This window comes from Moschus berezovskii, chromosome 4 (assembly GCF_049115385.1).
Source record: "Moschus berezovskii isolate FMDL1 chromosome 4, NW_MosBer_1.0, whole genome shotgun sequence".
Taxonomy (NCBI): Eukaryota; Metazoa; Chordata; class Mammalia; order Artiodactyla; family Moschidae; genus Moschus; species Moschus berezovskii.
The window spans coordinates 70,094,259-70,160,683 of NC_142463.1; the positions used below are offsets into that span (position 1 = coordinate 70,094,259).

General features: G+C 41.8%; 1 long non-coding RNA gene across 3 annotated transcripts; it reads right to left on the bottom strand.

The window, feature by feature from the left end:
* Positions 1 to 601: 601 nt before the first annotated feature.
* LOC129540890 (uncharacterized) lies at positions 602 to 52,664 on the bottom strand. 3 transcript variants are annotated; one of them, XR_016037218.1, is made up of 5 exons: positions 52,272 to 52,664; positions 28,765 to 28,924; positions 11,351 to 11,538; positions 4,275 to 4,340; positions 602 to 832 (listed from the first exon to the last, which is right to left on the bottom strand). It is a non-coding gene; the product is annotated as an uncharacterized LOC129540890 (long non-coding RNA). The 3 variants fall into 3 exon arrangements; XR_008682722.2 differs by having other exon boundaries at positions 603 to 845; XR_016037217.1 differs by lacking the exon at positions 11,351 to 11,538 and having other exon boundaries at positions 605 to 845.
* Between the last annotated feature and the right edge of the window lie 13,761 nt (positions 52,665 to 66,425).

Sequence of the window (66,425 nt, forward strand, 5' to 3'; positions counted from 1 at the left end):
AATCTTTCTTGCTTTAGTCTGCAGCCCATCTCTCTGGAAAGCTCAAACATGAGTTCATCAGGCTGGACATTTTAAAAATTATCAAATTATTATATAATCAATGTAGGAAAAAAATAAGTAAGATAACATAAATCCTGGTATATAAGAGTTTAATATTTTTCAATATATACATATACATATGTTTATATAAAACATTGCTTTATATTGGGTTTATAAGAGAGGGGGTTCAAAATTTACTTCATATAGAATTTTAGCCTGCTTCTCTTACTTAGCAAAATACCATAAATACCTCTTTATGTTATCAGTCTGATTAGCTTGCCAGGCTCCTCTGTCCATGGAATTCTCTAGGCAAGAATACTGGAGTGAGTTGCCATTCCCTGCTCTAGGGGATCTTTCTGACCCAGGGATTGAACCTAGGTCTCCTCCATTGCAGGCAGACACTCTACCATCTGAACCACCAGAGAAATCCCTTAGTGGCTACAGATTGTTTCATTTATGGGTGTACCATAACTTACCTTATCATTTTGGAACCATGGGGTGGCGTTTTGGGGGTCTCTGAAAAGCTCCCAATCCTCCTTTATGTCTCAGCACAAAAAGAATTCAGTGAGACGCAAAGTGATAGATTAAAACTGATTTATTAGAAAAGGATGTTTGTGAGGCTGACAAGTGGGCAGGCGAGAGGATGCCATGCTCCAGGAACTTACTTGGCTCCAGTTTTACAATCAAAGGACAAGTGGGGAAGTGGGGGAGATCTTCTTTGTCTTTCTTCAGTAGATGTCATGTTTCCATCATCAATTCCTCCTTCAGGTTGGGCAGGGGAGTTTTCTTGTTCCTACAAAATCAAGCTAGGTCCACAAATTATTGTTTTTTATGTGTATAGAGAGCATGTCCTAACTTACTGAACTCACTGGGCAGGATGTTATGTCTTATGCCACCATTGTTTCATTGTTTGGGGGCATGTCCCTTGCTTCTATTGCATGGTTTTGTTGCTAAGCAGGCCTGCTTGGTTTTGTGGTTAAGTAAACCTGCTTTCTTGAGTAATCATTAACTTACAGGGGTCTTCCATATTTTTCTTTTTACAATCCCCTAGTAGGATTAACTATTTAATCACCTACTCTGTCCCTATCATTTTCCCTAGAGATCGATATTTCCATTAACTCATGATCTAATAATATAATAAAAATACAGCAGTAAACTTATACTGTGAGTCAAATATAGGCACATATGTATGACAGATGAGAAGCTTCTTAAAAGTTGTGTGCTTGTTTTCCAAATTTGTGCCCTGGAGTACCCACCTCAGAACAGGTAACCATCTATAATTTTATATATAAATATATAAATAATGAGGGCTTCCCTGGTGGGTCAGTGATAAAGAATCCTCCTGGAATGCAGAAGGCTCAGGAGTTGTGGGTTCGATCCCAGAGTTGGGAAGATCCCCTGGAGGAGAGCATGGGAACCCACTCCAGTATTCTTGCCTGGAGAATCCCACGAACAGAGGAGCCTGGTAGGCTACAGTCCATGTGGTCACAAAGAGTTGGACATGACTGAAGTGACTTAGCATGCCTGCATATAAATAATGATAGTTTTGGAGAGCATGGAACTGCTGGGGTCCTGTTGGCACTCAGCCTTTGTTCCTCCACTTGAGAAGTTCCTACAGGGAATGTCTGTGAACATCAGCATGTGCTCTGAACAGATGGTCTACACTCTTGTTCTCATTAACACTCAGCCTGATCTCAGCTAAATCTAAAAGCACATCTTCTAAGATCCCCATGGCTGAGGCTTGGAGTAGAGTTTTGACTCAGGGCTTCAGAAGATACTCTGGTGCTAAATCACCCCCTAAGGAAGGCAGTTTCTCATTCAGGGGCTGTGTCACATGTGGGCTGGAACAGAACTCACTATTCAGCTTAAAGTTCCAGACCTCACCTGTATCAGAGCACAAGGAATGGAGATCAGGAAAGGCCCCTGGACTGAGTATCAGCCAAGTGCACACACCTACAGTATGTGACCAAGAACCGTGTCCACCATCTCCCACTGGCACACCTCTGGGCTGTGTAGACATCCCTATTATCCAAGATCCCACATACTACCCTTCTTTCTTCTTCAGTTAATAAGTCAAAAGTTGGCTAAGAGGAGAGGGTGGTCAAGGATACCATGACCCCCCCCCCCACAAAGAAGTCTTCACGAATGTGGTAACGTCACTATATTCTGGTTGGAAACAGGGTAGCAGAATGCCAATTCCTACTGCAAACCCCAGGATAAAAGTGAAAGCTTATTTCCAGCTCACAGGTGACAGAGCCCTTCATGTGAAACACCCTTTCCTTGGTGGGGGGTGGAATGGGGGAGGGATGAGTTAGCTCTGAGGTATCTTCTGACACCCTGAGTCACTCGACTCCGGGAATTATGGGTGTGGACCTGACTGGGAACTCGCTGGCTCCTTTTCAGTGTTCCTTGGACCCACCCTAAGCATCTGAGGGACCTGGCAGAGGCCCATGTCATCTGGGCTAGGCCTCAGTTGTAGGCGCTTGGTAGACAAGCTTTTGACCTAGTAGATTGCTCTGTTTCTGAGCCCATAAGGGAATCCCAGAGGCTCAAGAAACTCCAGCACCACCTTGGACTGGCCTCACTTTCTGGCCCCACCATACAGCCAAAAGATCAGGATGAATGAAGGAGTTCATGAACAAGGAAACCACTGCCTCCCTTCCTCTGCAAAAGCAGAACTTGGCAGTGTCCCTCTGCCAGGGCAAGTGATGGCTTGCAGGACTTAAGGAGAAGGTACAGATGAGAAAGTTGGACCATATAGAAGTCTGTGCATCAAAAAATTGATGCTTCCAAATTGTGGTGTTTGAGAAGACTCTTGAGAGTCCCTTGGACAGCGAGGAGATCAAACCAGTCAATCCTAAAGGAAATAAACCCTGAATATTCATTGAAAGGACTGATTCTGAAGCAAAAACTCCAATGCTTTGGCCATCTGATGCCAAGAACTGACTCACTGGAAAAGACCCTGATGCTGGGAAAGATTGAAGGCAAAAGGAGAAGGGGGCAGCAGAGGATGAGATGGTTAGATGGCATCACTGACTCAAAAGACATGAATCTGAGCAAACTCCAGGAGACAGCAAAGGAGCCTGGCAGGCTGCAGTTCACGGGGTCACAAAGAGCTAGACATGACTTAGCGACTGAACAACAGCAACAAGATGTCCAGGAAGTCCTGAGGACACCCACAGCAGGGAGACAATGGCCTGCAGTCAGCATCCTGGACCAGATTCAGGAGACCCCCCAGGCTCAACCCATAGCAGCCACACCAGTGCCCCTCAGTTTCCCTACCTCAGCAATGGGAAGAAGAGCCACAACTCCCACACATTGTTTATAAGACAATAAAGATCTAAAACATTTTCACTGAAACACTGTCAGCTGTAATCCACAACTTGAGTCCTCCCTGCTGACTTGGGGGCTGGTGAGTAGCCTTTCCCACTGTAATTGTGGGTGGTGATCGATGTGATCAGCAAAATTATTTAAAAATTAAGTTGAAATTCAATTTTTGTGCAGGAGCTCAGAAAGAAATTAAGATGGGAAGTGTAGGGAGTATGTCCTTGAGAGGAAAGGAGAGAACTGAGTCTTGAATGAGTCACTGGCCTTGGGCTATTGCAGTAAGAAGGGCAAATATTTTAGATATAACATCAAAGGGGTTCTTAGAAAAAGCTTGCCTCTGCTGGTAAGTCTTGCATTTATTTATTGGCTCAGTCATAGGTATATTTTATATGTAGACCCTGCTACTGTTGCTTGCGTAGTGGGAGAAGAGAAACAGAAAGCAAGGTTTTAGAGTACTTGGCCAAGGCCTTGAAGGCCTTACTTTAGAGACGCAGTGTGGTTGGTAAATGTGCACTGAAGTGACAACTGCCTGGGTTCAAATCTGCAGTTTACTTGCTCCATGACGCTGGGCAAGTTACTTAATCTCTCTGAACTTCAGTTTTCTCATTGATAAGACAAAAATAATGATAGTAATTCTTTCAATAGGCCATTGTGGGGAATAAGTGATCTAATACTTGAAAAGTACTTAGAACAGACCCTGAGACATAGTAGTCCTCAAAAACATTTTTAATTATTGCTTCCTAGAAAGGGAGTATAAGGATGGGTGGTGTGGTCATCCAAAATTAGCAGATTATTCCATGCATTACAAAGTCATATCTAACCTTTGCTTTTTCCTAATATATGTAATGAAATCACTTGCTCCACTTCTTACTTTTGTCATTTTTAGGCCATGTCAGTTTCATTGTTACCTGCAAACGTGGATCCTTGCTGTGAACTCTCTGACCTTAAGATCTTTGCCAGCAAACAAAATCCTCCTGAAAAAAAGATAAAAAGGCAAGACTCTAAAATCCTGACCCCATAGCAACCCCCTCTCAGGCTCTGAATTTAAATGGAGTAGGGAAGGCAGTTTTGTATGCCTGTCATGTTTGGTGAAGGTATATGGTGATAAGTGGCTGCATGTGTTGTGGGATTCCAGAGCTCCAGAGGTCACTGTGCTCTGACTCCCGGGGGATCTGCAAGTAACCGGGAGTGGTCCCCCACCTCATGGTAATGGCACATCCCAAGGCACCCCCCCCACTCGGGACTCACAGTCTCTTCAAAGCACCGTGTTATTGCCAGATTGTTGGATTGTCTGGTTTGGGATCTTGAGAGACAAAGCAGATGGACTTGGTCCAGAGTCCCCTTACTTCTCAGTGTGCTGATGTTAGTGACCACATATGTGGTGCCACCGTTCCCTGAGCACTGCCTAGAGGGGCTCATAGACACACTAACCCTATCAATTCTATCAGTTATAATCGGGGGTTGAGGAGGACTAAACCAAACCCAATTACGAAAAATTATAGCCTATTCATCAATTGCCCACATAGGCTGAATAACAGCAATTTTACCATATAATCCCACTATAACACTACTACACCTAATTATTTACATTATTATAACTTCCACCATATTCCTATTATTTATAGCTAACTCAACTACCACTACCCTATCACTATCACACACATGAAGCAAAGCACCCATCATAACCGCCCTAGCCCTTGCTACCCTCCTATCAATAGGAGGACTTCCTCCACTCATCAGGCAAAGCTGCTCAGAAAAACATCCTACCTGATGGATGGGGGCCAGGAGGGAAGAGGGCAATGGGGCCAGCAAAACTCTTTCTCTGGAGATAAGTGAGGACAGCCTATGCCAAGCAGGAGTCCTGAATACATTTTCCTGGCAATGCCCAGCCGCCACGCATTGCCTCTGACTAATCATACTTACTGGGTTTACATACCCAACCCCCCTCTATTACAGGTAGTCCTATAAACAGAGAACCAATCATTTCAATTAATGACTCTATACATATGCCTTCTCCCTAGAACATTAAAGGGCCCTCACACTCTGGGGAGGAGGGAAAACTAATATTTCTTTAGGCTATGATATCCTTCCCTTGTGCATGGGCCCAGCAGAATTAAGCGTAAACGTCAGCCGACAAACTTGGGCTTTCGCCCTGCCTCCCAAAAAGGATTTTCAGAAGTTGCTTAGACTATTTACTGCTCTTTCTTTGTCTGTGAACCATGTTTATACTACTGAGACTTTAGGGAAAGAGTTAGGGAAAGAACAAAGTACATTATGCAAAGGGTTTCCTTATAAAAACTTTACATATACTCCTGTTCCTTGCGACAAATGTCAAACCATATCAAGAAAATTAATGTTTGTGGCTAATCATACAATTGTTGATTGGGGACCCCATGGTATGTGGTTATCTGACTGCTCAGATGATGTTAAGGACACTGTGTGTGATATGAAAGGTCACTGACACTACGATGGAACATTACCATGACAAAGGACTTCTTGGGTGGCTTGACAGTGGACTAGCCCCACCTCATCCTAGGATCATCCTCGATAAACAGAGTGGGCCTGAACAATGGGACATTTGGAAACTTGGTGCGAGCACCGGAAAAATTTGGAACTTGGACCGGACATTTCACAGAGAACTGTCATGGTCATAGTAACTATTTCTTTCGCTATAATCAGTCATATTTTATACAGGCCTGTGTCCCACTCCCTTTTGTTATAGCCATAGGAAATTTACAATTTAATAAGACTTTACGTTCTGTAACTTGTATTAATTGCAAACTATATACTTGTCTTAACTCCTCTATTTCTTTAAGCTACTCAATTTTGTGTTACTCCTGTTCAATTCAATCATAGTGTCTACAGCTGGGAACAAATCAAATTTCATTTACAAAATGTACATGATAATGCCTCTCTGAATGTACAATTACTGCAAAAGGAAATCTTTAAAACTTTTTTTAAACGTCTGCCCTCTTCCACTAATTTGAAAACTTTAGTTGAACAAATTATCCGGGCTAGACCCACGAAGATAGTTTCAAAGTATTACCCACAGCATCGGGTCTGGAATTGTAACTTCGGTGATTGTCTTGATAATTAAATTTGTTGTCACTGTCATAAGGTTGGTTAATACTAACCAAACGCATTTGGTCAGGACCTTTTTTTTTTTTTTTTACAAATATAATAAAATAGGGGGAATTGTCAGGAAGCGTCTAACAGGAGGTTTCCTGTGTGCTGTTTTGAATCTGTCAGGAATTCTCTGTTCCTTATTAATTCCTGAATATTCAGGAATTAAGAGGAGAGGCAAGCCATTCCCGGGGGCTGAGTAATTCAGACATTTCCTTCGTTAGTTTTTCTATATGGTGATAAGTACCCTCTTCCTTTTTATGAACCATATAGTAAAAGTGATTATTTACAACCCTCTCTCTTTCATATGGATGACCTCATGTTTCCTTGATAACTTGTAAGTTTTGATTTTATCTCTGCTGAAAATAGCTATCTTGTAAATGGCAAGCCACTCCAGTACTCTTGCCTAGAAAATCCATGGATGGAGGAGCCTGGTAGGCTGCAGTCCATGGGGTCGCTAAGGATTGGACACGACTGAGCGACTTCACTTTCACTTTTCACTTTCACACATTGGAGAAGGAAATGGCAACCCATTCCAGTGTTCTTGCCTGGAGAATCCCAGGGACGGGGGAGCCTGGTGGGCTTCCGTCTATGGGGTCACACAGAGTCGGACACGAAGTGACTTAGCAGCAGCAGCAGCAGCAGCAAGACAGTATATATACCTACACAACCTTGAATAAAACACCTTTGCTCCATCAAAAAAACAAAAACAAAACCCTTTATGCACTGTACAGTGGCCATGTTATAGTTCTGACAAAGACAGAATTCTAGGGATAGGAAGGAAACAAAGAAAGGACCTGGATTCCTAAGGACTTGGCTCCAGTGACTCTGGTTTCCTTATGAAAAGTTAAGGTAGGGATGCTCAGTTACCAAAACCTGGGTCTCAAATCTGTTCTTCCAAATACCATGACCCATCAGTCTGGTGCAGATAAACCCACCTCAGACAGAGCTACAGCGTGAACTCTAATCCTTTCACACAATTTGGAGCCACCTGCTGCTCTGTGCCCTTAGGACCAAGCGTCCAAGGTGGGGAGCCACTGCTTACAATGTGCCATCCCTCTGGGGGTAGCTTTTTGTTGTTGTTCAGTTGCTAAGTCATGTCTTACTCTTTGCAACCCCATGGATGGCAGCATGCCAGGCTCCTCTGTCCTCCACTGTCTCCTGGAGTTTGCTCAACTTCATGTCCATTAAGTCAGTAATGCTATCTGACCATCTTATCCTCTGCCTCTCCCTTCTCCTCCTGACTTCAATCTTTCCCAGCTACGGGTATCTCTTTCCCCTAAATCACAGCACAGACAATGACCACTGAAGGAAAACGCGCCAATTAAGTCCACAGTGATTTCAACTCTTACTCTCATATGTTGGCTTGTCTGCCTTGGAGGATTTGACCTAGTTGAGTGGAAAGAATAACAAATATTTTTAGAGTACTTGATTCGGTTTACATGGAAAATTGCTGTTTTTCTGTAGGTCAAAAGGAGTCCAATATCAGCAACTTAATATTGTTCAACTTTATGCAAATCTTGCTGATTGACTCAATCTATTAATCATCAATTAATCCAACCAGCTGGATAGTTAGCCAGGGAAACAAAACTAACTCATGAAGCAATTATATTAATAGGACTAAGGTATGTAGTGATGGGATTGCACAAAGCAAACTTTCCATGTGTTACTGAGGTCACTAAACTCTTAAAGTGGCAGAGCCAGGTGGGTGGTCATGTCCTTCTAAATGCCTCTGTTCCTCCAGTTGGTAGCCCAGTTGGCTCCTGATGGAGCCTGGAGAATGGGTGGGACTTGGATGGGCAGAGGGGAAAGGAAGGAGATTCTGGATGGAGCAGCATGGTACACACTGGGTCCAGCTCCACTCAGCAAACCTGGGATGGTGAGAGAAAACAACCTGAGGGAGCAGAGGAAGTGTCTAGGCAGTGTGGGTTGGAGAGAGAAAGTGGGGTCCAATTTTGGAGGGTCTTAAAAAATAGGCAGGAAAATTTGCCTTTTTAAAATCATCAGTCCTAGTGTAATCCTTATGCTGGAAGGAACTGAAGGAGATCTATCCTAGCCCACAGATTTTAGACAAGAAAGATGATTCTTGTGTTTTTTTAATTGGAGGATAATTGCTTTACGATGTTGTGTTAGTTTCTGCTGTGCAACAAAGTGAACCAGCTCTCTATATGCATATATTCCCACTCTCTTGGACCTCCCTCCCATCCACCCTGCCCCACCCCTCTAGGTCGTCACAGAGCATCAAGCCGAGCTTCCTGTGCTTTATAGCAGGTTCCCACTAGCTAGCTATTTTACACATGGTAGTGTATATATGTCAATTCTAATCTTCCTGGGCAGGAATAGAAATGCAGACGTAAGAGAATGGACACGTGGATGGGGGGTGGGGAGAAGGAGAAAGTGGGATGAATTGGGAGATGCTATAATACTTTCTTAATTTTATAAAACAAATAACTGAAGCTCAGAGATTGGGTTAGAGATGGAGGGTGAGCTAGAATCATGATTTCTTGCTTCCTTGTCTGTTACTTGTTATACCTCATCACATTGAACTTAACTTGCCCTTCAGATTAAGAAATAACTGTTATGCCTAACAAGCTGTCTTATTTATAGTTTGCTACTATTTAAAACTCTTCCACATTTCTAAAGTGGCAGAAAGGAATCATAGGTTCTTAAGGAGAGGTTCTTGGCAGCGATATAATAAAAGTGTTTTAGAAAGATTAGCCTATTTAGCACTCTAAATAGATCAGAAAAGAGGGAGAGACTGGAGTTAGGAAAAAGGACAAATCAGTGACACTTCAGAGGTGCACTAGATATGGAGTCTGGAGAAAAGGCAAGAATTATAGGTGATGCCAGAAGAGTGGTGATCCATGGACAGAACTAAGGAGGACCAGACTGAGAGCCAGCTCTGGATGGGGAAAGATGTTAAGTTTAGGGAAGGGAGGCTGAAGTTTAGGAGGAAGTTGGAGATACAAGACTAGACTTCTCGGTGTGATTGATACTGGAAACAAAGATTTAGAAGTCACTAATGCTGAGATAAAGATGGAAACCCTGAAAATGGATGAGTTCATCAAGGGTGAGAGTCTTGTGAGAATACAAAAGTCTTTTGGCAGAGATGGCAATATTCCTCCCCAATCCATTTCTCCTTCATAGCATAGAGTTGTTGCTGGGGAAGGGGCTTCCCAGCCATGAACTATATTTTCCAACTCCCCTTGCATCTAGAACTGGCCATATGATTAGTTCTCTCCTACAGAGAATGAGCAGAAGTCACTTCCAGGCAAAAGTCTTAAAACAGATATGCCTTCTCCATTCTCTTTTTCCCCTTTGGCTGGTGGGATGCAGGTAACATTGAGGGCGATGGTGAGGTCATCGAATGGAAGGATCCTGGGGCCCTGGGTAGGGGAAGTCCACCTGGAAATAGGAAAAGCCATTGTGCACTAAAATGTGAGTAAGAGCTAGGCTTCTTTTGTGACTGGGTCATTATAGTTTTGGGAATTATTTTGTTATTGAAGTTTGGCCAACAACAAGGGCTCTTAGGGAATGTCAGGGCAAAGGGGATAGAGAAGTAGAATATTCAGCTAAGGAAAGAAGATGAGTGATTAGAGAAATTGAAGGCAAACTCCCAAAGCACAGTGTTAGAGAAACCAAGGGAGGAGCAAACTTGAGCAGAAAAGAAGTGTCAGGGGTGTTAAATGTCAAACGACAGGAGAAGAGGATTGATAAGCAGGGCAAAAAACATCAGACCTAGCATTAAGAAGACTGTTCACAACCTTCCAGAAACAAATTACAGACACAGGCAGGCATTTCAGGGACGACCCAAGATCACGTGGCCAGTATTCACTTTCTTTCCACTTGTTTTGCTGCTGGGCTTCTCTCTCCTGGCTCTGAAGGAGCATGAACTTCAGAACATCCCCAAAGGACTACACAGCACAGTCCAAAGCCAATGGAAAAGTGACGTGAACCCTGCCATTATGTAATGCAGTAGAAGAGCCCCTCGACTGGGCTGCTTTACAGGAACCAACTCCTGGGACGCATCTGGGACTGCGAGCCCAACAGGACAAACGGGAGGAATTTTTGTTTGTAAGAGGAAAGGAAAGAAAGAATTCTAGTCTTGACCCAGACTGACTGCAGTGTCCTGCCTGGGAAGCAGCAGGTGGGGGTCCTCCTGCGTGTGTTGCAACCAGAGGTGGAGGGCGCACAGCACCTGCAGGTCAGAGGCAGGGGCCAGTGGGGGCAGGGGCCAGTGCTGAGCAGGAGTTAAGACAGGCCAGCCTCCAGCCGGCTTTCTGTATTTGGGGAGTCTGCAGGAAAACAGGCCAAACTGTGCGGTCTGCTTTCGCCTGCCTTATTTAGTTATATTAGTTTAAATGAAATACAAAAACAAAACAAAACAAATCCCCAGGAACATTTAAAGTGGTTTTCTGCTCACCATGAGGTCAGCCTGAGCTTTGGAATCAGACCAGGGTTCCGGTCTTGACTTGCTCCACATGATGCCAAGGGTGGGATGTGCCCAAGGGTGGGATGCGGGGGCTCTATCCTCATTGTCATCTGACCCCCGCAAGCCACCCCAGAGACAAAATGAAAATAGTGACACACATATCCATCCTGCAAAATGTGACTAAATGCATCATTAGAAAATGCAAAAGAGGCAAACGCAGCTTTAGGGTAAGTCTCCAGGTGTTCATTCAACATGGTTGTTACCCCTGAGCCCCTCTTATGTCAAAACTCTGAGGCCTCCGTTGACTCCATGAATGAATATCTTCTTGTTCTTGGTAAGTTGTCTAGACTCCTTGGTCTCCAGTCCTTTGTCCAGGAGGTGACCTCCCAGGGTGGTGGTGAGGACTGCATGAGATGACAGAGGACCCACCTGTTTGCTTCCACTCCCCACTTTTCCTGACAGAAGCTTGGTCCCGCTTCTAAAGTAGTCTCTGCTACTGTGTGCGCTGGGAGCTGTAGAGGACAGGAGAAAGCGGACCTTGCCTCTCTTGGGTCCTTGACTTGTCTGGATGGAGCCCAATATTTGGAGCAGCTGAGTTCTCACAGTTCAACATTTTCCTTGTGGGAGAAGCAGAGTCACTCAACCAATCAAAAAAACCAGAAACCTCAAGGGCAAAACTCCAAAACCAAGATCATTAAAATATGGATCACAGGTCCATCCAATTACCCAATATCCCACCCAATATCAGAGTTTCTCCCACAGCCTCCTCTATTGGGTGATCAGCCAGGATCTTGGCTGTGAAACCGCCTGTGAAGCAGCCAGGTGTTTCACAGCTTAACTTATGTGGTGTCCACTTTACTGCCAATCAACCTTATGTTGAGCCAAATCCACTATTTTGTAACTTCTTCCAGCTGACCTTTGTTCTGCATTTTTGGAGCAAACCAGAATAAATATAATCCCTTGTCCATATTACCACTGTTGAAATATCTTATTGCAGTTAACAGGTCTTCCCCATTCCCCATCCACATCACCTCTTTTTCAAAGTTAACTAAGCGACTAAGCAAGACACTCCCTCAACATGATACATAGGCTTTTAGCATCCTATTCATTTACTTTTGAACTTGCTCTTATTCAGCAAGGTGTAATGGGAAGAACCTTTTGTATTCTATTACAAGTTAATCACTAAAGAGATGTGGCCTATAAGCTTACATTAGACATAATGGCCCATCTCTGAGAACCCTGCCTGCCAGGTAACAAGCATTAAGTTAAAATACCTTTGTTTAGCTCACAGGAAACATCCTGACCAGGCCAGCCTATGATTGACTCTGGAGGCTGATCAGAATCAGGAAATGTTTGCCTTTGCTCCCTCCCCTTTGAGTATAAAAGAAGCCTGAATTCTAACTGAAGCAAGATGCTTCTTTGGGGTGTGAGTCTACCATCTTCTCGGTTTGCTTGCTTTCCAAATAAAGTCACTATTCCCTGCCCCAAACTCATCTCTCAATCTATTGCCTGTCATGTGGCAAGCAGTATGTGATTGGATTCAGGAACAAAAGAACTTTTGAGATTTTATCAACATTAGGGGCCACAAGTGAACCCAATGCTCCCAGATGCAGCTCATACAAGGCAGAGTGTAATAAGAGTACTGCCAACATTGATTTGCATATTAATGTAGCCTTTTTTTTTTTTTTAGCAGCAAGCACAGTGTTGGCTCATATCCAGTTTGGGTCAACTAAATGTTGGCTTTTACTTCTGATGTTAAACAGCTCCAGACTAACTGCCCTGGTAGAAACTTGCCTAAGTTTCTTCTAAAGTACTTGTGAAGCCACAGAAAGATAAAAATCACATTTACCACCAAAGGCTGAGACCAACAGAAAACTGGTTACCAAAGTCTAGAAGGAATTTGCACTTAATTTTAAATGATCAGGGGAAATAACTGGCTATCAGTCTGACCTTTTTGCTCAAGAAACAGAGGACCTCTGACCATTTAAAAGAAAGCAGGATGAGATTTTGTTCTTCTTGGCTGTTCCATCACCCTAAATAGAGACCTGGGGTCCACATCACAAGAAATCTGGCAGCTATTCCTTTACCACGTGGGTGTGACATTTTAAACTGATATAAACATTGTTTGCCTCCTCCATCTTTCAACATTCATTCAGAGACTATTTCTAAGTGTATGAGACCGGGGGTGTTGGACTCATTGAGTTCTCAAAGGAATAATCCTGAGAAATAAAATGCTGTGCCTGGTGATATAAACAAGTGTCCCAGGAGCAACACGCAATGAGGAAGGTATCAAAGACCCAGACTTAGAGGTAGAAACTCAGCTCAGCAGAACCTGACTATAGGAATGCTAGTTAAATTATCAGAATTGAGCAGACACCCGATTCTCATCAACTCATAGGTCTGAGAAGATTCCATCATTGCACTAGTGTCCAATCAATAGAACCAAATAAAGCCTACACATCATGTCTGTGGGTGAATCTGAAACTAACTCTTTCTCTTTTCATTCAAAAATGAGTAATCAGAAAAAGAAAAAAACTGTCACTGGAAACATGAAGAACCATTACACAGAAGAAGATCAGATCAAGAACATTCCTCTGAAAATGGCCTCCTGCAGGGGAACCAGAAAACATTTTTCAGAAAACTGTGTAATATCCTCCAAAAGACTCAAGAAGACATGGCTTCTAGGAAAGAGGGGCAGATAGTCACAAAGAGACAAAAGATGGGATGCAAAGACAGGACTGAGGTGAACAGCAATGAGAGCTAGGATGGGTAAATAAGAAAATCAATAATACCAAAAACACAGTTTCATGTTAAAAATATATATATCATGAGTACATACACTGGAATGAGTAAAAAGCAGCACTAGCCCTGTGGAAAAGTAAGCTCGTGTTCTGGAACCCACACCTGAGATATTCTTCTATAATATAAAGAAAAACGAGGAAATAAAATGATAGGCGAGAAGATGGTAGACTCAGAGGGCAGGAAACGTGATTCAACCTAAAAAGTATGATAAGAACAAGAACAAGAGGAACTGAGACAAATCAAAGACACCACTGAAAATTGCTTTCTTGTTATGAGAAATACTTGAGTATGCAGACTGACAAGACTCATGATGTGCTAGGTAAAATTTTAAAAATTGATCTAGATGCATCCTGAGCACATTTGTGAATTAAGAGAATAAAGACAAGAATTTTTCAGGCATTCAGGTTAAAAAAATAATAATTTACTTACAAAGGTGCAGAAATTAGTCTAATCTCTGACTTCTTTGCAATGCTAACTGCCAGAAAAACAGTGCAACTCTATGAACAAACTTTTGATGGAAAAGGATTGTGATCTATGAAATTTGTATCTAACCATGTTGTTATTGATTACTGTTGCCTATATTAGTCAAAGACATGGTCAGATAGTCAAGGATTCAGAAAATAGATCAGCCGGTGATCTTTTCTTAGGCATTATTTGAAGACAGATACTGACCAATTGATGAAATAATCCAAATTAACAACACATGTACAAAGGAGTAGGGCTCCCTTTCACAGTTTGGAACCACAGTTTGGGAATTCAGAAGATTGCGTGTGTTGTCTGGGACACTGTGTAGTTCTGAGACGACTTGGCCTTTGTGAGAGATTTTGTTGGTTGCTACCCAACATCTTCCTTCCTTCTCCCTTTCCAGCACCACCCTGATTTTGTTTGTATCCATCCCTTTACATAACCATGATCTTCAAAGAAAGCTAGCTTCCCCCAGACACAGGTTATAAACTGTGATTGGGCTACTTCAAGTCTGCGATTGATTTACATATGGACATACAACATAAACCTGGTCAATAAGACATAATGGAAGTCTGTAGGTAGAAACTTCTAGAAACCTTTCCACACTTTTAAAAAGTGACACCTCATAGAAGACAGGTTCATCTTCCTTGGTCATTGCCATGTCTGGAAACTGCTGCACTCACAACATAGCACTGAGAGGAACTGGCCGGAGGACCAGGCCAAAACATGAAGGATGGCAAAGTTGGAAGAGGAAAAGAACCTAGGTCCTTGCTGACATCACTGATTAGCTGAGTTAACCACACCTGGGCCTTCAATGTAATACTAGATGTATTTGTTATTTAACACAAATAAGCCATATTTTTTGGTCACTTCAAGTGAAAAGCATCCCAAGTGACACAACCCTGAAGTATTAGCTTAGCTATTCCTCTACTGCTCCCATTCTTCTCTCAATACCAAGAAGCATATTTCTTGAGCCATATCCTTTAACCTATGGTTCCTATGGAATTTCTTACTTTATTTGATGATCACTTATAACAATAACTGGTGCTGTTCTTGTCCAGATTTTTCTAACAATGGCTAAGTTTATTACATAATGAAGACCCTGTGCCAAGAAAATTACTAAACAAAAGGTCTTTTCTCTCCTTTTCACAAAAGCAGCATTGCATAGAATGACATAATGAACTTTTTCATTGCTAAAGAACTTGAGAAATGATTTTAATGCATCTTTAAGCCTCGTGTTAAATGACCTAACTCATTGGAACTTTTTTAATGAAGAAAAGCAATAAATCATCTGAGGACAGACATTATATATCATCTCATGTCTCTTCTTAAATTATGTGATTTGTGAATATTCCTGTATTAAATGACACTTAAAATCAACATATATTATCCCAGCTCAGTAAATGCATAGAAACAAAGAAAATAAATTCTTTAGGATGACCCTTTCTGCATGTTGGGGCATAGTTGATTGTTATTTTCTCCTTTAAACTTACAAGTACTTGTATTCACTTTTGTCATATCTCTTCCTTCCTTTGTGAGTACATGATCTTCCTTCACCAAAGAAGTACATGGAAGCCCCTCACTTTCCTGGAGCAAATGGGACATTCTCCCTCCTCTCAGCTCCAAAGAACAATTATGTATTCTTTCCCAATTCAGATTTTCCTGGATTAGGTTTCCATCTTCAAGCTCAAGCAAGATCTCCTACCTCGAGGCTGTGGAATTGGCCTCTCTCCCTTGGTGCCCTTGATGTACCCACAACTCTGAGGATTGTCCTACCATGAACACTAAGTCCTATATTTCACCTCTGCTCTAACTTCCTCCAATAACTGGTTTCTTGCCATTCCCCTTTGGAATTCTTTATCTGGCTCCTTTCCTGGATTGCAACCTGACTAGAAATGCTGGGTCGGGAAGATACCCTGGAGGAGGGTGTGACAACCCACTCCAGGATTCATGCCTTTAGAATCCCATGAACAGAGGAGCTTGGTGGGATACAGTCCCTGGAGTCACAAAGAGTCAGACATGACTGAAGTGACTTAGCAGCAGCAGCAACCCTTTATTGTTTGTGGTAAAAATTAAAGAGCAAAGAAATGGAGGTGTTCTCCAAGCCTTTTATCTTTATCCAAACAGGATATTATCTTGCACTAGTAGCACTCAGAGTTCTGGACAGTTCTGACAAAACGTGGTCCACTGAAGAAGGGAATGGCAAACCACTTCAGTATTCTTGCCTTTACAACCCCATGAACAATATGAAAAGACAAAAAGAAATGACAGTGAAAGATGAACTCCCCTGGTTGGTAGATGCCCAATATGCTACTGGAGAAGAGTAGAGAAATAACTCCAGAAGAATGAAGAGACAAAGCCACAGGAAAAATAATGCTCACTTGTGGATGTGACTGGTGATGGAAGTAAAGTCAGATGCTGTAGAGAACAATATTGCATAGGAACCTGGAATGTTAGGTCCATGAATAAGGTAATCCCAAGGTAAATTGGAAGTGGTTAAACAGGAGATAGCAAGAGTGAACATCGACATTTTAGGAATCAGCCAACTAAAATGGACCGGAATGTGTAAATTTAATTTAGATGGCCATGGACAGGAAGGCCTGGCGTGCTGTGATTCATGGGGTCGCGGAGAGTCGGACACAACTGAGCGACTGAACTAAACTGAACTGATATATCTACTATTGTAGGCAAGAATCCCTTAGAAGAAATGGAATAGCCCTCATAGTCAACAAAAGAGTCCGAAATGAAGTACTTGGATGCAATCTCAAAAACAACAAAATGATCTCTGTTCGTTTCCAAGGCAAACCATTCAATATCACAGTAATCCAAGTCTATGCCCTGACCAGTAATGCTGAAGAAGCTGAAGTTGAATGGTTCTATGAAGACCTAAAGACCTTTTAGAACTAACACCTCAAAAAGATGTCCTTTTCATTATAGGGGACTGAAATGAAAAAGTTGGAAGTTAAGAGATACCTGGTGTAACAGACAAGTTTGGTCTTAGAGTACAAAATGAAGCAGGGCAAAGTTTAACAGAGTCATGCCAAGAGAACACATTGGTCATAGCAAACACCCTCTTCCAACAACACAAGGGACAACTCTATACAAGGACATCACCAGATGGTTGATATCAATATCAGATTGATTATATTCTTTGCAGCCAAAGATAGAGAAGCTCTACAGAGTCAGCAAAAACAAGACTGGGAGCTAACTGTGGCTCAGATCATGAACTCCTTACTGCCAAATTCAGACTTAAATTGAAGAAAGTAGGGAAAACCACTAGATCATTCTGATATGACCTAAATCAAATCCCTTTCAATTATACAGTGGAAGTGACAAATAGATTCAAGGATTAGATTTGATAGACACAGTACCTGAAGAACTATGGGCAGAGGTTCATGACATTGTACAGGAGGCAGTGATCAAGACCATGCCCAAGAAAAAGAAATGCAAAAAGGCAAAATGGTTGCCTGAAGAGGCCTTACAAATGGCTGAGAAAAGAAAAGAAGCCAAAGGCAAAGGAGAAAAGGAAAGATATATTCATCTGAATGCAGAGTTCCAAAGAATACCGAGGAGAGATAAAAAAGGCTTCCTCAGTGATCAGTGCAAAGAAATAGGGAACATTTCATGCAAATATGGGCACATTAAAGGACAGAAACAGTATGGACCTAACAGAATCGGAAGATCTTAAGAAGAGGTAGCAAGAATACATAGAAGAACTATACAAAAAAAATCTTAATGACCCAAATAACCACGATGGTGTGGTCACTCACCTAAAGCCAGACATCCTGGTATGCGAAGTCAAGTGGGCCTTAGGAAGCATCACTATGAACAAAGCTAGTGGAGGTGATGGAATTCCAGTTGAGCTATTTCAAATTCTAAAAGATGATGCTGTGAAAGTGTTGCACTCAATATGCCAGCAAATTTGGAAAACTCAGTAGTGGTCACAGGAATGGAAAATGTCAGTTTTCATTCCAACCCCAAAGAAAGGTAATGCCAAAGAAAGCTCAAACTACTGCATAATTGCACTCATCTCACACACTAGCCAAGTAATGCCCAAAATTCTCCAAGCCAGGCTTCAACAGTACCTGAACTGAGAACTTTCAGATGCTCAAGCTGGATTTAGAAAAGCCAGAGGAACCAGAGATCAAATTGCCAACATCCGGGGGATCATAGAATAAGCAAGAAATTTCTAGAAAAACATCTACTTCTCCTTTATTGAATACACCAAAGCCTTTGACTGTGTGGATCACAAAAATCTGTGGAAAATTCTTCAAGAGATGAGAATATCAGATCACCCTACCTGCCTCCTGAGAAATCTGTATGCAGGTCAAGAAGCAACAGTTAGAACCAGACATGAAACAATAGACTGGTTCCAAATTGGGAAAGGAGTAAGTCAAGGCTGTAAATTGTCACCCTGATTATTTAACTTATAGACAGAGTACATTATGAGAAATGCCAGGCTGGATGAAGCATAAGCTGGAATCAAGATTGCTGGGAGAAATATCAATAACCTCTGATGTACAGATGACACCACCCTTATGGCAGAAAGTGAAGAAGAACTAAAAAAGCCTCTTGATGAAAGTGAAAGAGGAGAGTGAAAAAGTTGGCTTAAAACTCAACATTCAAAAATCTAAGATCATGGCATCTGGTCCCATCACTTCATGGCAAATAGATTGGGAAAAAATGGAAACAGTGAGAGACTTTCTTTTCTTGGGCTCCAAAATCACTGCAGATGGTGATTGCAGCCATGAAATTAAAAGACGTTTGCTCCTTGAAAGAAGAGCTATGACAATCCTAACCAGCATATTAAAAAGCAGAGACATTACTTGCCAAAAAATGTCCATCTAGTCAAAGCTATGGTTTTTCCAGTAGTCATGTATGGATGTGAGAGTTGGACCATAAAGAAAGCTTAGCGCCAAAGAATCGATGATTTTGAACTGTGGTGTTGGGAAAGACTCTTAAGAGTCCCTTGTACTGCAAGGAGATCAAACCAGTCAATCCTAAAGGAAAGCAGTACTGAATATTCATTGGAAGGACTGATGCTGAATTTGAAGCTCCAATACTTTGGCCACCTGATGTGAAGAACAGACTCATTGGAAAAGACCCTGATGCTGGGAAAGGATGAAGGCGGGAGGAGAAGGGAACGACAGAGGATGATATGATTAGATGGCATCTCCAACTCGATGGATGTGAGTTTGAGCAAGCTTCAGGAGTTGATGATGGACAGGGTAGCCTGGCATGCTGCAGTCCCTGGGGTTTCAAAGAGTTGGACACAACTGAGTGACTGAACTGAACTGAGCACTCAGAATGTAAAACACTTCAGGCAAGAACATTTGTTGAGCACACAACCTGGAGGTCAACTTGACTCTTCAGTGACTTCTTTGATCAACATGGTCCCTAAAATGCATTTAATTCTCTCCTGGTGCACTTGTACCTCGGGGGGAGATAGAATTGGCTTTGATTGGCTGATATTTAGTTCCTACAAGGATCTCTTCTAACCCTCCATGAGATGCTAAACACCATTTGATCCCAAGATTGGCAGGGCCACTCCACTTGGGCAGATTCTGACTATAACAGGTACAAATAATCATTTGTTTTGAGGATGCCTTTTTGATGTGAAGGAACAGAAGTTTGACTCAAGCCAGTTCAAAAAAAAAAAAAAAGGGAATCAACTTTTAAAGAGAAACATGAAGCAAAAAGGGATCAGTAATGGCACAGGGATTCAAGGACAGAAGCTATTGTATATCTGGGCCCATGGGCAAAGGAACCAGGAACTGAAAATCTACAAGGAAAAGAGGCCACTCCCCTTCGGCAAGGCATCTGCCTCTTTCTGAATGACTGTCCCATTCTCCTACCTAAGCTGGTCAGCTTCTTCTTCTTACCCATACATTCAATTCCCTCATAACTTTGAAATACCTTTAGTTTATCATGGCCACCTAGGACCCTACCTAATGGCAACTCTTGATATAACTATTTGGCTTTTGTCTTCACTATTCATTAGCTTAGTTTTATAATAGCTATAATATAAACGAGTAATAACAGAGAATAATGAAACCCTCAAAGCCCATCATCCAGTTTGCAGGTGTCAACATTTTGCTAAGTATCTTATTAGAATTCTTTACACTGAATTATATTTTGTCTCTTTTTAATAAAAAGCATTTATTGGTTAAATTAAATGTAAGGCAACAGAAACTCAGTCATGTACAAAATAGTGAACAGTTTCTGTTTTTAAAATGTCTTCTTTAATCTTCCCTTTCCCCGGTTTGCCCAGTTCAATGACCCAACTTGCTTAGAAAAATAACAAGCCTTTTCCAAAAGAAACAACATTTAAATCAAGGAAAATCCTTACAACAACAGTGTTTTAAACGTGATTGTTTTAAGGCTCTGATATTTCCGACAGGCTGAGTTTTTGGAACCTTGAATTGGGGTGCTTCATCACTCAGGGGACTAATCCTTCAGGGGATTTGGATAGCTGCTGGGAGAGGTTATTTTGCCTTTGAACTATGATACCTCTTCAACAAAAAGGAGGTTTCCATTATTATTGTTTACACTGGAACTCTAGTGACAGACAGCTACTATTAATCATTTACTTATTCTACAACTCTTCATTGGAAGCTGGTATGGCCCAAAGAATTATGGTTGAGACACAACTGAAATGAGACAACCAGAACTCCTGCTGTTTGGGGACAAACATTTGATTTTTAGTATTATGGCAGAGTTCAGATTGGTATCTGATTTAGGATCTGATTTTACCATATTTAAAAGAAGTAGACAATTTTCATTTGTAAAATTGTATGAAAAATAGGAGATACCTCAACTGGTTATAGTTTGAATGTACTAGAATATCCCATAGTCAATAAAAGTCCTTAAACCTATATTATCATTTTCTTAAATATTCTAGCTCATTTCCAAATAACAGCTTTTTAAACCCATAGCTAAACATTCAATGATTAGCATATCTGCATGTAGCAGCTGCTACATGATTTGCGTGAATTGGGAAGTCATGATTTTCCCTTTCTTCTTCTTAACTGCCTTTCTAAAAACAACTCAAGAGAGCAATGAAGAGTTAGTGAATTCTGTCCTTCATGATTTTATTGATGGTGGTGAATATTATGACAGTTTTAATCTTATTTTCAAATTGTTTCTGCCCATAAAATATTCCCATACATTATTAGATAACTCTTAGCTGCTCTATAAGCAGAGATATGACTTTTTTGGTAATGCCATGAGACTCCAATGGTAGCAATTCCAACACACAGAGATGTTCCTTCTAATTTTCCCTGTCTATAAGACAATTCCTAAACACTGTGTTCCAGCACTGCTGGAACAAACGGTCATTAAGATAGGTGATATTATTGGGTTTTAGTTTATTCTTTTTGAAATCTTACAAAGACATTTGTTTTCTTGAATAAAAATATCTCAAGTTTCCATAGTTATACACTATCTGTCATTGAAATGCAATTATAGCTACAATCAGGAATGAAAGGACATCTTAGGCAAACAAAAGGATTATAAGGGAATACTATGAACAACTGTATGTCAACAAAAGTAGACAACTTAGATGAAATGTACAAATTCCTAGAAAGACACAGACTATAGAAACTGACTCAAGAATAAATGCAAAATCTGAATAGACTTATACCAAGTAAAGAGATAAAATTGATAATTTTAAAACTTCTCTTAAAGAAATGCTCAGGCTTAGAAAAAGAGGGAGAAAGGAATCAAAGCTTACCAGTATGAAAAAATTCATCAAATCACAAAGGAAGACAGCAAGAAAGAAAGAAAAGAACAAGGAAAACTATAAAACAGCCAGAAAACAATTTTGAAAATGACAATTGTAAATCCTTACCTATCAATAATATTTTAAATGAAAAAAAAATAATATTTTAAATGGATTAAACTCTCCAGTCAAAATATATAGAGTATAGCCGGATGGATGAAAAAAAAAGATTGAATAATATGTCACTCACAAAAGACTCACTTTACCTTTAAGGACATACATAGACTGAAAGTATAGAGCTGATAAAAGATATTCCATGCAAATGGTAACTGAAAGAGAGCAAGGGTGGCTATACTTACATCAGACAAATAGACTGTAAGTCAGAAACTGTCATGAGACAAATAAAGTCACTATGTAATGATACAGGGGTCAATTTATCAAGAGGATATAACAATTATAAATATATACATGCACCCAACATCAGAATACTTAAATGCATAAAGCAAATATTAATGGAACTGAAGGCAGAAATAGATAGCAACAGAGTAATAGCAGAGGACTTTAATACCCTATGTTCGACCATGGATAGAACATCCAGACAGAAAATCAACAAGGAAATGTTGTACGCGAACTATACTTTAGACCAAATGGACCTAACAGACATAACAGAACATTTCATCAAACAAATTCTTTTTAAGCACACATGAAATATCCTTCAGAATAAATCATGTTAGGTCACCAAACAAGTCTTAGCCAATTTAAGAATATTGAAATCATCCTAAGTATCTTTTATGACCACAATGGAATGAAATTAGAAATCAACTATAAGAGGAAATAGAAAAGTCATAACTGTGTGGAAATTAAACAATATACTCCTGAACAACCAATGGTCAAAGAAAAAACCAAGAGAGAAATTTTTAAAATACCTTGAGACAAATGAGAATGGAAACACAACATACTAAAATTTATGGAATGCAACACAGTTCTAAGTGGGAGGTTTATAGCAATAAATGCCTACATTAAAAGGGGGCAAGATCTCAAATAAGTAGCCTAACTTCACACCTCAAGGAACTAGAAAAAGACGAGCAAACTAACATAAAGTTAGTGTATGGAAGGAAATAATAAAGAACAGAAAATAAATAAATGAAATAGGAAAAAACAATAGAAAAAAATCAATGAAACTAAGAGTTTTTTTGGTTTTGTTTTTTGGCTTTGTTGGGTCTTTGTTACTGTGTGGGCTTTTCTCTAGTTGCAGCAAGTGGGGCTCCTGCAGCAAGTGCGGGCTTCTCATTGCAATGACTTCTCTAGGTGTGGAACACAGACTCTCGGATGCATGGGCTTCAGTCGCTGTGGCGCATGGACTCAGTAGATGGGGATCCCTGGTTCTAGAACATAGGTTAAGGTTGCTATGAGTTGCTCTAGTTGTGGCATACAGGTTTAGTTGCTCCTCGGCATGGGGGATCTTCCCAGACCAGGAATCAAACTCATGTCTGCATTGGCAGGCAGATTCTTTACCAGTGAGTTACTGGGGAAGCCCAATAGTTGGTTTTTTAAAAAAACTAAAATAGATAAACTTTTAGCTATATTAAGAAAAAAAAAAGAAGGCTCAAATGAATAAAATTATAAATGAAAGAAAAAAGAAAGTGAAGTTGCTCAGTCGTCTCCAACTCTTTGAGACCCCATGGACTGTAGCCTACCAGGGTCCTCTGTCCATGGGATTTTCGAGGCAAGAATACTGGAGTGGGTTGCCATTTCCTTCTCCAGGGGATCTTCCCAACCCAGGGATCGAGCCCAGGTCTCTTGCATTGCGGGCAGACGCTTTACCATCTGAGCCACCAGGGAAGCCCAAATAAATGAAAGAGGAGACATTATAACCAATACCACAGAAATACAAAGGCTCATAAGGGACTACTATGAACATTTACACACCAACAAATTGAACAACTGAAAAGAAATGGATGAATTCTTAGAAACGTATAACCTATCACTGAGGTTATGAAGAAACTGAATAATGAAGAGAGAAAAAATCTGAGCAAGTCAATAATGAATAAGAAGATTGAGTCAGTAAAAACAAAGAAACAAACAAAAAAACCTCCCAGCAAATAAAAGCCCAGGACCTGATGACTTCACTGGTGATTTCTGCCAAACTGTTGACAAAGAATTGATACCAATGCTTCTCAAACTTTTTCAAAAAATTTAGTTGGAATGTATCCAACTAAAAACCTTCAGGACAGCAAAGGAAACATAAAACAGTGTGAAGCAACAACCTACAGAATGGGAGAAAATATTTGGGAATCATACATCTGATCAGGGGTTAATATCCAAAATATATAAGGAACTCAAAAACCTCATAGCAAGAAAACAACCCAATTTTAAATAAAGGACCAAAATAGATACAAATGGCCAAAGGTATATGAAAAAATACTCAATATCATTATTCATCAGTTCAGTTCAGTTCAGTTCAGTCGCTCAGTCGTGTCCGACTCTTCGCGACCCCATGAATCACAGCACGCCAGGCCTCCCTGGCAAATGCAAATCAAAACCACAATGAGAGATCATCTCACATCTATTAGGGATAGCTGTTATCAAGCAGACAACAAATAGCAAGTGTTGGTGTTCTGGTAAGAATATAAATTTGTATGACCATTATGGAACACAGTATGTAGGTTTCGTTTTTTTTTTTTAAAAAAAAAAAGAAGACGAAGAACTACCTTGTGATCCAGCAATCCCACTTTTAAGTATATAGCCAAAGATGAAACCAGGATCTTAAAGAGCTATCTGCACTCCCATGTTCATTGCACCACTATTCACAAAGGCAAGACTTGGCAACAACCCAAGTATCCATTGACAAATAGATAAACAAGATGTTATATATGTATATAAGTAAAATTTAACTCTGAGAAAGGAGGAAATGCTGCCATTTGCTACAACATAGATAAACCTGGAGGACATTATGTTAAGTAAAATAAGTAAGACAGATAAAGACAAATGCTGTATGATCTAACTTACATGTGGAATCTAAAAAAAAAAAATTGTGGAACTTACAGAAGCAGAGGGTACAAAAGAACTGGAAGGGTGGGATTGGGAATTGGGAGATGCTAGATGGCAACCCACTCCAGTGTTCTTGCCTGGAGAATCCCAGGGACGGGAGAACCTGGTGGGCTGCCGTCTATGGGGTCACACAGTCGGACACGACTGACGCGACTTAGCAGCAGCAGCAGCAGTCAAGGGTACAAAGTTGCAATCAGGTAGGATGAACAGAATTAAGTCTAGAGCCCTACTGTACAGGCATAGGACTATACTCATGGTATCGTATCAATCATTGTAAATAGGCTGAGAGAGTAGATTTCAGGTGACAACATCACATCCACAAAAAACGGCAGCTGTAAGGAGATGCTACATTAATTTCTTGCCTGTAGTAATCATTTCACTAGGAATGCTGCTGCTGCTGCTGCTGCTAAGTCACTTCAGTCGTGTCTGACTCTGTGTGACCCCATAGACGGAAGCCCAACAGGCTCCCCCGTTCCTGGGATTCTCCAGGCAAGAACACTGGAGTGGGTTACCATTTCCTTCTCTAATGTGTGAAAGTGGAAAGTGAAAACTGAAAGTGAAGTCGCTCAGTCGTGTCCGACCCTTAGCAACCCCACGGACTGCATCCCACCAGGCTCCTCCATCCATGGAATTTTCTAGGCAAGAGTACTGGAGTGGCTTGCCATTGACTTCTCCGTCACTAGGAATACAAGATATCAAATCACCATGGTATACACCTTCAGTTCAGTTCAGTTCAGTCGCTCAGTTGTGTCCGACTCTTTGCGACCCCACGAATCACAGCACGCCAGGCCTCCCTGTTCATCACCAACTCCCAGAGTTCACTCAAACTCACGTCCACAGAGTCGGTGATGCCATCCAGCCATCTCATTCTCTGTCGTCCCCTTCTCCTCCCGCCCCCAACCTTTCCCAGCATCAGAGTCTTTTCCAGTGAATCAACTCATCGCATGAGGTGGCCAAAGTATTGCAGCTTCAGCTTTAGCTCAGTCCTTCCAATGAACACCCAGGATTGATCTCCCTTAGAATGGACTGGTTGGATCTCCTTGCAGTCCAAGGGACTCTCAAGAGTCTTCTCCAGCACCACAGTTCAAAAGCATCAATTCTTCGGTGATCAGCTTTTTTCACAGTCCAACTCTCACATCCATACATGACCACGGGAAAAACCATAGCCTTGACTAGACGGACCTTGGTTGGCAAAGTAATGTCTCTGCTTTTTAATATACTATCAAGGTTGGTCATTACTTTCCTTCCAAGGAGTAAGCGTCTTTTAATTTCATGGCTGCAATCAGCATCTGCAGTGATTTGGGAGCCCCAAAAATTAAAGTCTGACACTGTCTCCACTGTTTTTCCATCTATTTCCCATGAAGTGATGGGACCAGATGCCATGATCTTTGTTTTCTGAATGTTGAGCTTCAAGCCAAACTTTTCTCTCTCCTCTTTCATCAAGAGGCTTTTGAGTTCCTCTTCACTTTCTGCCATAAGGGTAGTGTCATCTGCATATCTGAGGTTATTGATATTTCTCCCAGCAATCTTGATTCCAGGTTGTGCTTCTTCCAGCCCAGTGTTCCTCATGACGTACTCTGCATATAAGTTAAATAAGCAAGGTGACAATATACAACCTTGACGTACTCCTTTTCCTATTTGGAACCAGTCTGTTGTTCCATGTCCAGTTCTGACTGTTGCTTCCTGACCTGCATACAGGTTTCTCAAGAGGCAGGTCAAGTGGTCTGGTATTCCCATCTCTTTCAGAATGTTCCACAGTTTATTGTGATCCACACAGTCAAAGGCTTTGGCATAGTCAACAAAGCAGAAATAGATGTTTATCTGGAACTCTCTTGCTTTCTCCATGATCCAGCAGATGTTGGCAATTTGATCTCTGGTGCCTCTGCCTTTTCTAAAACCTGCCTGAACATCTGGGAGTTCACGGTTCACATATTGCTGAAGCCTGGTTGGAGAATTTTGAGCATGACTTTACTAGCGTGTGAGATGAGTGCAATTGTGCGGTAGTTTGAGCATTCTTTGGCATTGCCTTTCTTTGGGATTGGAATGAAGACTGACCTTTTCCAGTCCTGTGGCCACTGCTGAGTTTTCCAAATTTGCTGGCATATTGAGTGCAGCACTTTCACAGCATCATCTTTCAAGATTTGAAATAGATCAACTGGAATTCCATCACCTCCACTAGCTTTGTTCGTAGTGATGCTTTCTAAGGCCCACTTGACTTCACATTCCAAGATGTCTAGCTCTAGGTCAGTGATCACGTTATCATGACTATCTTGGTCGTGAAGATCTTTTTTGTACAGTTCTTCTGTGTATTCTTGTCACCTCTTCTTAATATCTTCTGCTTCTGTTAGGTCCATACCATTTCTGTCCTTTATTGAGCCCATCTTTGCATGAAATGCTCCCTTGGAATCTCTAATTTTTTTGAAGAGATCTCTTGTTTTTCCCATTCTGTTGTTTTCCTTTATTTCTTTGCATTGATCGCTGAGGAAGGCTTTCTTATTTCTCCTTGCTATTCTTTGGAACTCTGCATTCAGATGCTTATATCTTTCCTTTTCTCCTTTGCTTTTCGCTTCTCTTCTTTTCACAGCTATTTGTAAGGCCTCCTCAGACAGCCATTTTGCTTTTTTGCATTTCTTTTCCATGGGGATGGTCTTGGTCCCTGTCTCCTGTACAATGTCACGAACCTCTGTCCATAGTTAATCGGGCACTCTATCTATCAGATCTAGTCCCTTAAATCTATTTCTCACTTCCACTGTATAATCATAAGGGATTTGATTTAGGTCATATCTGAATGGTCTAGTGGTTTTCCCTACTTTCTTCAATTGAAGTCTGAATTTGGCAATAAGGAGTTCATGATCTGAGCCACAGTCAGCTCCTGGTCTTGTTTTTGCTAACTGTATACAGCTTCTCCATCTTTGGCTGCAAAGAATATAATCAATCTGATTTCCGTGTTGACCATCTGGTGATGTCCATGTGTAGAGTCTTCTCTTGTGTTGTTGGAAGAGGGTGTTTGCTATGACCAGTGCGTTCTCTTGGCAAAACTCTATTAGCCTTTACCCTGCTTCATTCCGTGCTCCAAGGCCAAATTTGCCCGTTACTCCGGGTGTTTCTTGACTTCCTACTTTTGCTGTATACAATTTTTATTTTAAAATACATTAATATAAATTGGATTAAAAAAAGAAGTCAGTTCAGCAAAACTTAGTGATGGCGCTGTAGGGTAAAAGATGACATGGTAGGAGGGTAGGGTGTTTTGAAAATGAAAGTGAAAGTCACTCAATCATGTCTGACTCTTTGCAACCCCCTGAATTTTCCAGGCCAGAAAACTGGAGTGGGTAGCCTTTCCCTTCCCCAGGGGACCTTCCCAACCCAGGGATCGAACCCAGGTATCCCACATGGCAGGCAGATTCTTTAAGGTGTTTTAGGGGAGTACAAAGGAAGAGTAGCACATGTAGAGGCATGTGGAATCTTACAGATTGTTATAAGGATTATGGCTTTTCTTCTGAGCTGGAAGGGGAGCTATAAGTGAGATGATTAATTAAATTATCTGATTTACATTTTAATAGACTGCAGGCAGACAGTAGCAAGAAGACCAGTTGGGAGGCTGTTGCAGTGACCCAGGCTCAAGACAGTAAAGTGGCTTAGAGTGGCCATGGAGGAGGTCGTGAGGAATGATTAATTAGCATCTGCGTATGTTGTAAGTAGGAACTGACAGAATTTGCTGACAGATCCCATGGGACATATGACAGAAAGAAGGAAGTCAATAAAGGAGAAATAAAAATGGGTTTATATATGTAAAATGTTTACTTACCATGTGTGTGTGCTAGTCACTCAGTCGTGTCTGACTCTTTGTGACTCCATGGACTTCAACACGCCAGGCTCCTCTGTCCACAGAATTCTCTAGGCAAGGATACTGGTACCATTCCCTTCTCCAGGGGATCTTCCCAACCCAGGGATCAAATTCCGGTCTCCTGCATTGCAGACAGATTCTTTACCATCTGAGCCATAGAGCCTGGTTTATAGAAATTAATGACTCAATTTCAGCTGTTATTATTATTACTACTTCCTGTTATGAGAGTTATGGAAAGTAAAGTATGGATCCTATAAATAGTATCGAGAATAACGTATTTATAAAACTATTAAACTTTGAGAGATTCATCCCAACAGTAATTGTGTCTCTCCCCAAGCCTGGGTGATGGACTGGTGAGAAAGCTTCAAACCTCAGAGATTAATTAAATGACTTATCCAGGTCCTTGCTAAGTCTGTTAAACAAGATCGACAAGTAGCCACACTCTTTGTTTCCCAGTACTTAGAATCTTACTTTTTTTTTTTTGGTTACACTGTACAGCTTGTGGGATCTTAGTTCCCCAACCAGTGACTGAACCCAGGCCTTCTGCTCTGAAAGTGCCAAGTCCTAACCACCTGGACCACCAGGGAATGCCCCTTAGTTACTCTCCTGAGTACTCTTTTTGTAACATTTATTGTACATATATTTTTACTAGAAAACAAATGCATATTCAATGCAGAGAATTTAGAAACATAAAAAAACTTAAACTACCCATAAATAATATTACTAATAGTTTACTGAGACATACACATATTTTTTAATTTTTTTAAGTAAAATTTTTTTTATTTTTAATTAAAACTGGGGTGATACTATACCTACTTGAAGCCTGCCTATTCATTTAACAATACATTGCTTCTTTGACAGTACTCTTCTCATCACTTTCAATAGTACATAATGAATAATGAATATATTACAATCATGTATTCCCTATTGTTCGATATTTCGGCCATTTCTAGCTTTGGATATTATAGACAACCCTGTGATGAACAGCACTATTTCCTTGCATGTCTTTGCAACCCTATGGACTGTAGCCCACCAGGATCCTCTCTCCATGGGATTCTCCAGGCAAGGATACTGGAGTGGATTGCCATGCCTTCCTCCAGGGGATCTTACCAACCCAGGGTTTGAACCCAACTATTTTTTTTTGCATAGCTCTAATTTCACAGGAGAGCTTCCTGGAAGTGGAGCTGCTGGGTACAAGTGCATTCTTAAAGCTTTTGTTACATGGTGCTACCAACTTAATATTGATGGTCTAGACACAGATTTTTACAACTGAAAACCCCTTGGGTTTCCAGCCTTCCTCCTTGAAGAATGTGGTAGAACAGAATTAAAAACTTGAAAGAATTTCAAGTCCAGTCTTTATTTCCTATTCGAAGCTGTGAAATGACTTTACCTCTTTATTTTCCAGTGCCCCTGTTCCCCAAATGGAGCTACGACACTTTCTTCAATGAAGTGGAAAAACCCCTTGAAAAGATTATGACTTCCCCAAGCACATATTACCTAAACCAAAGAATCCTTAGAGACCAGGCTCAGTCCTTACAATCATCCTTCATCTGAAGAAGAGGAAAAAACTCTTTGTCTTCCAAACCATTTTCTCCTGTTTCATTTTTAAGCACAGCTAGAATTTACTGTATTGAGAACTGGACATAAAGAACCAAAGACCTCAAGAGCTAATTGTGGGAAAGAACAACTTTCATCCACTGTCTGGTGTGAGTGGGTGTATGAGTCAGGAGGTCATGGGGGAAGGCAGAGGGCTCTGTCCTCTCAGCCACAAGAACTGGGCCTGGTGTTGAATAAAGCATGTGTTGAACTTGGAGACGGTAGGCTGGGCTGATCCAGCTGACCCATGGAGAATGCCCTTACTGTCACCCCAGGCAGGGGAAGATGGTGTTGGGTTGCCTCTGAGAGGAGATAGGAGTGGTCAGAGCAAAGGGAGAAAGCTGGGGCAGTGGTGCTCCTGGTAAATGGGAACAGCCCTTCCTCAGATCTCACCCTCCACTCCCCACCTTGGGCCTTAGACGTGCATGAGTTAGTATCATTGGTCATCCAACTTTTCTGTATCCAGCTAATGGGAGCCGTCCCCACAGAGAAAGCTGAATTTCCTCATCACGGTTGAATTGAGGCCATTTACTTGAATGAAGCAGCACTTGAGTCTAGCACTAGACTTTTTCCTTATCCAGGTCACAAGGCCTCCAAGGACTTGCTGGATAGCAGTGATTTCCCAACATACAGAGTCACCCCAGAGCTTCTAGACCACATATTTCACAAAACCCTGGGTGGACTATCTGAGACCTGGGAAAGACGTCTACCTGACCAAAACTCAGAACTCTCCAGGAAATTGTAGGGCCCTTGGTCAATAAATTTTGATTTCCCTGAAAAATCTCCAAGCTCCCCCAAGGCACATGACTTTCACAGCACCCCCAAAGGACCCACAGTTGCTTTTTTCTGTGGAGGCCACAGAGGCACCCACTTGCATGAGGTCACTTAACTTGGGGGGTGCAGCAGGATGGCTCCTCTGACGGCACAGCACCATCCTCCCCTGGAAAGTGCTCAATTTCCTCCCTCCCAGGCCACATTCCGGGACGGTGCATCTCTAAGGGCACCAGTGGCCTTGCATGTGACTCAAGGTCCCGTGGAAACCACAGTGACTGCAGAGCCCAAGGAGCTGCAGGCACATGTGTCATGATGATCTCAGAGATCCACCCCTCAGGCGGCTGGCTGGATATCACAAAAATTAATTAGGTACATTAAATTGACTGTTGGGGTGTTAACCCAGAGCAGGCACTGACATCCATCCCTCAGGCTTCACGGGACAGTGAGCACTGATCTGAGTCATTGTACAAAGGGTCCCAGTGGAATCCAAGTGCAAACAGGGAGGCGCGGGTCTGGCCCGTCCCCTCTGAGTCAGAGCAGGCCTCCCACTAGAGGTCCCCCAGACCCGGCTGCCTCCCTTAGCGTGGGGCTCACTGCCCACAGCAGCTCACCCTCTTGCAGGAGAGGACAGGGGGACACCTGCTGAGGAACCCAGGGCTGAAAGGAAGGCACAGCGTGTTGTTCTTGGGCAGTCTTAACCCCCACCTTTATTTCTAAGCAGCACTTTCTTCCTCCTTCTCCTTGCCTCCTCCTTTCTTTTCCTTTGCTTTGCTTTCTCTTTTCCCACATCCAACTCGGGAAGTAGGAATTGGCAACACTCAATGACCTTATAGCTAGATAAGGATAGAAAAGTCTGGAAAGATTGGAACATCCTAAGAATTATTTGGAAAGTATCATATACATTATCACATATACAGATATACACACTGGAAAAATCATACATCTGTTTAACTTGTTGACACTTTCTTTGTAGGTTGGTTTAATTTATTTTATCTTTTGAAATACAGGCAGTCTGTGGGAACAAATACCACCATCTTTTCTTCTTTTCTGAGCTTAGAGATGCTGAAGCCCTGTGGGCAGGGTAAGTTTTAAGAAATTGACTGGGGTTAGTATGGAGGGGGTATGGCAGGGGAGACAAGTTTTCAGACCTAAAGCCACATCCAATACAACAATAATATTTGAGATCACTGCTGGATATGAGTGGTCTCAGCTACTTTGGAGGCAGCAGTAGAGTGTAGGGTAAAAAGCACCAACCTTGTGGTCACACAGTCTGAGTTCAAAACTCAGCTCTGACATTTACACCCTAAGTGATCTCAGTGAGTTATTCAGCCTCTCTGAGGAGTGGTTTTGTCATTCATAAAATAGGTGGTCCTGGGGACTGAACAAGCTAATATGAGCAAACCAGTTGATACATAACTTAAGAATGCAGAAAATGAGAGCTATTATTTTGCAACATAAATTTTTAAAGCAAACCTGCTATTTGTAACATTAAGACTTGCAACATAATAAATTGTTTCCTCTAAAATGTTTTCTTGTAAATAAACTATTGAGTTTAGAAAAAAAAATCCTTTGTTTTCAATATAAAAAGACCCTCTTATGAATACTGTTAAATAATCCAAATAATCTCTTAGATTAAGAATGTAAACCTCAATACAGGTATAATTTATTAATTTCCTCAGTTGATGGATACTATTATCGTCATGGAAGACAATTAATACATCAATTTCACCTATGATTTTAAAAAGAAAAAAAGATCTAGAAAGAGTAGAAACACTTTCCTTATCCAAACTCTGCTCATTACCATCTTCAGTTGACTTAGATCCAAAGGAGGACCCGAAGGATGAGAAATGAAAGGCAGCTGACCCAAAGCGACAGAGGGTGGGAAGCTGGGGGAAGGGCTTCCATCTTGAAAAAGATCAAAACAAGAGCTTCCACGGAAGTAAAGATTCACACAGGAAAGGCCTGGAAAACCCATAGCTAAGTGAAGGGCTCCCACCATGGTCCCGATCCCCCGATGGTTACTGATAACTCCCATTGTGTCCAGGCCTGGTGCTTCCGGGCAGGAAATCCCAGCCTGCACACCAGGATAAGGCCAGCCTGGGAGCAGGTCCTCTGGGGGCATCTCACTGCCACTTCCCACTCTCCTGACAGGGTCATGTTCAGGCTCCCTTTCCCAGGACCTCAGAAGTTGGGGAGGTCAGAGGCTATTGCAGGCTGGCGTGGAATTCAGCCTTTTCTGTGTGGCGGTCAGTCATCACAGCTGAACCAGGGAGTGGGAGTGGGGTGCTGGCTGAGGGGAGGGGTATGCAGAAGATGAAGGATGAGGAGTGAGACAGAAGACATGAATTTTAAGGTTCACAATATAAGGTGGCTTATATTTGGGGAACATAGGGAGGTCAAGAATCATGGTAGAAGGTGATTTGAGGGTTGAGATGGGAAGAATTATCTCTCCCTTGTATTTTAAATTTCCCCCAGTTTTAATTATTAATATATTTTGGCTAATTCAGCTAATAAGTGAGGGCATAATAAATCTGAATTTTTGCAAAATCTATTTATTTTCATGTGATCATGAGCCCTGGGAGGTTCTGTTGGACCTCTTCCTGGGGTCCTCTTTGGCATATCCTAGTCACACATTTGAACTAGAATTCCAAATACATAGACTTTAAGATTCCTGACCTAGGTGCACCTCTGCCTGTGCATTTTAAAAAATAGTTATTTATTTGGCTGTACTGGGTCTGAATTGCAGCACATGGGATCTTCATTCTTTAGTTGTGGCATGTGGGAACTAGTCCCCTGACTAGATCCCTAACCCTAACCCTAACCCTGGGCCCCCTACATTGGTAGCACAGAGTCATAATTACTGGACCACCAGCAAAGTCCTCTGCTTGTGCATTGTTAAATGGGATAATAGAATTTGGGAGAATTTTTAATGGTAAACTAATAATGAACTCATACTTACTGTTCCAAATACTCTAGCTATACTCATTCATTCAATCCTCATAACAATTCTCTGAGGTAGGAAGTAATACCTTCTCCATTTTACACATATAGAAACTGAATCACAGATAAGTTAATAATTTCACCAAAGTCACACAGTTTATAAACGGTTTAGCTGGAATTTGAACACTGCAGTCTGGCTCCACTGACCATGTTCTTACCAGCTACGCTATGTTGTCTTTCATTAAATTGTAACTTCATATCTTAAATATGAAAACAAGAATCCAAATCTGATTACAACTGCTTTTTAAAGAAAAACATGTTGTTGCTTTTTTCTGAATACAAAATTCATAGTTATTGTAGAAAATTTGAAAAAATATTTAAACATCATAAAGAAGAAAATTAAAACCATCTATATTCCCGTCACACAGAAATTACTACTATCAATACTTGATTTTATTTTCTTTCAGTATTGAGCTAATGCTCTACATAGTATTTTGAAACCTGGTTTTTCCCTTGAACAATGTATCAAGAATGCATTTTATGTCATGTGGTATTCTACAACTTGATTTTTAACAGCTGTTAAGTATTCCATCATTGCATTCCATGGTTTATTTAACCAACCCTCTGCCATTGAACATTCAGTCATTACGTTTTTCTACTTTAACTGTAATAATCATAATAACCACTACTTTTAAATATGTATTTTCATTCTGCTGAAACAAAAAGGACTTCTGATTGTGACAATTGTCCAAGTTCTAAATTTGAACAGAAAGCTCTGAGAAGTTTGAAAGGTCATCTGAATGCAGCTTTCAGTTCTCCCTGGCTTGCAGAGAACACTGATTCTGACCTAGGCCAATGCAGCATGGAGTATTCATACATTCAGCTGGTTAATAGTTGAGGGGCACCTGCTGTTGGCCACACACTATTTCAGGAGCAGGGGGTACAACCTTCAGGTCAATCATGGAGATTTAAAGAGAAAGACAAAGAGCGAAGGGTGCCAGAATCAGACTGCCTGCTCTGGCCCCAAGAAGTCTAGCTGTGTTACTTTGGGCAAGGAACTTTACTACTGTGAACTTCCACTTATTCATCTGTGAAGTAAAGATAGCAGTACCTACCTCACAGATTGTTATTAACATTAAATGGGATAATACTTGTGAAGGTTTCCTGCAATGACTGATACCTACTAATTGCTCTAGCCATTATTATTAGTTCTAACCCTGCCCTCCTGCTTTTACCATTGAAGATTTGTCCATCCGAAACTCCAATCCCATCTCTCAATAATTCTAAACCTCTCTATTATCTACTGAAGAGAGTTCATCTACTCTCCCAACAGCAGTCTAACTGAGGCAGCTGTCTAACCTATTATCACTTGAGTGGTCCATACTGTCAGGGAAAAAGGAAACATGAAGTTAACAGATAAAAATAGAGTTCAGCAGTTGGCCTTCCAAACTGCAGTAGACACTTGATTAGTCTTGAAACTTAGAGTCAACAAAACACAATTGCTTCAAGTTTACTCTGGACAAAGAGATTTCCTCATCGAGAGAAAATCCTGCCCAATGCCTCGTGTTCTTTAGAGTTCAGTTTACATTTTGAAACACTAAACCCTCCAGTCACTCTACTACAAATTACATCTGCTCTGGCCCACACAGCAACCATATCACTAACGCTAAGTGAGAACAGCAGGAGGAGCACCGAATGCTTCATTCCAACCAGGGTATATTTTCAATCTCTTTTGTGGTCCCAAGCTTCATGAGTGGGCTTCCCTGGTGGTTCAGCTGGTAAAGAATCCGGCTACAATGCAGGAGACTCCAGGAGTGCAAAGCAAAAAGGCACCGAGGCCAGATGGTTGCTCTATCCTTTGCATTCCCTCCCCCGCAAGAAAATCAACATTTCGTTTTCATTCTTTGACAGAGTTACAAGATTAATCTTTTTTCCCCCTGTAACTTGTATTATTTAAATGGAAAAATACAGTCCAATGCTAGCTGGAGTGGAAATTTGCAAGGTGAGAAGGGAGGATTGCTCTCATGCATAAAATCACAAGGGGCCTCAAGTTAGCTTACAAATCTTCTCAGCTATTTATCCCCAGTCTTTTAAAAATGCTACAAAGTGTGGGAAAATAAAGATGGCTCTCTGTAAACCCTGAAAATGGTGACAGGGCAGAAAATGTGACTTTGAGGGGAACCAAATTCAGGAGTTATTGAAGGGGCTGCATAATCTAACAGGTAGAGAATCAAACGGGGTTTTCTGCTCCTTCATCCATTACCAACAGGGTTCTCGAGCTAGCTTCACACTTCACTTCTCCATCTTTATTTTTCTTTGTTGTAAAATGAGAGTAAGCTACTAGGCAATTTCTAAAGTCTTGTACAGAGTTCTGTGAGATATATTTTTAAACATATTTTTGCACGTTTGTTAGAATTGGGAAGCCTGATAAATGTGTTTATTAATACAATGGATGGGCAAAGAGCATGAACAGACAATTCATAAAGAAAAAAAATGACTGATGAATATTTCCAAAGAAAGTTAAAGTTACTAATAATCAGAATTTTCTACTTATCTGAATAATAACTCTTATAAGTATGGATGTGAGAGTTGGACTGTGAAGAAAGCTGATCGCCGAAGAATTGATGCTTTTGAACTGTGGTGCTGGAGAAGACTCGTGAGAGTCCCTTGGACTGCAAGGAGATCCAACCAGTCCATTCTAAGGGAGATCGATCCTGGGTGTTCATTGGAAGGACTGATGCTAAAGCTGAAACTCCAATACTTTGGCCACCTCACGCGACGAGTTGACTCACTGGAAAAGACTCTGATGCTGGGAAAGGTTGGGGGCGGGAGGAGAAGGGGACGACAGAGAATGAGATGGCTGGATGGCATCACCGACTCTGTGGACATGAGTTTGCGTGAACTCCGGGAGTTGGTGATGGACAGGGAGGCCTGGCGTGCTGTGATTCATGGGGTCGCGGAGAGTCGGACACGACTGAGTGACTGAACTGAACTGAACTGAAGAAAACGTTTATACCAAAGAGATTTTTAAAAGTCTGTTGGAGCGTTGAGATAAACTTGCTTGCATGATAGATCATGGAGATAAGAGTAAGTTCTAAATCGGGTTGGGGGGTTTTTGAAGGCGGTGTATAGGGGGTGGGATGGTGTGGGGGAGGGGTGGGGCAGTAGGGCTGGGGGAGCAGGATGAGGGATGGGAGGGTTGGTGCGGGCTGCTCTCTCACAGCCTGGCCCTCCCTCTGTTGACTGTGGGACTCTGCTGGTTTTGTTTGCCTGGAGTATGGGCCCCGTCTGCTGTCAGCACTTCTTGGGCAACCACTCATCCTTGACTCTCAGGCCATTTGTTTGGGGGATGCTGGCCAATCCCTGGTCACTCTAGTGGAACAATCCTGGGACTTTTGTCAGATTTATCAGGAAAGTGAGGTTTCCTTCTGCTGCCATTAATAGCTATAAGAAAATAGAAAGTAGAAGGGTGGTTACCAGGAGCTGGGGATGGGAGAAGGAAGACTTGTGTCATGGATATAAACTTTTGGAGATCTGCTGCACAGCAATGTAAATATACTTAACACTACTAAACTGTACACTTAAAAATGGTTAAGATGGAAGGAAGCCTCATGTGTTTTGTAGCCACAATTAAATCTTTTTTAACAAGAAAGAGAGAAAAAGAGAGAAGAGGGAGGAGGAAAGAAAAACACAGCCAGGAGGTCCTATGCCCGTGATAAAAGGGCCTAACTAAAAATGAACTCAAAACATAGAGCAGAGCTGAGAAATCAAGCCCTGATAACTTCGTGTGAGTTCCTGAAGCAGGTCCTATGCATGGACTTTTTATGTCATTATTATTTTTTTATTGAAGTATAGTTGATTTATATGTATCATTATTATTTTGAAGTGATACATAGACAAGGTTTCAAGAGTCAAAATATTTAAGGTTTATAAACAATAACCACAACATTGCCACTAACTCCTCCCCATCTCCTTTATCTTCCTTTTAAGTGTTTTCTGCTACTTTGTATGGTGTTTATGTCTGTATTTCTAACCAACAGGGTTACACAGCTGCTTCTTAGGGCAATACTTTTCTGTGTTATCCATTGACTTTCTATACAGAAAATGAGAACCCAGCACTATTGCTTCTCATTATCCCTCCCTCTGCGTCACACTTCCAAAACAGATGCGTCACAATTTTTGGTTAAATCGCTGCTTAATGATTACCTTTCTTTCCTTCACTGTTTTTTCTATCGGGAACAATTTCCTTCCTTTTATCATCTGCCATATTTCACTATCACAATTTCTTCTTACACTGGCAAGAACATTGTAAAACCCCTGAAGTCAACTTTTGTTTTCAGTTAAGCATCTGATACAGTTTCAGTTCCATTTTTTCCTAAAGACAATCCCTCCAGGAGCCTTCCATCACCTGCTTTAATCTGGACTAGTACTCTTGCCTGGAAAATCCCATGGACGGAGGAGCTTGGTAGGCTGCAGTCCGTGGGGTCGCTAAGAGTCGGACACGACTGAGCGACTTCACTTTCATTTTTCACTTGCACGCATTGGAGAAGGAAATGGCAACCCACTCCAGTGTTCTTGCCTGGAGAATCCCAGGGACGGGAGAGCCTGGTGGGCTGCCGTCCCTGGGGTCGCACAGAGTCAGACACGACTGAAGCAACTTAGCAGCAGCAGCAGCTAACTTCCAGGCCTGCTGTGATAATTCCCTGACTTGACTTCCAACACTTCTTGTGGCAAACATTACAGTGTATTCACCCAAATAGATACTTCTCCCTGAGCACAAAGCTAGGCTGTGTCCCTTTTAGCTGATGAAATGTGATGCTTGCCACTTACAGACCTGATCCATAAAACCCTCTAAGAGATCCTCTTTCTCTTCTGCAGGGTGACAAGGATGGCACAGTCTTTGTCAGCTGAGCTCTAAATAACTGTGAAGTAGGAGTCTCACTGCATTCTGCCTTCTTTTTATCACTTGCTGGACTCATGATTGAGAAATAATTTTCTTATGCTGTAGTTGTTCCTTTGTATAGCATCAGTTCTTATTTCAATAATGTAACATCATCTGATTTACTTTGAAGACTCTGAAGGGTTTTTGTTGTTTTGCTTTTAATTTTCCTTTGATTCCTGCATTGTCTCTCTTTGAGTTCTCTTTGCCATCAGTTTTGTAACTGTTTTTATGTTGAATTTTCCCCTGAATATATGAATATAATCATTAACTCTTTTGCCATATTTGAAACTGAGGCATTAAAAACTGATTAAAAGCTATGTGACCGTGGGTGAAGTTTATTGCTTGGTAATCTTCATTAGGTGATAAGGTGACTGACTGGTTTTTTTATTCTAGAACCCCCAAATCTCAGTATGGTACATCGTTTCTTGTGGGCTGGCCAGTCTCCCTAGAGATGAATTTCCTGTCTAGACTCCTGCCTAGTCTCTATGAACTTGATTATTCAAGTTCCGTAAGTTAAGTGGGGGAAGGGGTTGGAGGTCTCACCAATTAGAATGCGGAATTCCCTGTTTTTCAAAGACTGTCTCCAACTCTTCCATTTTCAGGTGCCTCCCTTGTCTCACGGTCTGGAATCACTCTGGTAAAAGTCCTTCCCACATTAAATCTTCAGCCCTCTGCCTGGTTGTGGAAAGAAAGGGTTCTCCTCTTACAACCTCCCAGAGGATATCTCTGTTTTCAGCCCCATGCCTCCTCCTTGCCCTTAGAGGCTCTTGCATTGCTAGTCCTGATCCTTTCCAGGGTTCTATGGCCTGAATGGGTTTGCTTCCTCCTTCCTCTTTGAATCTCTTGGTAATGAGTGTTGGGATGCTCCCCCCGCTTTTTTTAAAATAAATAAATGTTTTTATTTATTTGGTGTTCTGGGTCTTTTTTGCTTTATTTGGTGTGCTTGGGTGGTGAATGGGGGGCGCTATTCTCTAGTTGCTGTGTACAGGCTTCTAATTTCAGTGGTTTCTCTTATTGTCGAGTATGGGCTCTAAGAGCTTTGGGGCTTCAGTAGTTACCGCACCGGGCTCTAGAGCACAGGCTAACAGTTTTCGTGGCACACAGGCTTATTGTCCCAAGGCAAGTGGATCTTCCTGGACCAGGGATGGAACCCATGTCTCCTGCATTGGCAGGCAGATTCTTTGCCACTAAGCCACCAGGGAAGCCCAGATGCTCTCTTTTTGATGGAGACTCATTTCCCAGTAGCTGGAAGTATTTTCTCTTGAAGGCTCACAGCTGAGTTCCTTCCCAAGAATTGGCCCTGGATGAAGGAAACTGCCTCTCCCAAGATTATCTCCCTTCCAGGGACAACCACATCCAATGACGGGTCCATGGAGGCACACAAGGGCCTGAACCTCTTGCTTCAATTTGGGAGCACCCTGAAGAGCTTCCTGTGAGATCAGACTGGCATGACTGCATCCCAGTTCCATTTTTCTCTCTGCCCAGCCCTGCATCTTTCACTCCCCAGGAGGTGTGGTTCCCAAGAGCTTTGCCCAGTAAACCTCCTGCATCAGATTTCTATCTCAGGGTCTATTTCACAAGGAGCTCACTGTAAGGCTCTTTATAGCTCTCTAGCTCTCTTTTATCTGATTTTCATATTCTAAATATTTATTGGCTTTTCTCATCTGCTGTTGTCTTCTCTCTTTGGCTTTATGAATTTATACCTATTTTTGTCTCCCCTCATTTCAGTGATATTTTTGCAAGGTATCTGAGATAAATACACGTGTGTTTAACCAGAAGTGTGAAAACATACACATACTATCACAGAACATATATATAATGCATCCCCCAATTTCATATAGGTCAAGTGAAAATTATTAAAATTCATACCACTGTTTGAGCACCATTTGAAATAGAATATAAAGAAATAAGAAAGCAGCAACTAAGACCCTGAGCAGCCAAAGAAATTAATTAATTCTAAAAATAAGAAAACATAAAGTAAATATGACAGATCCTGATCATCAGTAGAAAAACTGAGAGGAACCCCCACTCTCTCCTGGCACACGCCTCCCAGAGAATCCACACCCAGCTCTGAGCCAGCTCTCTTTTCTCTCTCTAGACATTTGTACCAGCTGCTTTCTTGCCAGGAATGTCATCCTCTTCATTTCACTTGGCCATATCCTCCTTGTCTCCCAGAACCCAGCGCAGAACACCATCAACCCCCCACAGTCAGATTAGGTCAGGTACCTCACACTTACCTTTATAATAGCACTTAATACACCAGGATTATATTTGTCAGTGACTTTGACCTCTTGAGCACAGAAACTATTTTTCATCTTTTTAGACCTAGTAACTCTCATACCACCTAACAGTTGATACCCAATAGTGGTTGTGGAATAAATGAGTAAATAAATGCCTTGATAGATGAATGATTCAAACAGGCTCTCCTGAGGGTCAGCCACAGATGAGGGGGGACTTCAGGCTTGGGGAGAAAAGAATTGTTCAGTGAGGAATGGATTTCCCCTGCTCAGACCTCACCCAAACCTTAAGTCAGGCAGATCCCAGAGATATTGGAACAAAGGAAATATTCCAGCCAAGCGCTATTGATCTGAGTTGGTGGAAAATGGAAGAAAACATACCAGACTGGCTATTTTGTAGTACTAATCCAGAAAAGATAGAAAGGGGGTGGCAGTACACAAAAATCATTATTACCAGTCTGAAATTGCAAAAATCTACAAAAGTGAACCTCCCTAAGTGCCTGTAATATCAACAAGAGCACTATTACTAACACATATTTTAGGGATTTTTTTTTAAAAAAAGACCTGTATATGTTTTAACTAATTTTATCTTCACAACAGTCTTATGAATTGGGTGTTTATTTATATTTTATTGATGAGAAAACTGAAACAGAAAATTTGCCCACAGCCATTCAGCTAGGAAGTGACAGTGCCAGGCTTTGAATCCTGTCAGACTCTTAACCAAAAGACAATACCTCCCTTTATTCCCATTTCCCCATCTCACCAATTCACCTCCTCCCCCAAATTGCTAAAAAGGAAATTCACCCTTTTGGACGGAACAGCAATATTTCTGCTTTGGCAGCATTCCCAACTGTGTCCAGTCTCATAGCCCAGGTGTAAAAAAGTTTTAACAAATGTTAAGCAAAGAAAGGGAGCTGGGAGGGAAAAAGACCCAGTGGGATGGTGCTTTTATCCCCATCCCTTGAGAAAGGAAATCTGAGAAACAATCAGTGTAGAAGAAAAAGGAGAAAAAAAGAAGCCTTGGAGGGCAGGACCAACTGGCTGTCTCTCAGTGTAGAGCTGTCCCCTCTGGGCCTTGTCGCAGGGACCTGGGGGTCTGCTTTCAGATGATGGACTTTGGTTTATGGACCCAGGAAGAAGGGGCCCACACACGGCAGGGATCAAGTCATAGCCAGTGACTCACCCCACACAGGGGCCCAGAGATCCAGGAACACATCACAAGATGCTGAGACACGTCTCAAACACTTGCCAGCTGAGTCCATCTGGAACATGAGTTCTGAGCATGAAAGAGCAGGAGCGGGGAGCTGAGGGGAGGAGGCCTGAATATGCTGGTCAGTGAGAACTGACTCAGAGATGACTTTGAAGGCCAGCCGGGACAATCCTGCCACGTCTCAGGACAAGTCCCACAGCACCGAGAGCGCTCGTGAGAGTCGTGAGGCTGGACTTCGAGAGGAGTTTCCCAAGCAGGCAAAGAAAAAATAGCTCCAGGGTTGCCCAGCTTCTGCCCATGCCCTCCTCTAGGTCTTTTCCTCACGTCAGGGATGTCTGTTTTCCCAGAACAGCCCGGCCCTGCATGTGGGAGGCAGAAGGAAAGGACGGCCGTCACAAGCCCCTGGGGCACAGCCTCCTTACTGCTCCCTTGAATCCTTCCAAAGGACTCAGAAAGGAGGCCATGAAATCACTCCCACTTGACTAAGCAGAATTTTCACACTTGTAATTATTGACTTTGTGGAATTATTTATTCCATGTCTGTCCTTCCCCCTGAGCAGCAAATTTCACCAGAGTCCATTTAGTCTTGTTCATCAGTACCTAGAAGAGTGCCTCCTACACAGTTGGTGCTCAATACAAGTTTAATGATTGAAAATACATTAATAGGACTTCCCTGGTGGCTCAGATAGTAAAGAATCTGCCTGCAATGCAGGAGACCTGGGTTTGATCCCCGGGTTGGGAAGATCCCCTGGAGAAGGAAATGGCTACACACTTCAGTATTAATAATAATGATGATGATGAGTGTAAATAAGTACATAGACTCATTCCAGTCCTTGGGGATTAGTATGAGCAAAACCCTCCCCACACCTCTACTCAGGGACCAGCTTTCAGAGGCTTCAGATGCTCTTGGGCCCCTCCCATGCTGACTAGAGCCTTGTTTTGTATTTGCGTAGCTGGTGGTTAAAGCTCCCCCAGAGTTAGAGCCCGGGTCACTTGGCTTCGGCTCCAGGTACAAGGCAGGTATCGGGGTTGGGTTGGGGGCTGGACTAGGAAAGCTGGATCTCTAGGAATCGGTTGGGGTCTGAACGATGAAGAATTTGAGAAGTAGAAGAATCAGCTTTTGAAAGGAAATGTCAGTAACTTCTGGGGAAAAACAAGGAGAAGGGTGAGTTCCTTGGCTATGAGGAAGTATACTGGCTCTGAGTCAAACTGGCTCCCTTCCAGGTTTTTATTTCTGGTGTTTGGTGGTTAAATAAAAAAAGCTTATAAACTTAACTCCAGTTAGAAAAAAAATACAACTATTTCAAATATTGATCCCGGATAATCCCTTCAAACTTGGCAGGGGGAGACCACCCAGTGTGAAGTGGGGGGCAGTTGGGAAGTGGGGGTGGGGGGGTGGGGAGGAAGGGTGGGAAGCAGGGAATCTGGGGCCAACCTAGACTGGCGGCTGCTGGATTGGAATTGCACATTTCTTACTGAACTGGGGTTTGTTGGTCACCTCCCCACCCTCCCACTGGAGTTTAAGGACCAAGGGAACAAAAAGTCAACTTGCAGGCATGGAGTCTCCAACAGTGATCCTCACCCTTTCCAGAGGGCTCACATCCTAATACTGACATATGACATTTGGTGACTCTTTCTCTCTTGGCAGAAGTAATGTAAAAATATTTACTTTTGAAGTGGAATGAATTTGAAATACTTTTAATGGATCAATAACAATATGACAAATCCCAAATATATTGGCAGGGGAGATGAACTGGCAGTTCATGAAAGGAAAACAAACACCCAATAAACACCTGAAAAGATGTTTACCACCCGCCCCAATATTGCCAAAGAAATACAATTAAAACAGTGAAGGACCATGTTGTGTCCTTCAGATTGGAAAGGATTGAAAGAAATACTGTCATTCATAAATGTTAACTATTGGAAAGCCAGAGAGAGACAACTGGAAGATGCAGAACTGAAACCTCAGTCCAGTGACTGTTCACAACCTTCTCACTAAAAAGTATAAATATACAGGCATACCTTGGAGACAGTGTGGGTTCAATTCCAGACCACTGCAATAAAGTGAATATCACAATAAAGTGAGTCATAGGAATTTTTCAGTTTCCCAGTGCATATAAAGTTATATTTACATTCAGTGTACAACAGCATTATGTCTAAAAAAGTAATGTATACATTTTAATTTAAAAATACTTTATTGCTGAAACTGCTAACCATCATCTGAGCCTTCAGTGAGTTGTAATATTTTTGCTGGTGGAGGTCTTGCCTTGATGTTGGTGGCTGCTAACTGATCGGAGTGGTGGTTACTGAAGGTTGGGGTGGCTGTGGCAATTTCTTAAAATAAGACAACAAAGTTTGCCACATAGATTGACTCTTCCTTTCACGAATGATTTCTCTGTAGCACGCAATCCTGTTTGGTGGGATTTTCCCCACGGTAAAACTTTTTCAAAATTGGAGTCAGTCCTCTCAAACCCTGCCACTGCTTTCTCAACTCAGAGTATGTAATATTCTAAATCTTTTGTTCTTATTTCAACAGTCTTTATAGCATCTTCACCAGGAGTAGATTCCATTTCAAAAAACCACTTTCTTTGCTTCTCCATAAGAAGCAACTCCTCATCTGTTCAAGTTTTACCATGAGATTGCAGCAATTCAGTTCCATCTTCAGGCTCCAGTTCTAATTCTAATTCTCTTGTTCTTTCCATCACATCTGCAGTCACTTCCTCCACTGAAGTCTTGAAGCCCTCCAAGTCATCCATGAGGGTTGAAATCAACTTCTTTCAAATCCTTATGAATGTTGATATTTTGACCTCTTTCTGTGAATCATTAATGTTCTTAATAGCATCTAGAATGGTGAATCCTTTCCAGAAGGCTTTCAATTTCCTTGGCCCAACCCCATCACAGGAATCACTCCCTATGGCAGCAATAGCTTTATGAAACATATTTCTTAAATAAGACTTGAACGTCAAAATTACTCCATGATTCATGGGCTGCAGAATGGACATTGTGTTGGCAGGCAGGATAACAACCTTAATCTCATTGTACATCTCCATCAGAGCTCTTGGGTGACCAGGTGTGTTGTCAAAGAGCAGTAATATTTTGAAAGAAATCTTTTATTTCAAATCAACAGTGGGATTTGAATATTCAATAAACCATGTTGTAAACAGATGTGCTTTCATTCAGGCTTTGTTATTTCATTTAGAGAGAGCACAGGCAGAATAGATTTAGCCTAATTCAAAGGCCCCATGGTAAATGAGCATTAGCTTCAACTTCAATTCACCAGCTACTTTACCCCTAGCAAAAGAGTTGGGCTGACCTTTGAAGCCAGGCATTGACTTCTTCTCTCTAGTTATCAATGTCCTGGATGGCATTTTCCTCTGATAAAGGCTGTTTCATTTACACTGAAAATCTAAGAATTCTCTGGCAGTCCAATGGTTAGGACTCTGCCCTCTCACCCCCAAGGGCCCAGGGTTCAATCCCTGGCCAAGGAACTAAGATCCCACAAGCCACACAGTTTAGCCAAAAATAAAAAAAGGAAAATATGTTGTTTAACATAGCCATGTTCATTAGCTATTTTAGCTAAATATCGATAACCTGCTGCAGCTGTATATCAACACTTGCTGCTTCACCTTGCGATTTCATGTTACAGAAATGGCTTCTTAAAGCACATGAACCAACTTCTGTTAGCTTCACGCTTTTCTTCGGCAGATTTCTCACCTCTCTGTCTTCATGGGATTAAAGAGAGTGAGGCCCCGGCTCTAGATTAGGTTTTGGCTTAAGGAAATGTGACTGGTTAATCTTCTCGCCAGACCACTAAAACTTTTCCCCATTATCAGCAAAAACACTGTTTCACTTAATTATCATTTGAGTGTTCACTGGAGTAGTACTCTTAATTTCCTCCAAGAACCTTTTCTTCACATTCACAAATTGACTGACTGTTTGGCACAGGAGGTCTAACTTTTAGCCTGTCTTAGCTTTTGACGTGCCTTCCTCACTAAGTTTAATCATTTCTAGCTTTTGATTTAAAGTGAGTGACGTGCAACTTTTACTTTCACTTAAACACTGAGAGGCCATTGTAGGGGCATTAATTAGCCTAATTTCAACATTGTTGTATCTCAAGGAATAGGGAGGCACAAGAGGGGAGAAAAACGGGGGAAAGGGCCAGATGGTGGAGTACTTGCAACATAAACGTTCAGTCATGTCTAACTCTTTATGACACTATAGACTATAGCCCACCAGGTTCCTCTATCCATGGGATTCTCCAGGCAAGAATCCTGGAGTGGGTTGCCATGTTCTCCTCCAGGGGATCTTCCCCACCCAGGAACTGAACCCTGAGCCCACACCTCTTATGTCTCCTGCATTAGCAGGTGAGTTCTTTACCACTAGAACCACCTGGGAAGCCCTAGAACACACACCACATTTATCAATTAAGTTCTCCATCTTAAAAGGACATGATTTGTTGCACTTAAAAACAATTACAATAGTAACAGCACAGATCTCCAAAGCAAATATTATAAAAATGAAACACATGAAATATTTCAAGAGTTACCAAAACGTGACATAGACACAAAGTGAACACAAGCTGTTGGAAAAATAACACTGACAGACAGTGCAATAAGATGATATGCCCATCCTCTCAGTCCTTACGTGACATAGACACAAAGTGAACACAAGCTGTTGGAAAAATAACACTGACAGACAGTGCAATAAGATGATATGCCCATCCTCTCAGTCCTTACGTGACATAGACACAAAGTGAACACAAGCTGTTGGAAAAATAACACTGACAGACAGTGCAATAAGATGATATGCCCATCCTCTCAGTCCTTACGTACCTCACACTTGCTGTTGTCTTTGTTTAGAAAATAACCATTCCTTCTCCTACCACCATGGACGGCCACATCTCCTTCAGGCTTGAGCGCAGAGGCCTATTTTAACCAGTCTAATTCAAGACATGCATTACTCTTTAGCCCATCGACATGTGCATTTCCTTTATAGCATTTAACAAAACCACCTCTTATAATTATAAATGTATTTGTTCATTTGTGATACCAATAGGGAGTTAGAACATAAGGGCAGCACAGGAAGATGCCTACTTTGTACACCAGCATAAAGCAGTACTTGACACAGAGGATAGCATAGCCAGGTGGCAGCGCACATTTATAGGATGAATAAGCACTCCTCCAGGTGTTGGAGATATAACAGAAAATGAGATAAAAATCTCAGATCCCTGGAGCTGACATTATAGGGATTGTTTGATTGGTTTGTTGATTGATACATGGATTGATGAATGAATGAATAAGCTTAGTTAAGTCTTTCATGATAATATTCTATAGGAATTACCTTGCCTGATTTTTATCTTTCAGGGACCAGAACCTTGGCTCGTGGTGGGGTCCAATTATCTTTATCCATTTTAAATCCTATCCTAGTCAGTACCCTGGAGAAGGCAATGGCAAGCCACTCCAGTACTCTTGCCTAGAAAATCCCATGGATGGAGGAGCCTGGTAGGCTGCAGTCCGTGGGGTCGCTAAGGGTCGGACATGACTGAGCGACTTCACTTTCACTTTTCACTTTCACACATTGGAGAAGGAAATGGCAACCCACTCCAGTGTTCTTGCCTTGAGAATCCCAGGGACTGGGGAGCTTGGTGGGCTTCCGTCTATGGGGTCACACAGAGTCGGACACGACTGAAGTGACTTAGCAGCAGCAGCAGTCAGTACCCACAAGCTCCACCCCAAAGCACTGCTGCATTCAAGAAAGTAAAGAAGAAATTATTAAAAAGGACTTTCGTTTGTTCCTCATGTCTTGACCTTTGAGGGAGTCCAATTCATAAACCCTGCAGGACTTTTCATACTCCCTTTTCTCTACCCCAATTCTATCCAGTTCCACAAGAATCTAGATCAATCTAGACATTTCTTTACCACCTTCCTCACTTCCTTTCTCTCCCAAGCCCACCCCTACCACATTCCCATGTTCTTCCCCAGCCCAGCTATTGTTAGGATCTAATCTCTCTCAAAATCTTTTCCTTCCTTCAGTCCCCTGGTCTTCAGAACTTCTGAGCACAACAGTCTCTATCAAAGCCTGAGTCATTCTCTTGGGAAGATGGGGGCAGGGGTAGGAGAGCAATAATCTGGAAATTAACTGAAAGCTCTATGGTGGCCTGGGGAGGGAGCAAAGGGAGAGAGGAGGAATCTCTCTATCCATCATCAATAGAATCCCTACATGCCCAGCCTCTTCTCTGGTCTCTCCCGTCATGACTCGCTACTTCTGAACCCTGGCTGCACCCTGAGCACTCTGCCTCTCCTGGGTTGTTGGTCCTGCCACAGCCTGTTCCACAGAGCTTCAGCACTCAGCCGTGTTTAAAACCCTCCACTGTGAAGCTCTTGACTTTAGATGATGCTACCAACCAGCATTCCTTCTTGCAGCCTAGCCCCTCCCCCTCATTTCTTGCAGCTTTCTCTCTCTCTCCTTCCCCACGTTAGTCCTATGATAGACCCTGGTTTTCTCATCTCCTCAGTCTCCAAATGTTGGAATGCTCTGCTGCTCAATTTCTCTAACCCCTTCTTTATCTACACTTCCTCTCTAGGTGATGTCATCCAATCCCATATGGATGGTCTGTACATCCATAAGCTGGTAACTCCCAAGTTTCTATCTCTTGCTTTGACCTCTCCTGAACTCCAGACTCATATATCCAACTGCCTATTCACGTCTCTATATGAATGTCTAACCGACATCTCACTCTTAACAGAACTCTTGATTTCCCCATGTTAAAAACAAGACAACAGACCCAAACTGGGGTTACTTATGCTAAGTCACACATCACCAAATTGAGACTTAATTGCAATTTCAGCTCTCCGAGAAGTGAAATTTTAAAACCAGTCAATCAAGAATCCCCTGATCAACACTAGTTAGGTAATCTGCCTGCTAGACCCCTGCCATCCCCTAAAGGAAAGTAACCCCGTGATAACCAATCTGCTCTCTTGCCTAGAAAAACTTGTTCCTGCTCCCTTCTGCTTGCAAAAGTCTCTCCTTTTATACAGCTTCTCAGAGTTATTCTATTAATATCAGCTGGATCGGATGCTTTTTGACTCATGAATCATTGAATAAGCCAACATGATCCTTAAAATTTACTCAGCTAAATTTGGTTTATTAACACCCACAAAGCTGTTTTTCTTACAGTTTTCTTCAGCTCAGTAAATGTACCCTTATTCTTCTGTTGCTCGGCCCCTAAACCTTAGAGTCAGCCCTTACTCCTCTCCTTTTTTCACACCCCACATTCAGCCTGTCAACAAATCTTGTCCAGAATCCAGCTACTCCTCACCACTCTGCCCCTCTCTCCCTTGTCAGGTCACAGCCTCTGGAGCACACACCCAGCATCTTTCTCCTTCGTGCATTACTTATCACTTTGGTAAACACAGAGTCCTCTAGGCCCGCGTGAAGAACAGAGCTGTTGGATTTTCCCATCTCTTATGAAGCAGACCCTCCTGCATGCTGTCCAGTCTTCCTCCACCATCTGCCACAGCAGTGTGACATTTAACCTTCACTTAATGTGGAACGTTGCTTTCTCTGAGCAGCATGTTAGCACAGCTTCCCAGGGTCCTTGCCAGGGTGCTCCGTCCTGTATCATGGGAGAAGGCTATCAATAAACTCTCTGTGGCAAAAGACTTGCAGTGACCTCCACAATCCTGATTTCTGGTGCTCACACACTTGTGTAATCCCTCCCCTGGGTGTGATCTGCGTGCTGAGATATGTGTGATTACTTTACACAATATTGTGACATCTGTCTTGCTAGGAGTCCCTCTCCCTTGCTGACTTTGAAGAAGCAAGCTGCCATGTCATGAGCTGTCTCCAGGAAGGGGCCACAGCAAAGAAATGAGGCAGACATCCAGGAGAAACTGAAGTCCTCAGTTAGACAGTCAGAAAGGACCTGAATCCTGCTAACAACTGTGTGGATCCTTTCCCAGTCAAGTTTTTGGATAAAATCCCACTCCTGGCTGACACCTTGACTGCAGCCTTGCAGAGGACCTAGCTAAGCTTTATAGAACTCCTAAGCTGTAGAAACTGTAAGAAAAAGAAATGTATATTGTTTTAAGCCACTAAGCCCATGGGAGTATTATCATGCAGCAATAGATAAGTAATATACTTTCTTTTATCCAACATTCTGTTCTGCCCAGCCCCCTGCTCTACCACCCCCTGATCTAGGAGGTTCAGAATTCAGCCCCATCCACACTCTCTCAGTTTCTATCAGCACAGACTGGCCAGGTCCTGAAGCTCCTTTCTTTTCTTAGCAGGCCCAGCACTTCCCCAGGTGGGATTTATTACAGCTTGACCCTGATTTTTAAAAATTGACTGCTACGTATTGCCAGAGGCTATGAGTATTTCATCTACCACTAGTGATGGGGGCTACATATTGCCAGAGGCTATGAGTACTACATCTACCACCATTGCTGGAGCTTCATAGCCAACCTGCCAATGAATGAGTCAGTTCAAAATCCCATTTTAGAGCCTGCTTCCTAAGACTACTTTCTATTCCAACTCTCATAGCTCAGGTATGCTGAGAAACAGATGACAAGACACTGAGATTTGCAGGCAGGAAGTTAATTAAGGAGCACTCTCAGGCCAAACAGCTGAGAGGAGTGAGGGAGGCAGGGCTGACAGAGGGAACTGAACTGCCAGGTACAGTAAGCCCCCTACATAGGAGTGAGTTCCATTCTGAGAGTGTGTTCATAAGTCCAACAAAGTTAACCTAGGTTCTCAACTCACCAGGGCTTCCATGGTGGCTCAGATGGTAAAGTGTCTGCCTACAATCCTGGAGACCCAGGTTTGATCCCTGGGTTAGGAAGATCTCCTGGAGAAGGCAGCAATGGCAACCCACTCCAGTATTCTTGCCTGGAAAATTCCATGGATGGAGGAGCCTGGTAGGCTACAGTCCATGGGGTCCCAAAGAGTTGGACACAACTGAGTAACTTCACTTTCTTTCACTCAAGTAACACAATTTCCCTGGTGGCTCAGAGGTTAAAGCGTCTGCCTCCAATGCGGGAGACCCGGGTTCGATCCCGGGGTCGGGAAGATCCCCTGGAGAAGGAAATGGTAACACACTCCAGTATTCTTGCCTGGAGAATCCCATGGACGGAGAAGCCTGGTAGGCTACAGTCCGCGGGGTCGCAAAAATTCGGACATGACGGAACGGAGTAACTTCACTTTCTTTCACTCAACTAACACAACTGGCTATATAGTACTGTGCTGTAAATAGGTAGTTGTTGTTTAGAAGCTAAGTTGTGACTGACTCTTTTTGCAACCCCACGGACTGTACCAGGCTCCTCTGTCCATGGGATTTCTCAGGCAAGATTACTAGAGTGGATTGCCATTTCCTTTTCCAGGGGATCTTCCCCACCCAGGGATTGAACACGCACCTCCTGCATTGGCAGATGGATTCTTTCCCACTGAGGCACCAGGGAGTATTACACTGTAATAGGGCTTCCCTGGTGGCTCAGAGGTTAAAGCGTCTGCCCATAATGAGGGAGACGCGGGTGCGATCCCTGGGTCGGGAAAATCCCTTGGAGGAGGAAATGGTAACCCACTCCAGTATTCTTGCCCGGAGAATCCCGTGGACGGAGAAGCCTGGTAGGCTACACTCCACGGGGTCGCAAAGAGTTGGACACGACTGAGCGACGGAACGGTAATAGGCTTATAATACTTTTCACACAAATAATACATAAACAAACCACAAGAAATACAGAAATCATTTTTAATTTTACGGTGCAGTACAATACCTGGCATACAGGGACTGGCATCGAGTGAGCAGCAAGAAGAGTTACTGCCTGGAGGACAGCGAGGATGTGGAAGACGGCAGAGCTGAACGGTCGTCGGCAATGGGAGACGAGGGCAAACTGCGATTTTACTTCTGCCTTTACACTGATGGCACAGGTTCTGTTTCCTTGCTGGATTCACTTCTAGTCACCCTCTAGGGGAAAAAAAAAAAAGATCCAGTGATATCCGGGCAGTAGCTCTTTTTTTCTCGTCATAGGTGACAGTAACTCCCTGAACGGCTGCTGCAATTTTCAGGTGCTATTCTACATTCAGGTCTTGCGCCTCAAAAGCTAAATAAAGAAAAGCCCCTTTCCATTTCCTGCATCGTGAACCTCTTCAGTTCTTTAGTTACTTCTTCCTCTTTTTGCTCCACTCTCTCAATTAGTTTCACTTTTGTTTCCATGGTTCTCACTTGGTGCTTCTTAGCAGTACCAGCTATATCGCTTTTCCTCTTGTTTCTGGACATTCTGGGCTTGAAATAAAGGTACTGTGCTACTGTATACAGTAAAGTACACAAAAGCGCACAAAAGTAGAGGATGCATGCCTGTGACAATGTAACCAGACTCATGAACTAACTTATGTGAGCGGACACGCAGACACACGTTTGCATCTTTGAAAGCTTACAACTTGAAGGTTCACATGTAGGGGACTGCTGTAGCTGTAACAAATCTTTCAGCTGTTCCTATAGAGAAGCACACCCAGATGGCCCTTCAGAGCTGTACTGTCTGGAGGCCAGGGCCCAGGACCTTATACTATACCTCTTCCAATCTTTGATTGCAGACTGCTCCCAGGAATGGGGCACAACCTTGGCAGGTCCTGAGGGAAATTCCCTCAGAGGAAGTCAGTTAAGGGCACAGGCAAAGTGGCTGGGAGATGGGTGACTGGGTGGAGACACATTTTTGTACCCCTACATTCTCCCTAGTGGTCCTCCTTATCCTGTTTCTCTCCTACCTCCCACTTCTTCAGCCATTCCACACAGATACCAGCCTCTCATATCCTCAGGACAATTCTGTTGTCAGCTCTGTGAAATCAGGCTTTGGGTGTCCCTATGAGCTAGCAAGACAACCAGCTCTCACGGCCACAGACTGATACTCACCATCTCAGAGCAGCTTGAGAAATGATTCCATCTGGATCCATGATGTTCAGGGCTGAGAACATGGGGGAAGTAGCCATTGGGAAAAGAGAAAATTTCTCTCCCAGTGGGCTGCACATAGCCGGATCGAACTTTAACTCATTTAACCATCACAGCTGAGAGTTAGTTATCTCTTCTCTACAGAAGAAGAGCCTGGGGATCAGAGACAATCAGTAACATGAGTGTTAATCTCTCTAGAGTAACTGCTCCATCTTGTCTACTTGCTGCATCCCCTTTTGTTGTTGCTGTTCATTCGCTAAGTTGTCCCCAACTCTTTGTGACCCCATGGACTGCAGCATGCCAAGCTCCTCTGTCCTCCGGTATCTCCTGGAGTTTGTTCAAATTCATGTCCACTGAGTCAGTGATGCTATCTAATCCTCTCATTCTCTGCTGCCCTCTTCTCCTTTTGCCTTCAGTCTTTTCCAGCATCAGGGTCTTTTCCAGTGAGTTGGCTTTTCACATCATATGGTCAAAGTATTAGAGCTTTGCTTCAGCAACAGTCCTTCCAATGAATACTCAGGGTTGATTTCCTTTAGGATTGACTGGTTTAATCTCCTTGCAGCCCAAGGGACTCTCAAGAGGCTTATCCAGCACAATTCAAAAGCATCAATTCTTCAATGCTCAGCCTTCTTTATGGTCCAACTCTTACATGCATACATGACTACTAGGAAAACCATAGCTTTGACTATACGGACCTTTGTCGGTAAAGTGACGTATTTCTGTCTTTTAATAGGCTGTGTAGGTTTGTCATAGTTTTCCTTCTAAGGAGCAAATGTCTTTTAATTTCATGGCTGCACTCCCTGTAACATCTTCTTTATCCTGACCCTAAATACTGGAATAACTCACTTATTAGAGAGCCTTGTCCCATTCTATGGCTTTCCATACCATCTTTATGCTGATGGTTCTAAATTTGCATCTCCAGCTCAAAATGTTTCCCAGAACTCCAACCCTGGATATATATTTGCCTTCTCAGCAACTCTGCTTGGATATGTAGAAATGAACCTGATATTCAAAATAGAATTCTTGACCTTCTCTTCCAGCTCTCACTACCCCCATTCCATCCATTCCTGTCAAGAAATGGCCCTGCCATTCTTCCAATTGCTCAGATGTCAGCTTTGACTTTGCATTTTCTCTCTTACCCACATCCAATCCATGAACACACATGGTCAGAGTCTCCTTTGAAGTGTATGCAGAGTCTGACCCTTTCTTGCCAGCTTTGCTGCTCTCATCCTGGTCTAAACCACTGCCAGCTCTCATCAGTACTACTGCAAGAGCGACATCACTGGTCTTCTCACCTGTTTCTTCTCTACAGCCAGAGTGATCCTTTAATATTGTAAAGTAATTAGCCTCCAATTAAAATAAATTAATTAAAAAAAACAAAACGTGAGATCCTCTCCTTCTGCAGTTCACTCTCCAGTGCTTCCTGTCTCATCCAGAATAAAATCCAAAGCCCTCGCCCTGCCCTATAAGATACCCAATCTGCTGCTCTCCAACCTCAGTCCTCATCTCTTACCTTCCTCTCCTTACATCTCACCGTTTTTCTACTTCACTCTCAACATTATGGCCTCCTTGCTCATCCTCCACCCCTGTGTGATGCTGCTCCCACCTCAGGCCTTTGCATTTCCTTGTTTCCTCATAGATGTTTCATAGGCTCCTCTCCTTCTTTCTCTTGGTCTCTGCTCAAGTGTATCTTTCTGGGTGCCCCCTCCCAACATCAAAAAGGCATTTCTTACTAGCCTAGCCTATTCCCTAACACTCTTACCTTGCTCTCTCTCGGTACATCATTTGTTTATTTGATAGCTTCCCCTTAGAACATAAGTTCTCTGAAAGCAGGTATGCTGTCCAGTGATGTGTCGCCAGCACATGGAATAGTACCCAACATACAATACGTACTAGCTACACGAATAAATGAATAGGTGACTGAACTGCCATGGACAAGACTTGACCTGACAAAATTCTTTCCAGGTTCTTGGAAAAATGATCTGTGAGAATCCAAGCAACAGAAACTGGTATATCAGCTCCACTTTTGTGCAGTCTAGGGATTTCCCATCCTGCATTTGTTATTGTCTAATCATCTCATTCAAGACACAGTTCTAAAACCTCATGGCTTCTACCCAAACCAACAAGGTTTGTGACATGGTACAACAAAATCCCTTCTTTCTTATCCATTTCCCAAACATGCATCCATATCCACACCCGCACTGAGCCTTAGCAAACAAATTCCTCACAGAACACATTGAGCCAACCAAATATATAAAAATCTATATTTACAGAAAGATTAGGAGGAGTTTACACATTTCACAAAAGGATCTTTTGCTTTGGAAAAAGATTCGCCACAGGAATTCTTTAAATAACTAGTTCACCAAATGATTTAAAAATAGGACTTGACTTTAAGCATCTCCCATAAGATAGAGAAGAACACAGTTATCAAATACTCATTTATGTTCCAGTCACTGGGCCTGCATCGTTGGTTATTATTTTATTTAATCCTGATACTCTGTGACTTCGTGACTTACACCAGGTATATACCTAGTTATTACATCAGTTTGTCTCTTTTGAATTTCTTTGAACTTTATAAGCCATCATATTTTTCCCAAAAAAATATTTTAAAAGATATAGCACATTGGGGTCATTTTGTTTGATGACAGATAGATTTTACATACCTTTAATGCACTAAAGGAGGCAACTTCCATTTCTAGCCATTGTCATACCATATTAGTCTCCCACTGTAAACAACTCTTAAACTGGCAAAAAATGTATAAAATAATTGTTCTCAGATATGAGACAGGACTGTAATCCTCAAGAGAAGGAAAACAAATGAGACAAATCCCTCAGTTGTCCTACCTTTCTGCCTAAGTTCCTTTACCCCGTGAGGTACAGGGAGGGGGCACTCAGAGCACAGTCCTTTTGTTGAGCTGACAAGACAGTGATCAGAGTTCAGGGCTACTGAAGTGAATAGCATTCATGGGGCAAAGCACTGGAGAGAAAGGAGCCCTGCAGGCAAAGAACTCTAGACATGTGCTTAGGGGTCTTCATGAATCTCTGGCTGATTATTAAGCTATTTTTTTGTGTGCGGCAAGATTCCACAAGGCTGGGCAAAGAACAACTATTAGAGCAAGAACAACCCCTGGGGTGCTGTGAACTAAACTACTGAAACTCAAATGGGACTCTGAGACGTTAAAGTTCTGACCAGCCAGTCGGAGCAATCCCACAAAACACTTCAGGCAGTCAATCGGTAGAGACCCAGGAAGGTCACATCTTCAGAGAAGGGTGAGTCTAACCTTGAGTAAAGGCTACTTTAGACCCATCCTAACAAGGACCAATGTCATCTCTTGAAAAGACCATGTTGATATACAAATAAATTAATAGCCTGTTAGAACAAAATTCAACCCTTTATCAGAGAAGACAACAAAATCCAGAATTCAACAACATAACATTCATAATGTACATCTGATCAAAGACTGTTAATATGTGAAGAAGCAGGAAAACTATCAATTAATAAAAACTAACATTTCCAGTTTTTCCTTGCAACATGGTATAATATTCACTTTTATGAATGAGAACTTTGGTTCAATAAGAAGGCAAATGGTGGTCTGTTTATTTTGCTTAAAAATTAAAAAGTGTATTATACTTTTTAGGGTTTATGCCCATCCCAAATAGAAAAAAATAGGGAAAGAGTTTGCACTGAGGTAAACGTCATCTCTTTTAAAAATCACTCTTGAATTATATGAATAATTTACAACTTCGTAGAATTACCATACTGTAAGATGCCACAAAATACCCATTTCCTTACTTGAAAGGTGAGAAAACCAAAGCCCAGTGACTTGCTATGATGTAGCAGCTGGGTAATCATTGAGCCAGATTAGTTTCCCAGGCCTACATTTTTTCCATGCTGCCTCTAGAGCCATCTTGTTAATTTTTATATCTCACAGTATTTATTATAGTTCTGCTATCCTAGACACTGGACATATAGCCATCGACACACTAGATAAAGCTCCTTTTTCATGGAGCTCACATTCTAGTGTGAAAGGCATGCAACAAGCAAGAAAACTAAGAATTTCAGATTGGGAGAAGAACTCAGAAGAAAATAAAAGCAGAAAAACACAATAGAGAGTTGTCAGAGTAAGAGAGGTGCCTAATTTGGTTTGTGTGGTCAGAAAAGACTTCTCTAAGGAGGTCATGTGCCCTGAGGTGTGAGTGATGACAAAGAGCTGGTCGTGTGACAGTCTAGAAGAAAATTATCCCAGACAGAAGGAACAGCAAGTGCAAAGGTCCTGTGGTGAGATTGAGCTTGGCATTACCAACAGGGAGTAGGAAGGAAACTAGCAATAAAGACTAAAGAAATTATAGATGTGCATCCTGGACCTACTGCTGATTTACTGTATCACTTAGTTAAGTGTAGGTGACCATTAAGACCCTATCAGCGTCTGACATATTTTAATTCTTTGACTTATTGAACACGGACAATGTGCCAGTAACAAGTAGATACCATGCAGAAATTTAAGAAGTAAAGTAATGTCCTGGGTATGGTGTAATTAGAAGAGAATGGACATTGAAACCAACTGGCATCATTTGGACTAGCATATATAATCCACAGGTTTGTGGAGGCTTCTTTGGGGCTTATTAGAGTCCCAACTTTATTAATAAAAGTGACCATAATGCTAAGTAGCTCAGAGTGACCAGAAGGATGAAGTGACATGTATAATAAAACTGAGTCCAGTCCGGCACATATTGCTATCAGTCCTCTTTCTAGGGAATATGGCAGGTGATGCACACTGTAAAAACACGTGAAGGTGCCTGGAGAGAGGAGGAAAGGATTCATTATTCACACAATCTGTCTGGAACATGCCTGCTGTGTTTTAAGCTCTAGGGATAGAGTGATGAGCAAGACAGACCAATTTCTCTCGGAGCTTCCCTTCTGGACTGGGAGACACTGATGATAAACTAAAGCAAATAAGAAAAAGTACTCGTAACAAGTAAGAGCTATGTCAAGAAGTCAACCTAAATGGTGCGATGGAGCAGAACTGGGTGTCTATCATAGACTATGGTCCAAGAAAGCCTTGCCCATCAATATTTCAGCAAGGCTCTGAGTAATAAGGAGGAGACAGCTGTGAAGTGACCTGGAAAACAGCAAGCCAGGCAGAGGGACAGCAAATTTAAAGGTCTTCAGGCAAGAAAGAGATCACAGAACATTGAGGTTGGTGCATAACAGGTGGGAAGGAGATTTACATTAGCTGAGGTCAGATCCCTAGGGCTTTAAATGCCAAGATAATCACAGACAAAGGATTAATCTCCCTGATGTATAAAGAATTCTTAAAAGTTGAGAAAGTAAAGGAAAACAACCCAATAGAAAAACAAGTAAAAAACAGAACAGACAGTTCACAGAAAGAAAACAATAAATAATCCATATATATATATAGCACAATTTCATTCATCGTAAGAAAAATGCAAATCAAATTAATATTGAGATAGCATTTTTAATCCACCAGATTGGAAAAAATACCAGAAGTGTAAAATGGTACAATATCAATGGAATACAACTTGGTAATATTTATTAGAAATATAAGTGCATTTATTCTTTGGCCTGGTATTCCTACTTCTGGGACTTTATCCTTGAGATCTGCCTGTACACAAACTAGAAAACCTACATATGAGCCTACACAATGCAGTTGGCTTGAACAGTAAGAGAGATAAATCAGTTGTGCCCTGAAAGGGGCAGGTTAACTATCATGGTATATTCCCTTCAGTTCAGTTCAGTTGCTCAGTCGTGTCCGACTCTTTGCGACCCCATGAATCACAGCACGCCAGGCCTCCATGTCCATCACCAACTCCCGGAGTTCACTCAAACTCATGTCCATCGAGTCGGTGATGCCATCCAGCCATCTCATTCTCTGTCGTCCCCTTCTCCTCCCGCCCCCAATCCCTCCCAGCATCAGACTCTTTTCCAGTGAGTCAACTCGTCACATGAGGTGGCCAAAGTATTGCAGTTTCAGCTTTAGCATCAGTGCTTCCAATGAACACCCAGGATTGATCTCCTTTAGAATGGACTGGTTGGATCTCCTTGCAGTCCAAGGGACTCTCAAGAGTCTTCTCCAGCACCACAGTTCAAAAGCATCAATTCTTCGGTGATCAGCTTTCTTCACAGTCCAACTCTCACATCCATACATGACGACGGGAAAAACCATAGCCTTGACTAGACGGACCTTGGTTGGCAAAGTAATGTCTCTGCTTTTTAATATGCTACCTAGGTTGGTCATAACTTTCCTTCCAAGGAGTAAGCGTCTTTTAATTTCCTGGCTGCAATCAGCATCTGCAGTGATTTTGGAGCCCAAAAGAATTAAGTCTGACATTGCTTCCACTGTTTCCCCATCTATTTCCCATGAAGTGATGGGACCAGATGCTATGATCTTCGTTTTCTGAATGTTGAGCTTCAAGCCAAACTTTTCACTCTCCTCTTTCACTTTCATCAAAGGCCTTTGAGTTCCTCTTCACTTTCTGCCATAAGGGTGGTGTCATATGCATATCTGAGGTTATTGATATTTCTCCCCGCAATCTTGATTCCAGCTTGTGCTTCTTCCAGCCCAGCGTTCCTCATGATGTACTCTGCATATTAGGAGAACCCTATTGTTGTTTAGTTACTGAGTTGTGTCCAACTCTTTTGCAACCCCATGGACTGTAGCTTGCCAGGCTCCTATGTCCATGGGATTCTCCAGGCAAGAATACTGGAGAGGGTTGCCCTTCCCTGTTCCAGGGGATCTTCCTGACCCAGGGACTGAATCCTCATCTCTTGTGCCTTCTGCATTGGCAGGCAGATTCTTTACTGCTGAGCCGCCACTAGGGAAGCCCTTTAGAAACTTACAGAGCCATTTTTAAAGAAATAAAAAAGGAATGAGAAACTGTCTTATATTCTGATATGGAAACAAAATACATTAGGTGAGAAAAGCAAAATTCAGAGCACATATAGTACGCTACTATTGTATAATAAAGAAGAAAATAAGAAGCAATTCTTACTCACTAGCATTTACTTTCAGAGAAGGCGATGGCACCCCACTCCAGTACTCTTGCCTGGAAAATCCCATGGACGGAGGAGCCTGGTAGGCTGCAGTCCATGGGGTCTCTAAGAGGCAGACATGACTGAGCGACTTCACTTTCACTTTTCACTTTCATGCATTGGAGAAGGAAATGGCAACCCACTCCAGTGTTCTTGCCTGGAGAATCCCAGGGATGGGGGAGCCTGGTGGGCTGCCATCTACGGGGTTGCACAGAGTCGGACACGACTGAAGCGACTTAGCAGAAGCAGCATTTACTTTAAGAAACAGGACAAATTTGTAAAAGTGGTTACCTGTTAGGAGAATAAAATGGATAGAAACAGGAGTAGAAGTAAGACTTACTAACATATACTTTCTTTCTTGTATCATTTAGATTTTCAAATAAAGTAAACTATATTTTTATTCAAAATTTTAAAAATAAAAAGTTAAAGACAAAGATGGATAAGTAATAAAACCTAATGATTGAGCTAAGAAAAAATAAAGGAATTTGGAACTTTTTCTAAATGCAGTAGGAAAAATTTAGAATTTATTCTCAGTGCGATGGGAAGTCGTAGAGCTTCAAACAGGCTTGACAAGACCTAGCATATTTTGAAGAGAGTTGCTCCAGTAGCCAAGTAGGGAACAATTATTTTAATGTGAGACAAGAAGAATAGATGTGATAGTTTGTCAGAGACCAGGATGACTTGACTGGGATGAGGTGGTGTGGATGGGGAGAAGCAGAATATGTTTTGAAAGTAAAGTCAACAGGACCTGCTGCTGATAGGGGTGGGAGAAAATAAGAGTTTTATATTTTGACCAATAGGTAACAAGATGGTGCTGCTAGAGCTCAAAAAGTGATAAAGTAACTCAGAGATGGGGCGGCTCCTAATGTTCCAGAGAGAAGTAACAGCAGAACCGTGAAGGATGTTAGGATCAGAGGAGATGGTGAGAAGGCAATGCAGATGAATAGGAGGAAATCAAGCAGGCCAGGGCACAGGACAGGGGGTGGGGTTGGGGGGCGGGGTTAGACCTCTCTCCTAACTGTATCTGGTTTTCTCCATTGTGGCTCAGCTCAGACCCACAGGTGTAAAAGGACTTGAACCCAAATCCTCCATTTTCATTACATGTTTCTTTCAACTGCTTCCTACACTTCCTGTGACTCTTTCCTTGCAGTAACTGAGGAGTTTCTATCACTCACATTGGCATTCTGAGAAATACACTAAAAGGGGAAAATCAACCAGTCAAAATGGGGACTGTCTGCCTGGGTTAAAAATTTGTTGGTTTTCCCTTTGCTGGCTTAATAACTGAATTACCTTCTCTTGGAATGTAATTGTAAACTGTAGTGAAATGGTGACGTATGGTGCATATCTCTAGAGTCCCGTTTAGACACTCCAATAGATGCTTCTAATTTTAAGGTTAATTGATAGGCTAGGAAACTTTGTTTTCACCTCTCCACTCCATTTAAGGAAAGGATTTGATCTAGACTCCTCAATGGAGAGATTCCTCTGCAGGTTCTGTACTTATCTTGAAAACCTAGTAGCCTCAGAAATTTGTGTTTCTAAAGGGAAAGATACCTGAAGCTCTGGTTTTTAATTTGGGGGGCCAATTGTTAATATCTGGGTTGGGTTTTAACATCAACAATCCAGTTTTCTCTCTTTCTACTCTTCATCTCCACCAAACAGAATCCATGTGTTTTTCCCCTTTAAAAATTCAGTATTATTTCAACATTCTCATCAAGTGCACTGTGTTCTTTGCAGGAACTATGTCATACGCAGTTTATGAACTGGGACGACTAACAGACCAGCAAAAACTGCTCCACCCAAGTTACTTATGAAGACTTTCAGCTCTGGATCTTGGGTTGGTCAAATGGAAGGAACCCAGTTGGTTTTTAAAACTGAGAAATTCTTGTTCTCCTTGCTCATCCTTCTTATACAGATGGTGTGCTGTGGTCTATGAAAGCATCATCAGTTCTGAGGTGTTTGAGATGAAGAAAAGTATTGAGAACATGTTAATTGTTTTTTAAAAAATCAGAAAATGGTTGAGATGTGAGCCTGTGTGTGTGTGTCTGCATGTATGTGCATGCTTACGACATTCGTTTCTCTTTAAGTCAAGGTAGAGTTAACTTCAGTCATGTAGTTCTACTTTGAAAGTTTTTCTTTTTTAATGAAATCTTAGAGGCAATAAACGGAGAAGGTCATTAAAAATCAATTCAAGCTGTGACCTTCTGCAGAAGGAGAGATTATGTCATATGACCTTTATTTTAAGAGTGAAATAAAGTCTACATAAAGTGCAGTATTCAGTTCCTCTGAAAGAGCTGAGATTGAAATTTAGACATGAAGGCAAAAAATATGCAAAAACTCAAACTGTAGATTATCAGTGACATCTGTAAATCTTAACACAGCCACTCGCCCATTTTCAAACTATTGTGTTAGGGAAGAGCACGCAATAGGTTTGGCTTGCTTTGAAATAAAAAAGTGTCTAAATTTTCCTTGAAATTGGCATCTGGTAATATTTCTTCACTTTACAAAATTATTGTAACATTCATGGCTGGAATGGCTGGAAGAAATAATTTTATAAATATTTTATAAATGATGTCTGATAAGCTAATATTAATTTTTCTATAAACATTTACGTATAAGGAGGAAGAGGAGGAGTAGCAGCAAATCATCATGCAAATCACTGATTTCTCTCTTAACTTGGGCTGTTACAACTACCATAGAATAAATGGCTTAAATGACACACATTTATTTCTCACAGTTCTGGGAAGCTGGAAGTCCAAGAACCAGGTACTAGAAGATCTGGTGTTTGGTGAGAGCCTACTTCCTGGTTGGTAGATGGCTGTCTTCACATGGTATCCTCACAGGACTGAGAGAAAAGGCAAGTTCTTTCCTGTCTCTTCTTCTATGGGCACTAATTCCATCCTGAGGGCTCCACCCTCATAACCTAATTATGTCCTAAAGGCCCCCTTTCTAAATAGCATCACCCTAGGAATTAGGGCTTCAACATATGAAATGTGGGAGGACTCAAACATTCAGGCCATAGCATTTCACTCAGCCCCCAGCCACCCCAGTCACGTCTTTCTCACATGCCAAATACGTTCTACCATTCCAACAGTCCTCAAAGTCTTAACTACTTTCCACATCACCTTTAAAGTCCAAAGTCTTATCTAATTATTATCTGATCATCAGTGAGAATTGAGGTGGGTACACTTCATCCTGAAGTAACTTCCTCTTCAACTGTGAACCTATGAAGACAAACAAGTTAAGTGCTTCCCAAACACAACAGTGGACGGGCATAGGAGAGACTTTCTGAAGGGCAGCAGAACATGCCATCCCAAGACACGACTGCTGAAGTTCAGGAGTCATACTATCCCAGATTATGCAATTTGGGTATATTGACTATTTTGATCTATAAGCACTTGAAAAATAGCAAAAAAAGTTTAAAATAGAGAAGAAGTTTACTCTGCTCTCCCTCTTATCTGCCTGAAGACAGACTCTCCAAAAAGAAACTCAGTTGTTGTAAATCTTCTCCCTAGCAGTTTTATCAACCAGGGGAGATGATTCATCACAGGGAAGGAGAATAGAGGTCAACATCAAACTCAACCATTATCACAGACTCTCATATTCTTCTAAGGGCCCGTTTATCGTTCTTAAAAATTATTTATTTTGCTTCTCTAAAAGGCCTACATTTCCCCTCCTCTTTCCCTCAGATGGTATCTAATCCTGAATTCAGGCTGCCTCCTTGCATTACTCATTTTTCCCTGGGAGTCTCCCATGTACGTAAGAGGCATACATGTTAATAAACTTCTGTTTGTTTTTCTTTTGTTAATATGTCTTTTATTAGAGGTCTCAGCTAAGAACTTAGAAGGGTAGAGGGAAAATTTTTTCCCTCCCCCACAATTCTCATTCCAAAAAGAAAAAATAAGAAAGCAGAAAGCGTGACAGGACCCAAGCAAATCCAAAGCCTAAAAAAAACCACCAAACTCCATGCAATCTTAAGGATCCAAAACAATCCCTTTTGGCTTGATGTTCTGCCCTCCAGACCCAGCGAGGTGGCAACCTCGCTCTCACAGAAAGTTTAGGGTAGACCTAACATTAATTACATTTTTCTTTTTCAGATAAATTTTTGTCTAGATTTTTTAAATAACAAGGGAATAAAATCAGATCTGGTTACGTACAATGAAAACAGGACAGCCTGTATCTCATACTTTGAGTCCTGAATTTGTAACCATTTTGGGGTCATGGAATTCTTTAAGAATCAAATGGGACTTCTCTAGTGGTCCAGTGGCTAAGACTCCACACTCCCAGTGGAGGGGGCCCAGGTTCCATCCCTGGTCAGGGAACTAGATCTCACATGCTGCAACTAAAGATCCCAAGTGCCACAACCAAGACCCTATGTAGCCAAACAAATAAATATTTTAAAATCCATAGAATCAGATGAAAACTGTATGTTAATGAATTAGATCTCTTTCTGAAGATTCCACCTGTTTGAGAAATCTATTTAACTATTCCTATGCCAATGTCATACTATATTTATTATAAGATTTTATGCTAAATATATGCTAAGGGAAAATCATAGCCATCATTCTTTTTCAAAAATCTTAATTTAGTGGGGAATGGATGAACTTTTAAATAAATGTTCTGGTAAAATTGAGTAATCATCTGGAAGAGAACAAAATAGACCCCTACCCTCATACCATCAAAAAATAATAAAGATCTAAATTTGAAAAGCAAATTAATAAAAGTAATAGTATATGTCTAGAGTTAGAGAAACCCTGAATAAGAGAGGAAGCCCAGAACCCAAGAGGAAAATGTAGACATATTCAACTACACAAAAATTAAACATTTTATCTTAGTGATATCCATTAAAACAGAATGAAAGAAAAGATCATCATGGATTAGAAAAAAAGTATTTGTCATACACAACATATGACATATAATGTCCCTAATATGGAAATTATTAAGAAACATACAACTGAGTAGAAAAGTGGCAAAGGAAATGAAAATGTACAGAAGAATCTGGAAAAGGCCAATAATTTATAACAACTTAAAACTCACTGGTTACTGTGATAATACAAATTCAAATAAGGAGATACAATTTATCAACCATCAGACTGGCAAAATTTAAAACATGTAACCTAATACTGGTAACAATAATAGTAGATAATATTAAATGGCAACCCACTCCAGTGTTCTTGCCTGGAGAATCCCAGGGACAGGGGAACCTGGTGGGCTTCCATCTATGGGGTCACACAGAGTCGGACACGACTGAAGTGACTCAGCAGCAGCAGCAGCAGCATATGCTAAACACTTTATGTGGATTATCTCATTTAATATTCATGATATTGCTAAGAAGTAGATTTATTTAAATCAAGGATATAGCTCAGCTAGCAAATGGCAGAGTCTAGATTCAAACCTGTGCACTCTGGGAGGCCAAGCTCTCTTTCAGAGTGCCCCATGCTGATGGGGAGATCTATAGCTATTTGATTTGTTACAACCTTTAGAAAAAGAAATGTGGTAAGAGACACTAATAGTTATAAACTCTTTCTCTTTGATATGCCATCCCCAAAATAACCATTATGATCCTGGCATAATCCATGATCAATTGACTACTTGGTATAACATACATAAAAACATCTGGGCTTAGCAGTATTTTTTTTTTAATTTTTTAATTCTGTTTTGTTGTGAGTAGATTTTAATCCCCTGATTTTCTTAATGGACGAAGATGTATTTTCAATTTTCTGTTGCTGCTTGAAGTAGTTTTAGGAAATTGTATTTTTCCAGGAAATCATCTGTGCCATTTACTAAGTTTTTGTTTCCCAGATTCCCATCTTCCCTCTCTACCTGCCTGGGTACTAGGACTCTGCAAATCACCCCTAGTTGCACCTTCTGACAATCCCCAGTCCCAGGGATGCACCTGTTTCTACATTTACTAACTCTGTGTTACCTGAGTGTCTT